Raw genomic sequence first — 72,089 nt, forward strand, 5'->3', positions numbered from 1 at the left:
CTATCCGACCCTCGAATATGGGGATTTCAAAATTAACTTGTACCTTAAACAGTGTGGCATTTCCAGTGTAGCTGTTGGAAGCCGATGCGTCACCCCTGGGTAGCCACTGAAGGATTTGGGAAAAGCTGTCCATCATCGCATTCCTTTGTCGCTCGAGGACTTCTTCGAGCAATATTTTGATAGGATATCCTGCCCCCTCGTCTTTTTTCATCCACCATGGGAGGCTGTAAGGATTTGCGAGGCTGGTCTTGCAAAGGTTTGACCAGTTCAAGCCCTAACTCCTTATATCTCGACCTCATTGGGGACATGCAAAGAAAAATAGAGAAAAAAAGCAAACTGCTCTGATGCCACTGATCTGGATTTAAACAAGAACACAACAAATTACAGAGATAACCATAGACACAGAGATGCAGTAGAAATAATACTTCATTTCATTAATGTAAAATATTGAAATATTCTTACAAACAGAAATGGAAATAAACCAGCTAGGGTGATGGTAGCTTATCTTTGAGAAGAGATGTGGCAGCTACATGCCTCTGAACTTCCTTACAATGAGGCTCAAGGGCCTTTTTATTATTATTGAGCAATAAGAGCAAACCATAAACCACCAAAACCCTAACCCGAGGAGATGTAACACCAAGAGTTTATGGGCCCCGTTGGGGTGAGTTGGATAGCCAACTTCTCGGGGTCGTGACGTGGTCATATTATCTCCGTTTGATGCACATGATAACCCATTGGAAAGATCTCATTGAGGAATACGACATAAAATAAGATTTTAGAAAAAAAATCGCCGGCAGGTAATTTCCCAAAAAACGTCATTTAGGGCCTCAAAACGGCTCCGAAAGTTTAGGACCCAAAAAACTACTAAAAATAGTAAACTGTGCTACAATTAAGGAAACTGAAAAACTGAAAGAAGTAATGGTGGGGGTCCAAGTGGAATTGGTGGGTGGCCACCAACATCCACCTGAATCAAACATCCATACTCTTGAATACTCGTGCATGGGAGGCCTATATGTTAGATATGAACTACGAGAGATCTTCATAATTCTGGATCTACCTCCAAATACGTGCCTTAAGCTCGAACGCATTGGCCCTCATTATTTTAGGCAAGTGAAGTGGGGCTCCCTTGTACTTCATCGTCCATGTTTTCATGTCATCAACAATAAGATGCACGTTCATCAAGATGTGTGCTCTTCTAGCACATTGCTGCTACCATCCTTTGAGATCGACAACTGCCTTGTGCATGGTACAAAACTTGGAGTACAATGCTCGCATAACTATGTTAAGGGACAATACTTCATCTAGTATTGCCTTCTTCAGTTCAACTCAAGCGGACATTGTCACCAAGTCTCCTCCTTGCTTGGTTGTTTGTAGTTCCTTTTCCATTCGCTCATTCTCAGCTATTAGGAAGTGAACACTTGAGCTAGTGGTTTCGGCATACACTCTGGTTGCATCGGCCAAGGTAGCTGGATTTTTGTGCACATCAGTCACGATCACTTGTTATTCAACTTGTGCAGGAGATGTTTGATCCTTTGGAGTTGACACTCTCCGAGACTGCACAACTCTATGTTGGGATTCATCAAACGAGATGTTGTGCATCTCTTCTTCTGGCTGATCACCAAGGATCTCAGTGCCTCCTTGGTCATCCAAGACTTGCTCCTCTTCTGGATGCATTGAAGTGGATGAGTTGACCTCTTTGCGGTGAGGCATGAGGTCAGTGTCCTGTTCCAAATCCTGTTGCTCCATGTCTGCATCCAACTGTTTAAATGCTTGTTCTATCTCATGAGAAAAGTCTTGCCCCTGTCATGGTTCACCCTGTTTTCCTGATGCCAGCTATTCAGATGAATCAAATACTTGTACGGGCACCACTTCGTCTGCTTTCACATGTTGCGCCCCTGCTGTATCTGCAACTGCTATGCTTCCCTCTCCTATTTGCGCAGCTCTTTTTCATTTCAGAGTTTCTCCCTTAGCTCATGCAACTCCTTATCTGCTTCTTCCATTCTCTTCTTCTCCTTTTGCCTTCGCGTGAATTGCTTGTCACGATGCTACCTCTTTGCTTCTATAGCCATAACTGCTTTCTCTACAAGTGGATATGCTCAAAACTTGCATCTTTACATGGATGTATTGTCACGCACTGGTATTATTGGCTCTGCTGTCACTGCTGCTACTACTGGTGCTCTTCGAGATGCTGCTTCGCTAGCCACTCCACAGTGAATCTGATCAGTTCATTGGGTCTAGAGAAACTGTAGCAATATCTCCATGGGTCCTCCTCGGCCCAATGAAATGCCCCATAGATCTAGTTGAACTGAAATCTCATGCAATGATTCTTCACAATGCAATGTGGGTCATACAAATTGTAGCTTTGGAGGTCGAAAGGGTACTTCTTCATCAATTCTGCTTCGACATCCGCTTGTTTGATACTCCGGATCTCATATAACCCAATCCACAATGGAAGAGTGGGCCAAGGTGCCTTCTTCTTTCGATGTAGTCTAACTATCAATCCCGTCGAGATGTTATGATACTTACTGCATGATAAGTACTTCCAAGGAAAACTTTGGCAGGGCATGCGGAGGCTTCTCCTCATTGAACATTCGGATGAAAGTGCCGAACAGTGAGCCATACCAATCTGCAATTCCTATCATTGCCTCCATTGCTTCCTTTGACATGCATGGTGGATCCTGTTCGAATATCATCTTGTACACAATGGCGAAAAAATGATTGGACAACCGTGTGATTACTCCTTTGAAGCTGCATTTAGACAACAACTTGAAATATGTGTTCACAACAGTCTCCATCAGTGACCATACCCACCCTAAGCACGGGAACTCGTGTCGGGAAAAAAATGCATTTAGGATGTAGGAAGACATGTAAATATCTGCATGCATACCTCCAGGTGACTGTCGAGCCTTCATTACTTGTTCCCTCAGCTGATGAGCCAGTAAGCTGGACCAGTTCCATGGTTTTCCTTCTCTAGCCAATTGGTCCAGTGCAACTACCCAACTCTATGGGAAGGTTTCCGTGCTTTCTTGGCCATACTATCGACAAGAAAATATGATCAAGTATTGGTACGCATTCCTTAGTGTCTTTGTATTTTAGACTTGGTTGGGTGTCAACCTGAATCAAGTTGGCTCCTTTACCCAATTCTTCAGAATGTCTCTGGAATTAGCACTGATATTGGGTAAGCTTAATGGAGTCTCCATGACAGTCATGGGCTATGACATCTGATACATCTCATCATAATCTCGTTCCTAGAAGGTCACAAGCTTCATCCCACTGACACTGCTCAAGGTCATTATCTCGGGATCAGTGTGAGAGACAATCCAGTGTATCATGTCCGCACATGCGAACACGAGATATCTGCATGTAATCCGATACAAGCTGGACTTGTGAGTGTTCACGTACACTTGATGGTCTTTGAGATGTTCCCCAAAAGTGCTTGCAAATGTTTCATTGACTTATTTCCACTTCAGTTTGATGTCCTTGTATAGATATATCTTTGTGTCTTCATAGATCGACAAACTAGAGGACACTTGTTGAACTACTGCGCCAACTGCATTTCCATCAGTGTCCTAAGATCCTATTCTCTTGGAAGCCATTGAGATATATGGACAACTAAAAGATATGGAGACAAGCAACATGCATGGCAAGAAATATGTCAGTGAAAACAAAGCAACTTCGGGGAATGACACAACACATACCTGGGAAACTGATGGGAAGATTGCACAATTTCTTCTGGGAGGCTGGGTGACTGACTGTCATAATTATGAAAAAGGAAATCTGGGCTATCTGGGAGGCAGGACTGGCTATTGGATCTGCATAATCCATAATCCAGACTGGCTACTGGCTTCTGGCATTGCGCAATGCACAATTTCAGCTAGGAAGGATTGTAGGCCCAGGGACTACATTGTGTAATTTCCTGGGCCAGCAGTCACTATCCTCTAGAAATGCGAAAAATAGTATTGGAGGTTAGTTTTGGGTAGAAATGCACATTTCTGGAGAGGAAGGTAGAGCCTTCCTTCCCCAGATTGTGCAATGCAATCTCAGTGAACGCAGAGTCTGGGTCAAGGTTGACCCAACTCGTCGACGGGTAACTGAAAGAAAATAAGACAGTGAATGCATGGTGACACTAAGTGAAAATAGAAGTGATTAACAGTGCATGAAAAACATGAATGAAAGATTTAGCAAACAGATCAACATGCATGTGGGTGAAGCGGTTCGCTAGTTCGGCGAACGTTTGTGCAAAACAGTTTCATGCATGCAACACCAATGAGATAGCAACGAAAACTGAAACAGAGCTACGAAAAGCTATTATACATGTAAACAACAAAAAGCATTTGAAGAAATCAAGAAAACAACACTCACACAAGTGAAAACACAAAAAGCGACAAAAATGCTGAAAAAGACAAGTTGAGGCCACTTACCCATGAATAGCTGACCCGGATGTGTCGAAGAGTCCTGGAGGTGCTGTGGGATGTCAGAGCTCCAAGATCGATGTGAAAGAATGAGCTCTGATGCATCAAATAAATACGTTTGGGCTCATGACGCACATGCCGCAAATCTAGGAAAAAGTGACACTTGGAGGGAAGCTTCTAAAACAACTTTGCATGTAACCCCCGATTGCTAAAAATAACTCCCTGAATCATGGGATGCATTTTTCATGTTGCCTTTTGCTATTCTGGGAAGAACAAGTCATGCATGCATGCAAGTCAAGTTTCCTTGGTCCCGGGTGGAATTGGTCAACCAGACCACTCATGCATGCAACTGCTCAACTGATTGAGAAAAATGTGCATTTCTGGCTATGAGCTGGGTTGACTTCCCAAGAGGTTTGTGCAATTTCTTGGCAGAGTAGCTAACTTCTGCCCAGATTTGCTCAAATTCTAGGTTGAGCAGCCCTGCTGGGGAAATTTGCGTAATTTCTGCTGGGAGTGTTGGCTAGTAGAATTACGTAATTCTGGAGCCCAACAGGCTGTCAGATAGGATCATGCAATTTCTAGAGGGAAGGCTAGTTTCCCTCCAAAAATGCACAATTTTCTTTGGAAAGCTACTCAGCTTGCAGCTAGACCAAGTCCGGGTGAGCAACCTGTGAGGGGAATGCATCAAGCTATGCTCGACATGGTACCTTTGTGCATGAAAAACACTAAAGCTTGTGTACTTGATGAAGCGAGACAAGGTGCCGTGAAAGGTTGGTAGGGAGGCTCCAAAACAACTAAGGACAAATTTTGGAGAGTGTTTTTAGCCGCTACAACACTTGGTGACACACTGGTAGAACTCCAGCTCTCTAAATGGACCTTGTTCGTGAAAAGCAAGTCTAACACCTCGAGAAGTATTGTTTAGTTCTCAACTCATCTTGGTTTCACACTAGCTTGATTGTAAGATGTAGCATCTGCCAAAATCTTGGTCAATTGACACACATTCCAAGCCAAGGCAACATAGTTGTTTCGATTGGGGTTGAGGGGTATATAGGTGCACAAGCAGTATAGTCATCAGAGTCTTAGTTTCATATCTGGCGTTGCTCCACTACTAGTAGGCCTGGATAGTACCCTGGTGGAGTCACATAAGGACACAAGCATGGCTCTGCTGCCAGCGAGCCTGGTCAGTACGTCGGCGGTGTTACTTGCATCACCTCCCTGTGCAAGAAGCCTTTCTCTTCTTTCGCCTTATTCATTTTTAATTTTGAATTTTTTTGACTTTTTATTTTTTCAACTATGCATATCACTCATTCATTTCAGAGGTGGAAGAGGGATCCCGACTTATTGAGAGCAGAAGAGGTTGTTCCAGTAGAGAAGTAGTTTATTGTATCTCTGATGTGCCTGTTAAGGCTTTTCCCCCTCACCTTACTCTACTTGATTGAGTTAACAAGGGTTTACCCAAAAACAACTGACTAGAGAAGGTGACACTAATTAGGGCGCAAGTGTTTGTGTTTTCACCAAGGTTCACTACGAACAGTACATATTTTCCTTTGACGTATCACAGACTAAAAGTAACAAGCTCTTCATACAGAGGCAAGATGACAGATAACCAAGTAGTGATAGCTGTACAAGCCCTCTTATACTTCACCCATCTCATTTCAAGAGTAATACATGGTTTCATGCAAAACTAACCTACGAACAAAACAAGTGAACTAACAAACAACAAAGAAAAGCAAGATCAGAAACAAAAGTGAAAGCAAAACAAGTAAGAAAACAAGCAAACAAACAAACAAGCAAACAAAGCGAATAAGAAAACAAGCATGCAAGCAAACATTACTCCTACCCCTAAACTAATGGTGCATGGGCCTGATCACGTGAAGTGATATTTGCAATGCATCCATTGACGCATTGGTTGACCTATGTTGGTGAAGGCATGGTTTGTGAGCAACCCAGTTGTGCGAATCAGCAAGTAAGAAAGATATAACAATGAAGACAACCAAACTTCATGTTCGACAGTGCCCACAGGACATAAGTGAGTGCAAGTGCATGACAAGTAGTCCGTGGACTTATCATGGTGCTGTGTGACATTGCATGTAACTTTGAAGCATAAGCACACTCTTGACTAAGACATGCAAGAAAACAAAAGAAACAAAGATAACTTGCATCGTACACATGTTCTTGCAATGTAAGATTCCTCCAATGCATGAGTGATGGGATCGTGCAGTTTGAGTGGAGGAGATGTGATCTGTGTGTGAGATGGATCTTCAATGTATACAGATGAGTGATGAGGAGCCTTTGGTGATTTAACTGTTTCGTGATCGGAAGTGAGACTAACCCTAAGAGAGCGAGGGCCTGACATAACCATAAGCTCGGGTTGAAGTGCCTTGACAGTCTTAGGTGTTTCAACTTCATCATCAGATAGATCATCATAAGCCAGTGGCTTTGAAAGGTCAATTGTGATAAAGTCATGAGCGTGATAAAAAATAGAAACAAATGGATTGTGACCGCCATGATCAGAAAAATCAATGATTTCATCGGCATCCTCATGATCATATGAATCAAACCGAGGGGTAGATGAAAAGCAGACAAACTCATCCTCTATGTTTCTAGAAAAGACATATGAAAGATAAAGTGGATTTTCAATGAATAACTTATCCTCTCCATTGTCGAATGATGGACCAACATCCAGTGAGTCCTGCGAGTGATCAACAATGGGTGTATCCGTGGATGAAGACACACATGCAAAATCATGGATGGAAGGCTCACCAAAGATGTTAGGAAAGAATGGAGGAGCCTCGGGCGGAAGGGAGTCCTCCTTCACTGAGTGTTGATGCTCAAGCTCCCACTCATACTCTTCATGGATGAAAATGCATGTTGGTTGTGCAACACCAACTCCATATATGGGTTGTTCCTCGTTCACAACAAGTGAAGATTCTGAAGTGGACGAAAATAAGACATCATCATCCAGAGGAACACCTGAGTGCGAAGACGGAGGTCATAGAACAAAATGCATATGAGAAATCAAAGGACTCACTACCAAATTTGCGTGAAAATTAAGTGAAGTGATGTTGGGAGAGTGTGAAACATGAACAAGTGTGTGAGCATAATCTTCAACATCACTAGATAGTGGTATATTTCTTGAATGAGAGGAAGATGGACAGTCAGTTGAGACAATGATCACATCCACATGAGATTGTGCAACTCCATTAATGAAGAATGTTGAGCGAGGCTTGATATCAAGCTTCTTCTTGGGAAGGGAAGATTTCTTAAGGCAATACTAGAACTGGTCCCAAAGATAAGAAAATTTCATTTGGCTCCTCGGAGCTTGAAACTACAAGTCACGGAAGTGCTGCCAAAAATCAATAACTGATTCATGTTGGGCCTTCCGTTGCTGTAACAATTTTTGGTCAAGATGGTTTGGATAAAAATGATAGAAAGTGTCTTGAATAATATCACAGAAGTGCTCAAGTAAGTGCACGCTGTCATCCGGTAGGCTGAGCAACCATCTACGTGGAGATTCTCGAAGTGTGTGTGCAAGCAGCAAGCTGGCCTGTACATTAGAACACCCATCTTCCTCATGAAGCATGGAAAGAAAGGCATGTAAGTACTCAGGCCAAGCCACTTCTCCTTCACCATCATACATGAAAGTGGAAAAGAGGTCGAAAAAATCTCCCATGATGGAGAAATCTTCACGATTCGAAAAACATTGTGGAGGGAGAAGAGTGCAAGAATCCATGAACGGTATGCAAAGTTTCAAAACTAGATGAGAGGAAACAACTTGTCGTTTGGCCATCCTTCTAGCACCATAAATGTTGACAGTGCTGGACCCACCAACATGTCAAGGGGATCTCCCCGGTAAGAAGTCCCAATTAGACTTTAGACCATTTGGTATAGGAGTCCCAGCAGTGGGTCATAAAGCAATGCCTTGACCGCGATGTCACACAGAGGCAAGTAAGATAACTCTGTCAGTAACAAGGGTGTGACCACTGTAGTGAGTCAACGAAGGTGTATGGGAGGTTCTAACACATGGGGGGTGAGATGAGTGCACCCCTTGGTAACCTGTAATAGTACTCAGCTGGGAAGGGAACACACGAGCGAAGATTCATCACAAGCTGGAAAGCAGGTTAGCTGACAATCCAAAGTGATGGTTCAATCAACAACCATCTACAACAAGATTCTTATAATTGCATACAAAGAATTTCATACACAACTATGTAAGTTAAACAACATATATTGCTAAGAACCAGAACATTCCAACTACAATAACAACATATTCATGAAAATGTGCTGGCTCTTATTATATAAAGAAGTGTAAGTCCCAATCATACAATACATCCATGTAAACCTGCTAGCCCCAACAGTGGAATGTTACAGCCACATCTGCCTGCTCCTCCAAAGAGATGTACTAGCTCTGTGCACTGGATAAGCCAAGGTGCATTACAATATTGTCCAAGATTTCTCCAAGATAGTATTTATCAAAAGCTTGTCTGACCAAAAGCCTATACAATGAGTTATGATGGAGTATTTATAACAAAGGGTGGGGTGGTCCTTAGCATTCCCCTTTGTGACTGTTCAACTACCCTCACGACTCTTCACCTACTCTATGACTGTTACATCCATTATTGACACTTGAATTACACTTGAAATGACTCAACATTATAATGCACATGTACCCATGTGAACACAATGGATTGAGCTAGCCAAACTAGATATCACTTTGACTTAGAAAACTATAGAAATACAACTGCTCAAGATCCTCATGCCGATCAACAGTAACATATTGATGCCAAGCTCTATATTCCTTGATAGTGTCCATGTGTTCCATAATGACATCCATCTAAAACCTAACCTTTGCCTCCATATCATCCGGGTACAATGCTTGGGCTCCTCTGTTAAACTCGTCTGAAAGCATGCACATCATTGTCTTCAATGTAGATGAACCAACAACATACTTGTGCATGATGTCTGCACTGATAAGCAAGTTTTGGTTGGTGGCGATGCACATCAACTCGTTGAAGTATGAGTCAAGCTCTAGTCGGACCTGCTTCTTTGTCTTCACCTGGGTGAGAGTCCTGATTGATCAGATCACATGCGTGCACACCACAACATCCATACTCTTGAATACTTGTGCATGGGAGGCCTGTATGATAGAGATGAACTGTGGGAGCTCTTCATAATTCCATATCTAACTCTAGATACGTGCCTTTAGCTCGATCGCATTGACCCTCATCATTTTAGGCAAGTGAAGTGGGGCTCCCTTGTACTTCATCATCCATGTTTGCATGTCATCAACAACAACATGCACGTTCGTCAAGATGCATGCTCTTCTAGCACATCGCTGCTGCCATCCGTTGAGATGGACAACTGCCTTGTGTACACTACTAAACTTGGAGTACAATTATTGCCTAATTATGTCAAGGGACAATACTTCATCTAGTATTACATTCTTCAGTTCAGCTTAGGAGGACGTTGTCACAAAGTCTCCTCCTTGCTTGGCCATTTGTAGTTCCTTTTTCATTCACTCATTCTTAGCTATTAGGAAGCAAACACTTGAGCTAGTGGCTTCGGCATACACTCTGGTTGCATCAGCCAAGGCAGTTGGATGTTTGCGCACATCAGTCATGATCACTCGTTCTTCAACTTGCGCAGGAGATGTTTGATCCTCCGGAGTTGACACTCTGCGAGACTGCACAACTCTATGTTGGGATTCATCAAATGAGATGTTGTGCATCTCTTCTTCCAGCTAATCACCAAGGATCTTAGTGCCTCCTTGGTCATCTGAGACTTGCTCCTCTTTTGGATGCATTAAAGCGGGTGAGTTGACCTCTTTTTGGTGAGGCATGAGGTCAGTGTCTTGTTCCAACTCTTGCTGCTCCCTGTCTGCATCCAACTGTTTAAATGCCTGCTCTATCTCATGAGAAAAGTCTTACCCCTATGATGGTTCAAGCTATTCACCTGATGCCAACTGTTCATATGAATCAACTACTTGTACAGGGGTTGCTTCATCTATTTGCACATGTTGTGTCCCCTACTATATCTGCTGCTGATGTGCTTCCCTCTCCTGTTTACATAGCACTTGTTCCTTTCGGAGTTGCTCCAACTGAAACTAATTGAGGATGTTCAAAAAAACACATATATCTGACCTAGTATTTACCAGATACATCAGAGAACCTACCAAATGACAATATGAGGTAGGATCCACGAGACTTGAGTCAAAGCTCCTCAACTTCTTGAAATTAGTGATCATAGGAGTAGTCATGGGCTTGGAATCCATCATCCCAAATTTCGGCAACAACTTGATGACATACTTTCCTTGCCCCAAATATATCTCCCCATGATTTTTCCATACTTCCAAACCTAGGTAATAGTGCATCAGTCCTAGATCCTTCATCTGAAATTCAGTGGCCAACATATTTTTTCATTCTTGTATTCTTCTTTCCACACATGTAATGAATAGATCATCCACATATAATAAAATAATCTCTGGCTCATTATACACAACCTTGATGTAGATATTTGGATCAATATAACTCTTCATGAACCAATTCTTGGAAGATATGCGTCCATTCTTGCATACCATGCCCTAGGAGCTTGCTTCAAACCACAGAGGGCCTTCCTGAGTCTACAGACAAGAGTATATTTTCCATTTACCTCAAATCCTTCAGGTTGCTCAATTTATACTTCCTCATCGATGGTCCCATTCAGAAATGTTGTCTTCACATCCATTTGATGGATATTCCATCCCATTGTAGTAGGCAATGAAGCCAAAAATCTAATGATAGTATACCTTGTAGTGGGTGCAAAGGTTTCTTCATAATATATGCCTTCCTTTTGAGAGAAACCCTTTGAAACAAATTTTTTCTTGTATTTATCTATACTTCCATCAACAACATGTTTGATCTTGTAGATCCATTTTGAGGTGACAAACAATTTGTCACCAAGTCTTGTCATATATGCAGCGTATCTAGAATAACTCTTCAACCTTTTGCTTTCTCTAAAGGTTCCTTTTGTAACTCCATGTCCTACAACATATTCAAGAGTAGAGTTTACCAAATTTGGCCTCTTTCTAGCATTCAGTATGACCACAGGTTGAATCGTCTCACTTGGTCCTTCTTCTTCTTCTTGAATTGTAGAAGGGTTGTCGGGTTGTACTTATTCTTCTTCAAATATAGGTAGATCTTTGTCATCGAAATCAATAGGAATATCCTTCGATCTTTTGTAGGCTTGATTTTCATCAAATATAACATCTGTCTTACTTCAATGTGTCCTTGGATGCTTGTAGAATCTAGCTTCTTTCATTTGTCCTTTGGAATGTGGATGTAGTTGCGACTCCCAAAGATTTAGAGATGGTCCACACTTGGCTTCTTCCCTGTGAAGGCCTCCTTGGGTGTCATATTTTCAAGAATTCTATGAGGAATTGTATTTGAATATATACAGTTGTCATTGCTGCTTCCCCCCATATAAATTTTCATAATTATTGATCAAGGATCATTGTTCGTACACCTTCTTCAATAGTCCTATTTTTTCTTTCAGCGACTCCAATTTGTTTGAGATAGTAGGGAACAATAAGATCCCTCTTAATTCCCACTTCTTTAGAATATGCAATCAATTCTTTAGAAGTGTATTCCCCACCATTGTCGGATTTCAAAGTCTTTATTTTCCTTTCGGTTAGGGTTTCCACTTCACATATAAACCCCTTGAATTTCTCAAATACTTCATCATTTTTCTTGAGAAGGTAGAGCCATGTCTTTCTAGAGTGATCATCAATAAATGTTACATAGTAAAGTTGACCTTCAAGTGATTTTTTAGACATGGGACCACACACATCAGAATGTATGAGGTCTAATATTTATTTAGACCTTGTTTCACCATTTTAAAATGGGTTTCTTGTATGTCTTCCCAAAGAGCATCCCTTGCAAACTCCTTGATGATATTCTTTGATATCAGGGATGCCATGAACTAGATGTTTAAGAGTGGTGTTGTAGCAGCTACAACACCCTCCAAAATTTTGGCTTGCATTCAAATTTCAGAGCCTTCCTTGGTTTTTTCACTGATGGTTGCAAACACTCGAGCTCATTCCATGAGCTCTTGTAGAGTCTTTTACACCCTTTTCTTGTCTGACCAACAGTCGTCTTTTGGCATGTTGATTTCTTTGTCATGCTTACGATCTTGTTCTAGAAATTTTGAAGGTTTGTCTTTGTGTGCATGAGTTGTCTTCACTTTGTGAACATCGGTCGTACTCACACACAAAGTTGTAAGAATTGTCACACAAGTGTCACCATGGTCGTTCGAAGGTCTATCTCATGTGTTGAATTTGTCGCTCTTAACCTTAAGAAAATATCACTGAGCACATGTTTTTCTTGTTGGTTTGTGGTGTCCTGTCATCGAGTCATGCTAAGTGTTTGATCATAATGTCATGTCTACACAAGTTCACTTGATCTCAAACTTGACAAACCCCTTCAACTGGACCCCGAATGAGCTACACTATGCAATCTCAACTCTCAGTGACCCTGCTCTATTGCCCAGAACTATGCAGTGCTTGAGGTTGTCCTCCGGGGAAGATGCACTGCACAATCCTGGAAGTAAGAAGGCTATCTATCTCCCAGAATTGGACATAAGTTGTCTCTAAGCCCGATCCAATCTGTGCTTCCCACAAGATCAGTTATCAAGCCTCCCTCTGGTATACCAAAAATATGCACTAAATAGTGACCCGGGGCTGCACTGCTCTCCAAAACTATTTAGACATGCCCAGCTACCTGCCTTGCACTATTTGCAGAAACGTAGTCATGATGAGTCAGGCCTCCTACTGGCTTGCTCTCCTTTGCTCTTGAAAATTGCGCAGTACTGACTGGCACACCTTCTACTGCCCCTCTTTGCACTATTTTTGGAAATTGCACAACTATGATGGAAATGCCCCTACTTCCCATCCCGTACTTTCCCTCAAAACTAGGTAGTTATACTAGCAGCTCCTCGCAGCCCAATCATGCCTTACTTTGGAAAATTGCGCAAAATTTCCTGCCAGTGCCCTCTGTTGCCCCACTCTATCTCCCTCTGAGAAATTACGCAGATTCCATGCTAGACCCTGAGTGGTTTGCTCAGTCCTCATCCTGAAAATTTCGCAAAATTGTCTAGCAGTTCCCTTCTACAACCTGCCTTGTCTTCCTCCTAGGAACTAGACATTTTTTCTCTGCAAGGTTCCACCTTGCAGCTGTCACTGTTGTCCCTAATTGCGAAATTTTTCCTACCAGTGACCTCTACGCAGTTTTTCCTGATAGTAATCTAGAACCCTTCATACCTTCCTGAGCTATACTTTGTGTAGTTTCAGTGTCTTTTCCTCCCACACAGTCACCTGGACCCGAAACCGAAAACAATGCATCATGCTAGACTAAGAGATTTTTGTATTTGATGTCATCCCATCATGAGTGAATTGTAGGAATAGGTACATTGATGGAACATGGTGCGACGATGAACGAGATGAAGAAGGAGCACATACTAAGAGACTTTCTCGCATCTGAACGAACATACAAAGCACATCGAGCGGCAAGAAAAATGATACATGCACTGAACCATCAATCAAGGACCAAGACCATCAAAGCCCCACAACAAGTTTCCATGTAGAGGTGAAGACACAACACATCTAGAGCACATCCATCACTTAGTAGCATAACATCTTGACATGGACACCACAGTCAACCAATACATGTTAGCAGTGTCATGTCGAGTTTTGTCATGAGTTGTCTCGACCACATCACTACTGTGTGCCATACTTGTTGTGATAAAATGTAATGTAAAGTGAAAGTACAACAAACACACATATGAAGTTGAAGAGTCAGCTAAGTTGAAAAGTCATAGGAAGTTGAATGGTCATGAGGGAACTCCAAGAGTCACAAGGGTCAAGCATCACCCTTGGCTATATATACCCCCTCATTGTATGAGCAAAGCACTTTTCACCTTGGCTCCTCCCACATATCCTTGAGAGTTTGTAGTCTGTTATTTGAGAAGCGAGGAGTGGCTCCAATGTCCCACTATTGGGACTAGTGATGTATGGTGTACAGATGTGTCTTGGAACTTTTTCTTAATTCAGAAGCCTATCTCAGGCCAGCATGTTTTCACGCATGTTTTGTATCCATTTGTAAGACTATTATTTAAATGTTTGTAATGCATGTTTGCTTAACCTGTACTAAGATAGTTGAACTACTTCGGTTATTTTAGTACTTACATTGTTGAATATGTGTTGTAATTTTTATCACTGTTGTCTCATCCATGTGGACTACTCCGCAGGACATTAGACATACCATTCTTGTTTTCCTTGGTTATAACGACCGTCACCCTGTGTGGACTACTCCATTGGACGGTGTACGTGTTTTCCCTTGCACTTTGGTTTTAACGACTGCCGCATCCGTTGTGGACTATTCTACTGGATGTTGGACAAACCCTTGTTGTTTTCACGTGTGTCTCTCCCTGGGTGGTACTACTACCTCTCATCTAGAGGCTCACTTTTACCCTCTCCCTTATAGTAAGAGAACCCGGACACAAAGTTACATTACGCACTCACTAGGCATACTCACCTCGCTTTCTTGAAGTTACAAGCATAACACTCTCATGTGATGAACAACAAGAGATAAGGAAAATCTCTAAGATAATGGTAACCGGGTCATCATAGAAAATGGGACTCCTACACCAAACGGTGTGAGGTCTAGTTGGGACTTCATACTGACGAGATCCATTGAATGTTGGGGTGTCTAGCACTGTCAACATTTATGGCGCTAGAAGGAGGGCTGCCAGTAGTTTATGGTTGAATGTCCTCTCAACCCCACTTATCTATGATCTGGTCAAGGTAGTAACACAAACTCGCTCTCTCCCACGTGAAACTTTGAAGTTGGTTACTCTTAACCTCCCAGATTCGAACAAGAAATTTCATATCATCACATCTATGTTGTCCGTCCCATCACCTGTCAGTTTGCTAAAGCTATTGGATTGATTCCAAGAGTACACACTCTTCCCTCTTCACAGAGGAAGCAAAAGATTACACCCACAGGAGTGGTAGTCTCATTTTTTGAAAAAGTAATCCTCGCCACTCTTGAAGAGTTGGAAGAAGCTGTTGAAAACGAGAGGAACCTCCTATTTTCCTAGAAGGAGAAGAAGATAACAACATAATCTTAGGCTCAGGTTCCGACGGAGGCAACGGAGGTGAAGGAAATGAAGGAGGTGAAGGCAGAGATGAACCAACAAATTCAGAGGTTGAACTGTTAGATTTAGAGGAAGAGGAGGAGGACAAAGAAGAGAACAATATCGCCAACCAAAATCTGGAATGGATGACACAGGGCCCATTGGCACTACCAGGTGTCTTGCACAAGATGCCAAGACATGTAGAGAAACTATTAACAAAGTACGAGCCTGACAGAGTAGTGAAGGCGGAATACCATCTAGACACATTCTACCTACATCTACAGACACTCGAGGTACGTTATGACGATGTTGCATGTAGACTGTTTCCATGTACCTTGGATGGCAGAGCAGCTGTATGGTACCATAGCCTTCCTGTCAACTTCATTTAGAACTAGGGGATGTTTAAGAGAGTTTTCCTTGAGAAATTTGCTGAGGAAAAAACCCCTACCATGATGTTAAAAGAGTTCGTTAGTCTCAACATGGAGAAGAAAGAAAAAGTGAAAGATTTTAACCAAAGGTTTAACCGTATATTGAACAAGTTCATTGTAGACACCAAACCTCATGACTCCATCAATGTTAGCTACTACACGTCTACATTTTCGACCAACATTGTGAAGTTCATCAAGCGAGTTGTAAAACCAACACTTTTGGAAAATTTCCAAGAGGTAATTGATGTGGAGAAAGCCCTGCGTGCTATTGGAGTCATTGTAGATGATGAACCAGCTAAGGAATCCAAAGACATGGGCAGGAGGTTTCAAGCTACTATGAGTAAGGCAAAGGAAAATGAATCAAGTGAAATCGAAAATCTTACTTGTCTTGTCAAGTCCTTGACAACCGAAGTTTTTGAACTCAAGCAACGGACAAGCAAGACAACCGTGAATAGTAGGCTTCCCAGATTTGCTCAGAAAAAGAAATCAACTTTGAGCAACAATAGTCACATGACCAAAACTGCGTATAGATGTAACCTTGTATTCAACATGGATGCAATCATGACAGATCATTATTGCAAGTTCCATGGCGAACGAAATTCAGAGAGGACTTGCGAAGGTTGGAACCAAGGGATGAGCACACTGGCTACACACTTGATTGATCTATTTATGGCCGGTGAGCATGCCGAGACAAAGAATTAAGATCAAGAGGAAGCTGCTGCATCTGATGAAGCTCCAAGTTCCGGGCATGTTATCAACATGTATCATTTTGCTAATGCTTCCCAAAAGACAACCATCGAGAAGGAGCCTTCGAGCGACCATTCGTCCCCAAAGCAGAACAATCGATATAGTTTGCGGAGTCAAGGGGCCCCCACTATTTTTGAGATACCGAGAGAAAAACTAAGACAACATCTTCTCAGAACAATGGATCCACCAGTCATCTCAATACAGAAAACACAAGGCAAGTCCGGGAAGACAACTACAACTAAAAGTACGTCCGTGAGTAGCAAAGATAAAAGTAGCCCACCGGACAACACGAACACAAGTCTACCCCTGAACAACTCAGTGAGTCTTCTCGCTCTAGATTACAATATTGTTGAAGACATGAAAAAGAACCGTATGAACATCTATCTTTATGAGTTAACCAAGCTCACAGGTCAGTGGGGCATTCTTTTGCGTGCATTGGGGAAAACCTCCACAAACAGTGTTGCCTCTTCTAGCAAGGGACTAAGCAAGTCTCCTCATACACTCCCATCCGTGCTCAATGCATTTTGCATGGAGGAAGTGAACTCGATCTACCCACAATTTTTGTTATCATTTGAAATATTCAACTTCAATGTCCACAATTGTTTGGTTGATTCTGGCGCGCCGGTCAATGTCATGCCACTATCCATCACTAAATAGATAAATTCGCAATATAGCAGTACAACTGCACAAATCATCCAAATTGACCTAACATGTGTACCGACCATTGGTGAACTTTGGGATGTGATCATTCAGTTGTCGTCTGACGGACGAGTTCACCAGTGCATTAACATTGTGATTGTGGACATCCCAAAAGCATATGGTTTATTACTCAGCAGAGACTGGTCCAACAAGTTGCAAGGATACTATGCTACCGACTGGTCACACTTATGGCTTCCGTACAAGGGTAGAAACAACCAGACCCGGGTGTTTTCGGAGAGATATATGAAACAAAATTACTCCCTTGGATGGTCAAAATGAATCGTTGGCTTTCAAAGAACTTATGTTCGGCAATTGTTTTTTGGAAACACAGCTAGGGTGTTATCTTGCACAACCAAGCCCCACCCCACTAGAAACACAATTAGGTTTCCTTCCTTGCCCAACTAACGGAAATGAAACCTGTACAGTACATTGTAACAATAGTAGCATGTTGTAGTGATTACAAACAACCTCCAAAATTTTACTATAGCTTTGTTTTGGAGCCTCCCTACCAACCATCCTTAGCATCATGTCTTTCACTATCCAAGGTACATGGGCTTCAACTAAATTTCAGTGGACTTCCAGCCTGTGCATGTCAACTTTTTTGCCTCTCACCATAGGCTGTCATTCCGGACTTAGGAAATTTTCTAGCTGAGATGCTCCCCTTGAAAATTGCGCAATTATGGAGGGGAACAAGCCTTACCTCCAAAAATTGTGTAATCCTACTGGGCTGCTTGCTGGGCTCCAGAAATGCGCAGTTCAGCCAGGCATCCTTCCCCTTGAAAATTGCGCAGTGCAACCCGCCACCAGGCTTCAACTCAGGAATTACGTAGTTTTGACTAAAAGCCAGGCCTTTAGTCCAGAAATTTCACAATGCATGAGGGAGAGTAAGTATTGCTTAGCCCAAAAACTGCAAAAATTTCATCCATAGGCTTGTATACTACTGCATGTAATTTCAAGCTGACCGGTTCCCTCCAGGACTAAGCAATCCTCATTTGCATGCATGGGCTCATTTTTACCAGCTGGAGGTTACATGCAAAATCCATTTTGGAAACCTCCTGCTGTGGAGTACTAAAGAAGGTATGTTTTTGGTAATTATTTCAGCATCTTTTCATTAGAACTTACAAACCTTTTGCATCATGAACTAGGAAAATGATAAGGAATTGTAATAAAACCTGTGAGATTAATGTGCAAAGTGAAAACACTGACAATTGTAATTTTCTTATGCAGAAAGAAGAGAAAACGAAAGACTACCGTTCCGAAGGAAAGAACAAGGCCGGGTTAACCGCTATCCCTTTGACGGGGAACCGTATGCAAACAAGGCAAAGCAAATCAAAGCGAATCAACCCTGGAAAGGAAGTGGAGATATTGGATCGATGCAAGAAGGAAAAGTGATAACTGAGGACTAATGGTTCGGTGAATCCCTTAGGATCCTTTGATCCTGAGGGATCGCTGCTTTAACTATTTTTGCACCTAGACATCTCCGCCTTCACCGTTATAAAAGGGGAAGCACTATTAGCCTGAGGGGTCGGTCGAGTCTTTTATGTTTTATGTAATTTCTCTCAAGATTGAAAATTTGATCATCGAGTCTCATTGAGAACTGATCTACGGTAATTATGCCTTATGCATTAATATAAACTTGGTTGCTGTTTCATCTCTGAGTCTGGAATAACTTCAAGCAGTGTACCCTTGGAGGCTAAGGGCCCGGCCCTGGAGGACACTTGCTCCTGTACTATTACGTTTGGTTTATGCGTGGATTTCTTATCAGCGTTATTTGGTAATCTGATATGTTTTGTTAGTTTACATCACATGCTCTGTTATGTTTATTTATTAAAGTTTCTGAAGACAGAACCATTGTATTAACTTTGCAACGTATTACTGTTCTTTTAAGCACTAATATAATATCGTCGGTCCTTACAGAATATTGTTGCTGTTCAATTACAGAGCCTCTGTGCTGTGCACTTATTCATTGATATTACGGAATTCATCTTAGCGATTATGTTCTTTGCGATTGTTGAATATATAGACATTGCTGTTCCATTCTGAAATACAGTCGTAATCTTTATAACTGAGATTGATAACTGGTTTACCAAGATCAGGTTACTATTAAGGTGTGTTGTGTGCATGTGTGGTTTTCAAGCGCTGTTCTATAATTCATCATTAATCAGTGCTGTTCCATTTTTGTCTCTTACTCAATTCGCCCTTAAGAGTGAAGGATTGCCATTTGATTCCTGTAGGTCATGATTAGTGCATTTGATCCTGTAAATTAAGGTGTTCCTGCTTGTTAGACTTAATTGCTGTTACAATTTCCCGTTTGCTGTTCCATTTCAGGTTTGATGTTCTATTTCTTACTTGCTGTTCCATTTCTTATCTGCCATTCCATTTCCTGTCATTTGTTATTTTGGTGTGAAGAACGATCCAAGGCTGTAGTGAGCATTGACATTTACTGTCCGGCTCTTAGATCCACGATCTGTTCTCTGATTTCTTTTAGTTCCATCAGTTTACAAAGGAATGAGTTACTGCTACTAAACCCTTGACTGATAAATTGCTTAGTTTTCTGACTATGTGGTTTAGTCTTTCCAAGTAGTTTGCTGTAAACAAGCATCCGTTTACTCTTGTATTTTTGAGCACTGTACTACTAGCATTACTCTGGAAAATGATAGCCTCAGACTAAGACACTCTTTGAAATAACAAAACGTTCCTGGATTGACAAACTAATGTGAGGTAATTAGAGGTGAAAGAGACCCTTTTTATAGCTCGACACCTGCCAAATGTCGTTGTTTCCTAGATTTGTGGCATGCGTGTCATAACCTCAATCTTATCAAAAATCATTTATTCGACAATGCAGAGCTCATTTCTCACATCGATCTTGGAGCTCTGACATCCCACATCACATCTAGGAGTCTTCGACACATTCGGCTCAAATTTTTCGGGGTAAGTATTCTTTTCATGTCTTTTGCTGCATTTCTATCACATTTTGTATTCACTTTGTGTAAGTGTTGTCTGCTTGGTTTCAATGAACGCTTGCTATCATTTTGATGCATGTTAACTTGTAGAAGCACTGTTTCATTTTTTCATTGCATCTCGCTGTTGTCGCATGCATGACACTGTTTCTGTACTCACGGTCGCCCTTGTGGCAGATCACCTCACACACATGCTTTTTTCCTGTTTCCTGAATATTGCACTCACTATTTTCATGGATGATCATTAAGTCTTGTTTGCACTCAGCTTTACCATGCATTCAAACTTCTCCTGTTTTCAGTCGCTCGTCGGCGGGTCTGGGTTGCCTTGGCCCAAACCTACCTTGCTTGGCTAGAAAATGAAAATTTATGGAAGTGAAGGCTCTGCCTTCCCTCTAGAAACTGCAAAAATATGGCATAGCACTGGCCTCCAGGCTTGCATTGCGCAATTCTGGAAGGCAGTGCCTTGCTGGTCCAAGAAATTGCGTAATGCAGTTCGCTGGTTTGCATGTCACTGCTGACTGAAATTGCGCATTGCGTAGTTTTAGTCCTTAGTAGGCCAGGATGGAATGTGCATCGTAGTTCCAGTATTCAGTCAACCTCCTAACATCCCAGATTGTGCCTTGCATAGTTTTGGTAGTCAGTCTCCCAGCCTCCCGGTGAAAATTGCACAATCTTCACAGCCAGTCACACAGGTATGTTGCATGTCAATCCTCCAATGTGTTTTGGTTTTCAATTGACAGATTTCTTGCCATGAGTGTTTCTATGTCTCCAGGTACCACAGGTGTTCATTTTCCTCTCAATAGTACAGGTACAATGGCCTCCCAGAGAGCAGGGGCAAAGGACATCGTCGAGAGCGCAACCAAAGATGAAATTGAGTGAGTGTCTATGAGATTTCCTATCTATGAATACACCAAGATGTTCATAGACAAGGAGATAAATATGAAATGGAAGCATCATCGCAGAGAGTAGCACCATCAGCAACAGTAGAGGGTACCAGACCTGTGCATGACCAAGGCATGAGGAAGGTTGTTGACAGTGCAAAGGTGGAGCAAATGTACAAGTTCAAAGTAGATCCACTTGCGATGAAAGAAGCTTTGGAAATTGATGCTAAGAGGTGACAATGAGAAAAGAGGATCGCACAAAGGAAAAGAGAGAAACAGAGGATGGAGGAAACATAAAAGTATTTGTAGGAGTTTCGTAGAGGAGAGAAGGAAGTGCGACAGGAACAGGTACATCAAGAGGTGCAACATGCACAGATTGATGAAACTGCACCCATACAAGTTATAGACCCATCCCAACAGATGGCACAGAGTAGACAAGGTGAGAAGTGTTGTCGATCACATGCACGAGCGTTCAAGAGCATGGATGTCATTGTACGCACACATGCGATCCCATCATTGGCACACTCACCAAGGCGAAGACAAAGAACCAATTTTGACTGGAGATGGACATGTACTTCGATGAGTTGATGCGCATAGCCACTAGCACAGACTTGGAGATTAGAATAGACACTATGCACCAGTATGTTGTTGGTCCGGCTGCACTCAAGACTATGATGTGCATGTTATCAGATGAGTTGGACAGAGGAGCCAAATTAGTGTACCTGGATGCAACAGAGGCAAGAGTTCGCTTCCAGAAGGATGTCACCATAAAGTACATGGACACCATCATGGAATACCAAGCTTGGCATCAGTTTGACACTATCGATCGTCACAAGGATGTCGAAGAGTTGGTCTTCCCACAACTGTTTGAGTCTTAGTGATTACTTGGGTACATGTGCAGATTGTAATGTAACATGTTGTAAAAGTGAAAGACCAAGTGTCGATAGTTGAATGTAACAACCATGTAGTAGTTGAAGAGTCATGAGGGTAGGTGAAGAGTCACAAAGGGGATGTCAAGGGTCACCCCGCCCTTTTCTATTTATAGAACCTCATAACTCATTGTAGAGGATTTTTGGAGCCATGCTTCCATGGCTTCTACACAGTGCAGAGCTAGTATATCTCTTTGGAGGGGCAAGCGACAATGACTATAACGTTCTGCTATCGGGACTTGTGGTTGGTCATAGTTGTATATATGATTGGATCTTTCATGTTCTTAATATAATAGAGCTAGAACATTTCATGCATATGTTGTTATTGTATTTCAGCTAGCTTGGTTACTCTAATGATATATGTAGTTGTTGTTTATGCATGTATGTATGGAATTTTCTATTTATGTTTGTATGAATCTTATCGATATGTGTTGTTGGTTTAACCATCACTTTGGATCATTGGCTAACCTTATTTCCAACTTGTGATGTATCTCTCTTGTGTGTTCTCTTTTAAGCTACATGTTGTCATAGGTTTCTAAGGGGCGCGCTCATAACCCCTGTTACATGTGTTAGAGCCTCTCATGCACCTTCCTTGAGTTGCTGCATATGTCACATCCGTGCTACCAACAAGGACATCTTACTCACCTCTGCGCGCAACCGTGGTCAAGGAAATACCATACTACCCACTGTTGAGACTCTTACACGAAACGATTTGAGGTCTAGTTGGGACTTCTTACGGGGGATATTCCCTGACATGTTGGCGGGTCCAGTACCATAAACATTTTTGCACTAGAAGGAGGGCTAGATGACAAGCTGAGTCCTCAAATCTTGGTTTTCATATCCACACATCTGTCATGGATATCGTTAGACTCATCCCACCGCGATGTCTGTCTAATGCAGAACTTCTCGACATCACGAGGGAACTTTTTGATCTCTTGTCGGAATTCAAGTATGATGGTGAAGGTGAAGTGGCCTGGCCTGAGTACTTACACGACTTCTTTGCATTCCTTGAGGATGCAAATGAGTTTTATGAAGAGGAGGTCAGCTTGCTATTTTCACACACACTTCACGAATCCTCACAATGATGGTTCCACAACTTGCCTCAAGGATGCGTGCACTCACTTGAGCAATTCTGTGATCTAATTGAATCTACTTTCCATCATTTTGATCTTGAACCTCTTGACAAAAAAATGCTAAAACAACAGAAGACCCTGCATGAATCGCCTATGGATTTTTGGCACTTCTTCTGTCTATTCATGTTTGAAGCTTCAAAAAGTTAGATGAATTCCAATATCTCATGGAAAGATTTGAATATTGACTTACCAAATCACTTTGTCCCAAGATGAAGTTGAAGTTCAAACTCCACTCGACATACTTCAGTGATGGAGCTGCGTAATCACAAGCAGACACAATCACTGTCACGAGTGACTATCCACCTTCCCCTCATCAAACATCTCCACCACCGCAGAGTGATGTGGGAGAACATGTACACACATCTGTTAAACTGTCACATTCTCACACCCTCACTACTCTCAATATCTGTGTAGATTTTGCTGGGAAGCCCATGGGTTATCATACACACTTGTTACCTCAACCTCTGTCTCCACGTTCTGCAGTTCCTCTGGATTGCACTGTCTTATGTTCTTCCATTTCAGACTCTACACCTATTGTGAACGAGGATCAAGCCATCAACAAAGTTGATGTTGCAAAAAAAACCTGCACTATCATTCATGAAGAGTATGCCTGAGCATCTGAGCATGAACCCATGGTGAAAGATGACCTCCTTCTATTCGCACCTCCTCCACTTTTTCCTAATGTTAGAACCTAGATTTGACTCACGCTGAAAAGACAAGGTTCTAGGTCCACATCAAACCACGCTCAGCCTCGTAGCTAGCCCTACGAGGACAGGAGAGGGCTCTCTCCGGGTCGATCTCGGCAAAAGACAAGCGATGGGGCTCGAGATTACTGATTTAGAAACTGATTTTAGGCTAGGTATTAAGTACAAAGGATTTGATTTGCGTTTTTGAGGGTTTTGTGTTGGAAACAAGGAAAGGCAATTTGGGCTCGGGGATGAGGCACAGTTTCTGCAAAGTTCTGATGCTCTAAATTGAGTGAAAGTATAGATCAGACTGGTGAGGAGCTAAGGAGAGCAAGAGAGTCTCAAGAATTCTCCTTAAACAGATGAAAACATGGAAATTTAAACAAATTCAAAGGCAGAGCATAACAGTTAATGGATTCCACCTTAATCACTCATTTGTTCAAATTCAGAAGAAGAGACTGGAAAATGATACAAATAACACTAATGAACTTACAATTACTTAGAGAAACACACCATCAAAAAACATAAAGCCACATGGATCCCAAACAGTGCTGCAAAAACCCTGGTCTTTCCTTAGCCAATAATGCAAAGATAGAATGTACAATGATATGCCAAAGCAATCCAAAATGTCCAACCATGAAAATGGCTGAGAAATTACATAATATAGACAAAAATAACTCCTTCCCATGCCTCCAGGGGTCGAGCTCATCATTCTAGGAGCTATTTGAACCAATTCTAAATAAGGAACTGAAATCTAGGTAGTTAAACAACTTACCCCTATACGCTAGGAAACTGATTCATTCACTCACATTTCACCTTTTGGTGAATGAATCTTCTAGAACAAGTAAAAATGTGCCAATATTACATCATGGTTGTCAAATTAAATCATGAAGGGTCAAAAGTAACATCAAGAATCAAAACTAGTCAAAACTGGGCGAATTGCTGAGTTGAACAGTGAAAAACAAGCCAAAATTCTCTATGCGCCGCCCCAAAATCTGTATGCGTTGCGCCACTTTGGAGCTGATTTTGAGGCACTTCCTGAAGTCCAAATTGTTCCCACGTGTGATTTTTGGAAAGCCCTACCTGTCTACTTTCCAACCCAAGTGGAATTTCTGAATTTGGTTCCCATTTTGCCCTTTAAAGCTTCAATCTCCCAAGACTGCTTCCTGTGTGTCAAAAGAGGGGCAGAGAGGTCATTTTTTGAGTGTTTTTGACCTCCTGAGGACTCAAAACTTGCCCAAACTTCTTGGCCATGCACCAGAAGTCATGCTTTTTCATGCCAAATCCAAAAGCACAAACGTTTTTCAGTTTGGAGATCTCTAGAAAAAGCGCGCGCCAGGTGGCGCGGCGCACAGGGAAAGCGCGGAGCATAGAGCCTGTGCGTAGCACTTTTTACAGGAGACTTTTGGAGGCCTTTATGGTGTCCAAATTGGGCACAGGATAGCTCGTTGGAAAGGTATTTGAGTCTACATTCCAACCCAACTAGAAATTTTCAATTTGGAGTTTATTCTCCCTATCAAAAATAAAATCTCCCAAGACTGGTCAAAATGTGCCAAATGAGGCTGCCTAAAGGCAGAGTGCTGTTACAATCAAATTTTGAATGCCTTCCTCAACTCCAAATTGAGCTAATGATAGCAAATTGGAAATATATTTGTATATAATTATCATTTGACTCATCAATCAAATAATTTGGCCAACCAAGCTAGGAGAAAACTTGAGTTTTCCAAGGTCACATCAGAGGTGCATCAATTCTCTTGAGGCAACTGTATTTTTGACATTTCTCTAAAACCATGACACTTGTGAAAAAAGTGAACGAGGTTTTTCTTCCTTGGCCTGTTGTGGACAAAAACCTCTCTCAATTGTCCAAAATTCATCTTTTCTTTCTCAGAAACATCATTTGAGTGAAACCTACCCCAATGTGTGGAACAAGAGATTTGTCGAAATGAAGCGAAATGAAGGGGATAGGGAGCTTCTAAATTCTTGAGGAAATTTTGTGGAGTAGGGAGGGATTTTAGGAATTATGGGAAAGTGGAATTTAAAATATTGAGTGAGCGGAAGGGGTCAAAAAGGGAAAAACACCGGCATAGCCTTGAAAATAGGGTTTGTAGCAAGAAACAAGGGTTTGTGCGAAAATGAGGAATTTGGGGGATCTCAGTGATGGGAAGTGTTTAATAAGGTATATTAAGGATAGGGGAAGGTGTATGAACATTAGGATACAAGTTTTGCTAATGATTTGACCGTCCAAAAGAAATTTCCTTCAAAACCCTAGGAGAGGGAAATGACCGTAGCTAGGCGCAACTGAAGCATGAACAAGATGTAAAATGACCCAGTGGAACTTGACATGATAATGAAAACCTCTGAATGTTGGTACACTTAGCTGAATGGTGACATAGACCGACATTTGGACAATTTTGGAAGGAGTAAAAGCAAACCTTAGACCTAATACCTAGTGACCAAATTTTGCTTGAAGACTCACTGAAATGACAAAATTTGACCTTAACACCTTAAAATCACCTTGTCAGAGCATGTTTGATCACTAGAGGAAGGCTGGAAAAACTGACACTAACATTGGCTCCAATGGGGATGGTAGCTCCTTGGAGGTGCCAAGAACGACAAATCTTTGGGAGAGCAAACCAGTGCCTTATCCATTGGGCAATGGAGTCAAAACTCAAGCTAAAATGCATGACTGAAAACCGACACAAACTAACTTAACAACAAGACTGAAAACTGACTCACAAATGACTCATGACTCAACTAAAAACTGACTCGATACTTAAACACAACCGACAAACTGGAAATGATGCTCAAAGTGGAGCTTATTCATCAAAACCTACTCTAACAGTTTCATTCATCACCTGATCAAGTGAAATGAAACAACCAATGCAACCAAGTAATTATCCATCTGCTGTTTGAATTCTTCGCAAGTGCCCACTTATGAACAACAAGAGAGAACTACTAAAAGGCAACTCCCATGACAACTTGGAAACAGATCCGTTGAATGCTATGGATTCTCTATCTGCCTCCAAAAACACTGCATAAGGATCTTGAAATTCATGCACACTGGGACTTAGCTCATCCAATGGATTACTTCTCTTCTCTTCATACCATGAATGAAAACTTTGATCTGACCTTTGTGAAAAGACTCCTGCTGAAAACGACAAAGAAACCAGCCGCCGGGTCAAGTTTATATCAGTACACGTTTCAGGGTTACATGTAGTCAATGGAGAAGGACGTTGACTGCAAACCTCATCCAAAAAATCAGCTATTGGATCATGAAAAACTTGAAAAGACCGCTGCAACCCATTTTCTATTGGTTCCATTGTGATTACATGATTGCCTACATGCTGCTCATTCTTTACTGAAGATGTACTATGCAATTTTCCCTTCAAAAACTGAAATGATTCGAAACAAAATGGTATGGAATCATCTTGCATCATCTGAGCATATGTTCCAGCTTCCAAGTATTTATTTGCAACTTGACAATCAAAGGCATTCGGGGGCTGCAAATCTGGATATGAAAAGTCTTGAACAAGGTTTTCATTGCCCTCAAGATGGTCCAAATCAAGACTTGTTGACAACTGATTTCTAATTGCATGGAAATTGTCTCTGATGAACTGACACGAAGCAAAACAAAAAGGCAAAGATCCTTCACTTACTTCAAATTTTTTTGCACTTTCCTCGTCATTGACATAGCTGATATGCATCGGTTGATCACTATATTCGAACTACTGAAAGTGGACTTCTTCCTCCCACAAACTAGTTGCTGATTTGTCTGCAAGATTAGCTTCTGTTTGGAGAACATAATCATCATCATACTGATCAAACTGAGGCAAATCATCAGTATAAAAGACATCATCAAGCATACATGTCATATCAACAGATCTCTCTTCTCCAAGATGATTAATAAGACAATCATTATCAGATCTATAACAATTGGGATAAGAAAGAAGATGTTTTGGATCAGCAACTTGTTCTACTTCAATTAGCAAGCCATGGGTTTGTACATCATAATCATTCCTTGTGGTGATCCTTTGCATCATCTCTTCCACTGCACTTACCAAAATGTCAAGCTTTACCTCTAGAGATGTTGATTCCTCCGGATCTATGTTTTTTATCTCTTCTTCTTCCAACCTTGCCCTTTGGATCAGCAAGTGAGCCTTTACATTTACTACACTGTTCTGCATCTCTTCAAGTGTTGCAACATTCCTTTCTCTCAGCTGAAATTTCATTTCTGGATCAAAGGCACTCAGATAGTGCAAGAGAGCAGATCTAGGAGGAGGTCTTATATCAATTGGGATCGAATAATAAACTTGGTTAAATCTGGCAGAAAATTGTTGTACTGTCTCCCCTGGCAGCCTTTTCAGTTGGGTATACTCTTCTATAATCAAGAAAAGGTTCTGTTCGATCATCCACCTGTCGAGAAAAACTTTGACGAACTGCTGGAAATCTGAGATGCTCGCATCAGGCAAGGGTTTGAACCAACTCTTGACTTTGCCTTGCAAAGAAAGAGCAAAAAGCCTAATACTGACATCTTCTTCATCAACTTCAAAAAGGTCAAGAAAAGTCTCAACATTCTGTACATGTTGCTCAGCGTTGACATTCTTACATTCACCATCAAATCTCGGCAAATATAGATCATAGTTTTTGGGAAAAGCATGAAGAACAGAAGGTAAAACAAGAGGTTTATACCTATCTGGGACTATAAAAGGTGTAGGAGTATATACAAGAGCTATAGGATCAGTTTTCTTTTCTTTAGGTTCATCACTCTGAAGACGGTCATCGCAAGATTCAGAAAAAGGGTATTGATCAAGCTCAAAAGCATGCAAATCTTTGGTATTCACAATCTTCAAAGGGAAGGAATTAAATGCAGGTTTGGGATCTTTTCTCAAGCATAGTATACTTTGCAAAGCCTTGTTAACATTCTCTGGAAAAGAGAAGAAATTATTTAGAATAAAGAACAAAATGTCTTGGATGAAACTCCAACTTGAATACCTGATCTGTCCATATTGTCTTGTCATGTTTCTGCTCGCCAGGTTCATCCTCCAGTGGAGTCTTTGGATGTGATCTCGAAAATGATTTGGAATCGCCAGGTGAATGATTTCAGCCTTTCCAGTGTCTGATCGTTTTCCACCATCAACAATCAGATCTGAACTTGATACATGTACTGGGGCAATTAACAAGTTAGATGTCACGTTTACAAGCTAGACTGGAGATTGACTGAAGCAACGTTTATCTACTTTCGCTGATGCATTGCAAGAGCATTTCGAAGGCTAGCTGGCATAACTTCAGGCTCCGTGTGTAGCTTATAAAACAAATGAAATCAACAAGAAAACAATTTTCTTCCCCAGTATGGTTGCCACTATGTTAGAGCCCAGATTTTCCTCAGGCTGAAAAGACAAGGTTCTAGGTCCACATCAAACCACGCTCAGCCTCGTAGCTAGCCCTACGAGGACAGGAGAGGGCTCTCTCCGGGTCGATCTCGGCAAAAGACAAGCGATGGGGCTCGAGATGACTGATTTAGCAACTGATTTTAGGCTAGGTATTAAGTGCAAAGGATTTGATTTGAGTTTTTGAGGGTTTTGTGTTGGAAACAGGGAAAGGCAATTTGGGCTCGGGGATTAGGCATAGTTTCTACAGAGTTCTCATTGGGGCAAGGAAGGCAATCATTCTGATGCTTCAAATTGAGTAAATGTATAGATCAGACTGGTGAGGAGATAAGGAGAGCAAGAGGGTCTCAAGAATTCTCCTTAAACAGATGAAAACATGGAAATTTAAACAAATTCAAAGGCAAAGCATAACAGTTAATGGATTCCACCTTAATCACTCATTTGTTAAAATTCAGAAGAAGAGACAGGAAAATGATACACATAACACTAATGAACTTACAATTACTTAGAGAAAAATACCATAAAAAAACATGAAGCCACATGGATCCCAAATAGTGCTGCAAAACCCTGGTCTTTCCTTAGCCAATAATGCAGAGATAAAATGTACAATGATATGCCAAAGCAATCCCAAATGTCCAACCATGAAAATGAATGAGAAATTATATAATATAGACAAGCCTAACTCCTTCCCATGCCTCTGGGGGTCAAGATCATCATTCTAGGAGCTGTTTGAACCAATTCTAAATAAGGAACTGAAATCTAGGTAGCCAAACAACTTACCCCTATACGCTAGGAAACTGATTCATTCCCTCACATTTCACCTTTTGGTGAATGAATCTTCTAGAACAAGTAAAAATGTGCCAATACTACATAATGGTTGTAAAATTACATCATGAAGGGTCAAAAGTAACATCATGAAGCAAAAATGGTCAAAACTGGGCGAATTGCTGAGCTGAACAGTGAAAAACAAGCCAAAATTCTCTATGTGCTGCGCCAAAATCTGTATGCATCGTGCCACTTTGGAGCTGATTTTGAGGCACTTCCTAAAGTCCAAATTGAGCTCAAGTGTGCTTGTTGGAAAGCCCTACCTGTCTACTTTCCAACCCAAGTGGAATTTCTAAATTTGGATCCCATTTTCCCCTTTAAAACTTCAATCTCCCAAGACTATTTCTTGTGTGTCAAAATAGGGGCAGAGAGGTCATTTTTTGAGTGTTTTTGACCTCTTGAGGACTCAAAACTTGCCCAAACTTCTTGGCCATGCACCAGAAGTCATGATTTTTCATGAAAAATCCAAAAACACATAATTTTTGTAGTTTTGAGCTCTCTAGAAAAAGCGCGCGCCAGGTTGTGCGGCACACAGGGAAGGCGCGGCGCATTGGGCTTCATGCGCGGTGCATAGAGCCTGTGCGTAGCTCTTTTTGCAGGAGACTTTTGGAGGCCTTTCCTGTGTCCAAATTGGGCATAGGATAGCTCGTTGGGAAGGTATTTGAGTCTAATTTCCAACCCAACTGGAATTTTTCAATTGGGAGTTCATTTTTCTTGTCAAAAATCAAATCTTTCAAGACTGGTCAAAATGTGCCAAATGAGGCTGCCTAAAGGCAGAGGGCTGTTACAGTCAACTTTTGAATGCCTTACTAAACTCAAAATTGAGCTCATGATAGCGAATTGGAAATATAGTTTTGTCTAATTATCATTTGACTCAACAATCAAATCATTTGGCCAACCAAGCTAGGAGAAAACTTGATTTTCCCAAGGTCACTTCAGAGGTGCATCAATTCTCCAGAGGAAACTGTATTTTTGACATTTATCTAAAACCATGATACCTGTGTAAAAATTGAAGGAGGTTTTTCTTCCTTCGCCTGTTTTGGACCAAAACCTCTCTCAGTTTTCCCAAATTCATCTTTTCTTGCTTAGAAACATCATTTGAGTGAAACCTACCCCAATGTGTGGAACAAGAGATTTGTCGAAATGAAGTGAAATGAAAGGGATAGGGAGATTCTAAATTCTTGAGGAAATTTTGGGAAGTAGGGAGGGATGTTAGGAAGTAGGGGAAAGTGGAATTTCAAATATTGAGTGAGGGGAAGGGGTCCAAAAGGGCAAAACACAGGCCTAGCCTTGAAAATAGGGTTTGTAGCAAGAAACTAGGGTTTGTGTGAAAATGAGGAATTTGGGGGATCTCAGTGATGGGAAGTGTTTAATAAGGTATATTAAGGATAGGGGAAGGTGTATGAACATCAGGATACAATTTTTTCTAATGATTTGACCGTCCAAGAGAAATTGCCTTCAAAACCCTAGGAGAGGGAAATGACCGTAGCTAGGTGAAACTGAAGCATGAACAAGGTGTAAAATGACCCAGTGGAACTTGAAATGATAATGAAAACATATGAATGTTGGTACACTCAGCTGAATGGTGACATAGACTGACATTTGGAGAACTTTGGAAGGAGTAAAAGCAAACCCTAGACCTAATACCTAGTGACCAAATTTTGCTTGAAGACTCACTGAAATGACAAAATTTGAGCTTAACACCTTAAAATCACCTTTTAAGAGCATGTTTGATCACTAGAGAAAGGCTGTAAAGACTTACAATAACATTGGCTCCAATGGGGATGGTAGCTCCTTGGAGGTGCCAAGAACGATAGATCTTTGGGAGAGCAAACCAGTGCCTTATCCATTGGGCAATGGAGTCAAAACTCAAGCTAAAATGCATGACTGAAAACCGACACAAACTAACTTAACAACAAGACTGAAAACTGACTCACAAATGACTCATGACTCAACTAAAAATCGACTCGATACTTAAACACAACCGGCAAACTGGAAATGATGCTCAAAGTGGAGCTTATTCATCAAAACCTACTCTAACAGTTTCATTCATCACCTGATCAAGTGAAATGAAACAACCAATGCAACCAAGTAAGTATTCCGTCTGCTGTTTGAGTTATTCGCAAGTGCCCACTTATGAACAACAAGAGAGAACTAATGAAAGGCAACTCCCATGACAACTTGGAAACAGATCCGTTGAATGCTATGGATTCTCTATCTGCCTCCAAAAACATTGCATAAGGATCTTGAAATTCATGCACACTGGGACTTAGCTCATCCAATGGATTACTTCTCTTCTCTTCATACCATGAATGCAAACTTTGATTTGAGCTTTGTGACGAGACTCCTGCTGAAAACGACAAAGAAACCAGCTGTCGGGTCAAGTTTATATCAGTACACGTTTCAGGCTCACATGTAGTCAATGGAGAAGGACTTTGACTGCAAACCTCATCCAAAACATTAGCTATTGGATCATGAAAAACTTGAAAAGACTGCTGCAACCCATTTTCTATTGGTTCCATTGTGATTACATGATTGCCTACATGCTGCTCATTCTTTACTGAAGATGTACTATGCAATTTTCCCTTCAAAAACTGAAATGATTCGAAACAAAATGGTATGGAATCATCTTGCATCATCTGAGCATATTTTCCAGCTTCCAAGTCTTTATTTTCAACTTGACAATCAAAGGCATTCAGAGGCTGCAAATCTGGATATGAAAAGTCTTGAACAAGGTTTTCATTGCCCTCAAGATGGTCCAAATCAAGACTTGTTGATAGCTGATTTCTAATTGCATGGAAGTTGTCTCTGATGAATTGACACGAAGCAAAACAAAAAGGCAAATATCCTTCACTTACTTCAAAATTTGCTGCACTTTCCTCGTCATTGACATAGCTAATATGCATCGGTTGATCACTATATTTGAACTGCTGAAAGTGGACTTCTTCCTCCCACAAACTAGCTGCTGATTAGTCTGCAAGATTAGCTTTTGTTTGGAGAACATAATCATCATCATACTGACCAAACTGAGGCAAATCATCAGTATAAAAGACATCATCAAGCATACATGTCATATCAACAGATCTCTCTTCTCCAAGATGATTAATAAGACAATCATTATCAGATCTATAACAATTGGGATAAGAAAGAAGATGTTTTGGATCAGCAACTTGTTCTTCTTCAATCAGCAAGCCATGGGTTTGTACATCATAATCATTCCTTGTGGTGATCCTTTGCATCATCTCTTCCACTGCACTTACCAAAATGTCAAGCTTTACCTCTAGATATGTCAATTCCTCCGGATCTATGTTTTTTATCTCTTCTTCTTCCAACCTTGCCCTTCGGATCAGCAAGTGAGCCTTTACATTTACTACACTGTTCTGCATCTCTTCAAGTGTTGCAACATTCCTTTCTCTCAGCCGAAACTCCATTTCCGGATCAAAGGCACTCGGATAGTGCAAGAGAGTAGATATAGGAGGAGGTCTTATATCAATTGGGATCGAATAATAAACTTGGTTAAATCTGGCAGAAAATTGTTGTAGTGTCTCCCCTGGCAGCCTTTTCAGTTGGTTATACTCTTCTATAATCAAGAAAAGGTTCTGTCCGATCATCCACCAGTCGAGAAAAACTTTGACGAACTGCTAGAAATCTGAGATGCTCGCATCAGGCAAGGTTTTGAACCAACTCTTGACTTTGCCTTGCAAAGAAAGAGCAAAAAGCCTAATACTGACATCTTCTTCATCAACTTCAAAAAGGTCAAGAAAAGTCTAAACATTCTACACATGTTGCTCAACGTTGACATTCTTACATTCACCGTCAAATCTCGGCAAATATAGATCATAGTTTTTGGGAAAAGCATGAAGAACAGAAGGTAAAACAAGAGGTTTATACCTATTTGGGACTATAAAAGGTGTAGGAGTATATACAAGAGCTACAGGACTAGTTTTGTTTTCTTTAGGTTCATCACTCTGAAGACGGTCATTGCATGATTCAGAAAAAGGGTCTTGATCAAGCTCAAAAGCATGCAAATCTTTGGTATTCACAATCTTCAAAGGGAAGGAATTAAATGCAGGTTTGGGATCTTTTCTCAAGCATTGTATACTTTGCAAAGCCTTGTTAACATTCTTGGGAAAAGAGAAGAAATAATTTAGAACAAAGAACAAAATGTCTTGGATGAAACTCCAACTTGAATACCTGATCTGTCCATATTGTCTTGTCATGTTTCTGCTCGCCAGGTTCATCTTCCAGTGGAGTCTTTTGATCTGATCTCGAGAATGATTTGGAATCACCGGGTGAATGATTTCAGCCTTTCTAGTGTTTGATCGTTGTCCACCATCAACAATCAGATCTGAACTTGATACATGTACTGGGGAAATTAACAAGTTAGATGTCATGTTTACAAGCTAGACCGGAGATTGACTTAAGCAGCGTTTATCTACTTTCGCTGATGCATTGCAAGAGCATTTCGAAGGCTACCTGGCATAACTTCAGGCTCCGTCTGTAGCTTATAAAACAAATGACATCAACAAGCAAACCATTTTCTTCCCCGGTATGGTCGCCACTATGTTAGAGCCCAGATTTTCCTCAGGCTGAAAAGAAAAGGTTTTAGGTCCACATCAAACCACGCTCAGCCTCATAGCTAGCCCTACGAGGATAGGAGAGGGCTCTCTCCGGGTTGATCTCAGCAAAAGACAAGCGATGGGGCTCGCAATGACTGGTTTAGCAACTAATTTTAGGCTAGGTATTAAGTGCAAAGGATTTGATTTGAGTTTTTGAGGGTTTTGTGTTGGAAACAGGGAAAGGCAATTTGGGCTTGGGGATGAGGCACAGTTTCTGCAGAGTTTTGATTGGGGCAAGGAAGGAAATCGTTCTGATGCTTTAAATTGAGTGAATGTATAGATCAGACTGGTGAGGAGCTAAGGGGAGCAAGAGAGTCTCAAGAATTCTCCTTAAACAGATGAAAACATGGAAATTTAAACAAATTCAAAGGCAGAGCATAACAGTTAATGGATTCCACCTTAGTCACTCATTTGTTCAAATTTAGAAGAAGAGATAGGAAAATGATACAAATAACACTAATGAACTTACAATTACTTAGAGAAACACACCATCAAAAAACATAAAGCCACATGGATCCCAAATAGTGCTGCAAAACCCTGGTCTTTCCTTAGCCAATAATGCAGAGATAGAATGTACAATGATATGCCAAAGCAATCCCAAATGTCCAACCATGAAAATGACTGAGAAATTACATAATATAAACAATCCTAACTCCTTCCCATGCCTCTAGGGGTCGAGCTCATCATTCTAGTAGTTGTTTGAACCAATTCTAAACAAGGAACTGAAATCTAGATAGTCAAACAACTTACCCCTATATGCTAGGAAACTAATTCATTCACTCACATTTCACCTTTTAGTGAATGAATCTTCTAGAAAAAGTAAAAATGTGCCAATATTACATCATGGTTGTCAAATTACATCATGAAGGGTCAAAAGTAACATCAAGAAGCAAAACTGGTCAAAACTGGGTGAATTGTTGAGCTGAACAGTGAAAACCAAGCCAAAATTCTCTATGCGCAGCGCCAAAATCTGTATGCGTCACGCCACTTCGGAGCTGAGTTTGAGGCACTTCCTGAAGTCCAAATTAAACCCAAGTGTGCTTGTTGGAAAGCCCTACCTGTCTACTTTCCAACCCAAGTGGAATTTCTGAATTTGGTGCCAATTTTCCTTTTCAAAACGTGAATCTCCCAAGACTGCTTCCTGTGTGTCAAACTAGGGGCAGAGAGGTCATTTTTTGAGTGTTTTTGACCTCCTAAGGACTCAAAACTTGCCCAAAATTCTTGGCCATGCACCAGTAGTAATTTTTTTCATGAAAAATCCAAAAACACAAACGTTTTTCAGTTTTTAGCTCTCTAGAAAAAGCGCGCGCCAAGTGGCGCGATGCACAGGGAAGGCATGACGCATTGGGCTTGAGGTGCGGCGCATAGAGCCTGTGCGTAGCACTTTTTGCAGGAGACTTTTCGAGGCCTTCCGGGTGTCCAAATTGGGTGTAGAATAGCTCATTTGAAAGGTATTTGAGTCTATTTTCCAACCCAACTTGAATTGTTCAATTTGGAGTTCATTTGACCTATCAAAAATCAAATCTGCCAAGACTGGTCAAAATGTGCCAAATGAGGCTGCCTAAAGGCAGAGTGCTGTTACAGTCAACTTTTGAATGCCTTCCTCAACTCCCAATTGAGCTGATGATAGCTCATTGGAAATCTATTTGTTTCTAGTTATCATTTGACTCATCAATCAAATCATTTGGCCAACCAAGCTAGGAGAAAACTTGATTTTCCCAAGGTCACTTCAGAGGTGCATCAATTCTCCCGAGGCAACTGTATTTTTCACATTTCTCTAAAACCATGACACCTGTGTAAAAAGTGAAGGATGTTTTTCTTCCTTGGCCTGTTGTGGACAAAAAACTCTCTCAGTTTTACCAAATTCATCTTTTCTTGCTAGAAACATCATTTGAGTGAAACCTACCCCAATGTGTGGAACAAGAAATTTGTCGAAATGAAGGGGATAGGGAGCTTCTAAATTCTTGAGGAAATTTTGGGAAGTAGGGAGGGATGTTAGGAAGTAGGGGAAAGTGGAATTTCAAATATTTAGTGAGGGGAAGGGGTCCAAAAGGGCAAAACACAGGCCTAGCCTTGAAAATAGGGTTTGTAGCAAGAAACTAGTGTTTGTGCGAAAATGAGGAATTTGGGGGATCTCAGTGATGGGAAGGGTTTAATAAGGTATATTAAGGATAGGGGAAGGTGTATGAACATCAGGATACAAGTTTTGCTAATTATTTGACTGTCCAAGAGAAATTGCCTTCAAAACCCTAGGAGAGGGAAATGACCGTAGCTAGGTGCAACTGAAGCATGAACAAGGTGTAAAATGACCCAGTGGAACTTGACATGATAATGAAAACCTCTGAATGTTGGTACACTCAGCTGAATGGTGACATAGACCGACATTTGGACAACTTTGGAAGGAGTAAAAGCAAACCCTAGACCTAATACCTAGTGACCAAATTTTGCTTGAAGACTCACTGAAATGACAAAATTTGACCTTAACACCTTAAAATCACCTTGTAAGAGCATGTTTGATCACTGGAGGAAGGCTGGAAAGACTGACACTAACACTTGACATCATTGGTGATTCTGTTATCTATGATTTTCCTTGTGTAAATCCATCCACAAATGCATCTACTTCTGATCATTCACAGAACGCACCAGATGTCAGTACATCATTTGACAGTGGAGACGACAAATTCTTAATTGAACATCCACTTGATTTTTCATCATATTTTTCCAGAAACGCAAAGGGTGAACATTCTTGCTTCTCCTCTACCCCTATGTATGATTCATCAAATCATGAGGATGCCAACAAGCATCCTGAATTTTCTAATCATGGTTGTCGATCTCCGTACTTCTTCATTTGATCAAAATTTTGATTCACTCGTTAATCTGTCTAAGCCATTGGTCTCTGATGATTTATCTATTGATGAAGTGGAAACCCCGCAAGCAGTTGAGGCACTTCAGCCTGAGCTGATGGTTATGTCAGGCCCTTGCTATCCTGAGGTTAGTTCTGTTGTAACATGATTAGTTTTGATAATTTAAATTTGATGATATAATAGGTTTTAGTAGTTTTGAAATAATAAATGGGCCTGCAAGAGTAAATGCGCCCTCAAAATGTAAATTTAAGTTTCATTAGCTGGTTGATTTAATTAATCATGCATTTAAACATGATTAAATGATGTAATAAATTCAATTCAAACATGGTTTACAAACAACTGAGAACGATTTTTCAAAAATTGAAAGAGGGTTTTGTTGCTAATATCCTCTTGTACAAAAACATCTCTCCGTTTTCTAACACCTATTATGATTTGGGAGATGCTAATGATTCCTTAAAGGCATATTTTTCAGAAATTTCCTATTTCAGTCACCTTTTTGTAGAGCATATTGTGGATAATAAGAAATTAATTGTGGTAAAGTGGAGGATTATTTTGTTCCTCAGATTATAATATACAAAAAACTCTCTCAGTTTTGTAACAAAGGTTATGGTTCGGGAGATTCGGATGAATCTTTGCAAGCATGTTTTCCTGAATTTTCATATTTTTAGTCAGAGTATTCAAATGAGGTTTCCAAGCAGGGGGAAATGAATTTTCAAATATTGAAAGAGGTTTTTGTTACCAACATCATCATTTACAACAACCTCTCTCATTTTTCTAACATCTATTATGGTTTGGGAGAAACCAAGGTATTACATGACCCTATTTTTCAGAATTGTGGTCGAAAAAAGCTCAAAGACAGTTAGTGACTTGGAGGCCACCTCATCAAATATGAGTTGCAATCAAATTCAAATTTCTCTTATTTATCAAAAAAAATCCTCAAGGATAGTACCATAACTCTTCAAATAGTTTTAGTTACCTTTATTTGTGTTCTATTTTTGTAATATTTCAGATATTTGTAATAGCTCTTGATATTTTTATCAAGATATTTTGTGAGGAAATTATATAAATACTTCATAAATTGAAGTAATATGTGTGGGCTTTTGATGCCAAGGCTCTTCACTTTATAATAGCTTCTATTATATTATTTCTAATGAAAGCCTTTCGACTCCAGTTTAACAAAATTTTGTGTTTTCTAGTATGTCTTTCTAGTGTTTCATATCTTATTTCTACACATGTTCAAAGCATTTATATGAAGGTGTGGGTAAGTGTAGATTAAGTCTTAATCTCTCTGAAATCCCCTGTAAAATCATAAAATTTAGAAAAGGATTAGTTTATTGGGTTGTTTGTCCAAGATAACTCCTCTTTGACTCATTTTTGCTTTATGCCTTCTAATAGCCATTAAAAGATATTAGCTTATTGGAATATTTGTCTGAAATAGATCCTCTTAGAATTGGTTTTAGTTTGGCCTTCAGTTTCCTTTTAATATATTTTGTTGGGCTATAGAAATCTTCTACACGCATCCAAATTTCCCTAGTTGTTAAGAAGTCTGTCTGATTACTTAATTATTAGGAATCTCCTTACATTCTTCTATCATAATCCTTGAAAAGCTAAGTCATTCTGTCAGGCTGGAAGTTGACACATTCTAAAGGGACCCTGTGAGAGAGGCCTTAAATCATGGATAGGGATTGTCATTGATCGCCAACCACCCCCAATTAAAACCACAAATCTGTCCATTGTGCTTCAAAGGCTATTGTTAAGTGACAGGTGAACATTGTTAAACAAAACCTTATAACAACTAAGGGAACCCCCTTTGGTTCAAGGGCCAGCTTGAACCTAATGGATGGTTGAGTTGGTTTCCTGGTGTAGTTTTTGCAGCCAAGGACTACCTATGAGAAACAGGAACAACATATGGCGCCATTGTCGGGTTGCGAAAAAATGAAGATATCTTTCTTTGGGGAACGATAAAGATTAGATCTATTCCTTGCTGGTGAACAAGGAGTAGGCATTTATTATTGGTTGCATTGCTTTCACCTGGTGACTCCACTTTGTCATATGGCGATTCCACTGGGTAACCAATCCTACTGTTTCAAAATTTCAGCTGCCTTTACTGCTATGCAAGGTTCATTGATACTTGTAATCATCAGTATATGTCTCTCCCTCTTAGCCATGGTCAGAAATCTAAAATGTCTACAGAGGATGCAGATTTTAAAGTACACCCACGAGTATAATTTTACCATGGGATTTAATGTTCATATTGTATATATTATTGATATTTTTAGCTGCTGGCAATGTGGTTTGTCAATAAATCCACTCCGCACTTGGTTACATTGGAAAGAAGATTACACCTAACAGTGTAAAGTTTTTTAGTTTAGTTAGATAGAGGTGTGGGGATTGAATAGATATTATGAGTTTCAGTGTACAGTAGATCAGCGTGTTCATTGTTTATGAGTGATTTTATTTGAACAGTATATGATAGATCAACTTATATTTTCACTCTAGAAATTTTCAGTTTCAGATTTCAGTATGAAAGAGTATCCTAATTAGTGCAGGCATATGGTTGCATTTTACAGTTGTAGGTTGCAATGTGCAGTATCAGAGTATTCAAATGACAACACTGATCCATGGGGATTGGTTATATTTCTACATAAGATGGAAAATCAGTGGTTTATGGTTTTATGGTATGACTCCATGCCCAACACTAAAGGCAACTAGTCTACTAGTTCTCTGCATCCCACAGAAGGAGGCAGTCCCTAGTTGGAGCCAATGTTGTAACATGATTAATTTTGATCATTTAAATTTTATGATATAACAAGTTTTATTAGTTTCAAATTAATAAATGGGTCTGCAATAGTAAATGTGCACTCAAAATGTAAATTTAAGTTTCATTAGCTGGTTGATTTAATTAATCATGCATTTAAAAATGATTAAATGATGTAATAAATTCAATTCAAACATGGTTTAAAAATAGCTGAAAATGAATTTTAAAAAACTGAATGGATTTTTTTGCTAACATCCTCTTGTACAAACACCTCTCTCAGTTTTCTAATAGCTGTTATGATTTGGGAGATGCTAATGATTCTTTAAAGGCATATTTTCCAGACATTTCCTGTTTTAGTCACCTTTTTTCAGAGCATATTATGGATAATCAGAAATTAATTGTGGTAAAGTGGAGAAGGTTTTTGTTCCTACGATTCTAATATATAGAAACCTTTCTCTTTTCTGTAATAGAGGTTATGGTTTGAGAGATTTGGATGAACCTTTGCAGGCATGTTTTCTCGAATTTTCCTGTTTTTAGTCAGTATTTTCAAATGCGGTTTCCGAGCAGGGGAAAATGAACTTAAAAAAAAATAGGTTTTTGTTTCAAACATCATAATTTACAAAAACGTCTCTCATGTTTTTAGCATATGTTATGGTTTGGGATAAAACAAGGTATTACAAGACCCTATGTTTCAGAATTGCGGGAGGAAAAAACTCAAAGATAGTTAGTGACTTAGAGACCACCTCATCAAATATGAGTTGCAATCAAATTCGAATGTCTCTTCCTTATCAACGGAAATCCTCAAGGATAGTACTAAAACTCTTCAAATAGTTTTAGTTTCCTTTATTTGTGTTCTATTTTTGTAATACAGTTTTCAAATATTTGTAATAGCTCTTGATATTTTTATCAAGATATTTTGTGAGGAAATTGTATAAATACTTCATAAATTGAAGTAATATGTGTGGGCTTTTGATGCCAAGGCTCTTCACTTTGTAATAGCTTCTATTATATGAAAGCCTTCCGGCTCCAGTTTGACCGAATTTTGTGTTTTCTAGTATGTCTTTCTAGTGTTTCATATTTTATTTCTACACATGTTTAAAGCATTTATATGAAGGTGTGGGTAAGTGTAGATTAAGTCTTAATCTCTCTAAAATCACCTATAAAATCATAACCTTTGGAAAAACTATTATCTTATTGGGTTGTTTGTCCAAGATAACTCCTTTTTGACTGGTTTTTTCTTTATGCCTTCTAATAGCCATTAAAAGAAATTAGCTTATTGGACTATTTGTTCGAAATAGCTCCTCTTAGAATTGGTTTCAGTTTGGCCTTAAGCTTCCTTTGAATATATTTTGTTGGGCTATAGAAATCTTCTACACGCATCCAAATTTCCCTAGTTTTTAAGAAGTCTATCTGATTGCTTAATTATTAGGAATCTCCTTACATTCTTCTATCATAATCCTTGAAAAGCTAAGTCATTCTGTCAGGCTGGAAGCTGACACGTTCTAAAGGGACCCTATGAGAGAGGCCTTAAATCATGGATAGGTATTGCCATTGATCGCCAACCACCCCCAATTAAAACCATAAATCTGGCCATTGTGCTTCAAAGGCTGTTGTTCAGGGACAGGTGAACATCGTTAAATAAAGCCTTGTAACAACTAAGGGAGCCTCCTCTATTTCAAGGGCCAGATTGAACCTAAAGGATGGTTGAGTTGGTTTCCTGGCGTAGTTTTTGTAGCCAAGGACTGCCTATGGGAAACAGGAACAACGAGTTCCACTTCTGATCATATTGCGAAACACTTGAGGCTCTTCATCACTCATCTGTATGTACTGAAGATCAAACAAACACCCAAATTTCGCTTCCTCGACTCAAATCACATGATCCCATCGCTCTTGCATTGGAGGAATATTACAAAGTAAGCAGACTTGCATGACGTAAGTGGTCTACCTTTCTCACGTTTTCTTTCATGTCATAGTGAACATAGTGCATATGCTTAACATCTACACACAGTGTAGCACAACAACATGGTATGTCCACGGATTGCGTGTCATGCTCTTTCACTCATTTCTTTTCTATGGACGCATTTAAACTCGGAGTGTGTTTGTATTCATTGTTATATATTTCATGTTTTCTGGTTTGCGCGACTATGTTGTTCGAGAACCACGCCTTCACCAACATGGGTCGACTAATGCGCTGGTGGCTACATTGGAAGTATCACTTCATGTGATCAGGCCCATGCATTGTTAGCTTAGGAGTAGGAGTAGTGTTTTCTTTATGACTTGTTTCTTGCATATTTGATTCTTGCTTTATGTGTTTTTTTGTTTGCTTGCTTTCTTTGCTTACTTGCCTTGCTTTCTCATTTTCTTCTACTCTTTATTTTTTTGTTTGTTTTCTTGTTTACGTTCGTAGGTTAGTTTCGCATGAAACTGTGCGTGACTCTTGAAACAAGCAGGGTAAAGTAAAAGAGGACTTGTACAACTATCAATACTTGGTTATCTGTTGTCATGTCTCTATATGAATAAATTGTTGTCTTCAATCAAAGATACACCAATGTAAAATACATTTTGTTTGAAGTGAACCTTGATGAAAACACAATGCTTGCATGCTAACTAGTATCACCTACTCTAGTCGGTTTTTTTGGGTTAACCCTTGTCAGCTCAGTCAAGTAGAGTAAGGTGAGGGGGAAAACCTTAAAAAATATGTCAGAGGTATATACAAAATACTTATCTAAAGGAAAAACCTCTTCTACACTGAATAAATCAGGATCCCTCTTCCGCCTCTGAAATGAATAAGTGCTATGCACAATTTTGAAAAAAATGAAAAATGAAAATATGAAAAATTTTGAAAAAATGAAAAATGAATAAGGTGAAATAAGAGAAAGGTTTCCCGTGTAGAGAGGTTATGCAAGTAACTTAATTGGGTTACTGACTAGGTTTGTTGTCAGCGAAGCGATGTTTGTGTTCCTGCGTGACTTTGCCGGGGTACTATCCAGGTCTACTGGCAGCAGAGTAACACAAGAGATGAAACTTAAACTCTGACTATCATATTTCTTGTGCAGCAATGTACCCCTCACCCCAATTGAAACAAATGTGTTGAATTGGCTTGGAATGTGTGCTGACCAGCCAAGAGCTTAGTAGGTGCTACATATTTTAATCAAGCTAGTGTGGAAATCAAGATTATCAGAGAACTAAACAATATCTCTGGAGGAGTTAGACTTTCTTTTCATGAAACAAGGTCCATTCAAAGAGTTGGATTTCTACCAGTGTGTCGCCAAGTGTTGTAGTGGCTACAACCACCCTCCAAAATTTCGCCTTAGCTTCATTTTGGAGCCTCCCTACCAACCATCCTTAGCATCATCTCTTGCACTATCCAAGGTACATAGGCTTCAACTGAATTTCAGTGGCCTGCTAGCCTATGCATGTCAACTTGTTTGCCTCTCACCAGATGCTGTCATTCTGGACTTAGGTAATTTTCTGGCTGAGATGCACCCCTTGAAAATTACACAATTCTAGAGGAGAACCAACTTTCCCTCTAGAAATTGCATAATCGTCTTGGGCTCCAGAAATGCACAGTTCAACTAGGAAACCTTCCCCTTGAAAATTGTGCAGTGTAGCCCGCCATTGGGCTTTAGCTCTGGAATTGCGCAGTTTTGGAAACCTCTCGCCAAATGTCACTATTTCTTAGATTTGTGGCATGCACGTCATAACCTCGATCTTATCAAAACTCATTCATTCGACGATGCATAGCTCATTTCTCACATCGACCTTGGAGCTCTGACATCCCACATCACATCTAGGAGTCTTCGGCACATTCAACTCAAAATTTTCAGGGTAAGTTTGATTTTCATGTCTTTTGCTACGTTTCAGTCTCTTTTTGTATTTCTCTTTATGTAAGTGCTTTCTGCTTGGTTTCAATGAGCACTTGCTGTCGTTTTGATACATGTTATCTTGTAGAAGCACTATTTTAGTTTTTCATTGCATCTCACTGCTGTCACATGCATGACACTGTTTCTGCACTCACTGTTTGCATGCATGATCATTCACTCTTGTTTGCAGTCAACTTTGCCATGTATTCATAATTCTCATGTTTTCTGTCGCCCGTCGGTACGTCTGGGCTGCCTTGGCCCAGACCTTACCTTGCATGGATAGCAAATGTACATTTCTGGAAGTGAAGGCTTTGCCTTCCCTCTAGAAACTATGCAAATCTGGTCCAACACTGGACTCTAGGATTGCATTGCACAATTATGGGAGGCAGTGCCTTGCTGGCCCCAGAAATTGTGCAATGCAGTTTGTTGGTTTGCATGTCACTGTTGACTGAAACTGCACATTACATAGTTTTAGTCCTCAATAGGTTAGGCTAGACTGTGCATTATGCAGTTCCAATAGTCAGGTAGCCTCCTGACAACCCATATTGTGCCTTGCATAGTTTTGGAAGTTAGTCTCCCAGCCTCCCGGTGAAAATTGGGCAATCTTCACAGCCATTCACAAAGGCATGTTGCATGTCAATCCTCCAATGTGTTTTGGTTTTCAAATGACAAATTTCTTTCCATGAGTGTTTTTATGTCTCCAGGTATAAAAGGTGTTTGTCTACACCTAAGTAGTATAGGTACAATGGCCTCTCAGAGAGCAGGGTCAAAGGACACTGTTGAGAGCGCAACCAGAGATGCAGTTGAGCGAGTGTCTATGAGCTTGCCTATCTATGAAGACACCAAGTTTTTCATAGACAAGGATAACAAGATGAAATGGTAGCGACATCATAGAGAGAAAAACCATTAGTAGCAATAGAGGATAGCATACTTGTGCATGACCATGGCAGGAGGAAGGTTGTTGATAGTGCAGAGGTGGAGCAAAGCCACAAGTTCAAAGAATATCCACTTGTGATGAAAGCGGCTTTGGATATTGAGGCTAATATATGACAATGTGACAAGAGGATAGCGTAAAGGAAAAGAGAGAAATAGAGGATGGAGGAAACAGAGAAGAAGTTGCAGGAGTTGAAGCAACAACTTAGGGAAGAATAGGAGTTACGCAAAGGAGAGAAGGAAGCATGGTAGGAACATGTACAACAGGAGGCATGACATGCACATATTGATGAAACTGGGCCCATACAAGTTATAGACCCATCCCAATAGCTGGAATAGAGTAGACAGGGTGAGTAGTGATGTCGATCACATGCACAAGTATTTCGGAGCATTGATGCCATTGTGCACATGCATGCGATCCCATCCATTGGCACACTCACCGAGGTGAAGACAAAGAACCAAGTTTGACTGAAGCTAGACATGTACTTCAACGAGTTGATGCACATAACCACTAGCATAGGCTTGGAGATAAACGTAGACACTATGCATTAGTATGTTGCTCATAATGCTGCACTCAGGACTATGATGTGCATGTTGTCAGACGAATTGGACAGAGGAGCTAAATTAGTGTACTCGGATTTAATGGAGGCAAGAGTTCACTTCTAGAAGGATGAGACCTTAGAGTACACGGACACCATCATGGACTACCAATCTTGGCATTGGTTCACCACTGTCCATCATCGCGAGGATGTTGAAGAGTTGGCCTTTCCACAACTGTCCGAGTCTTAATGATGTCTTGCATGGCTTACTCAAGCCTATTTTGCCTCACATGGGTACATGTGCATATTGTAATGTAACATGTTGTAAAAGGGAAAGACCAAGTGTTGATAGTCGAATGTAACAGTCATGTAGTAGTTGAAGAGTCATAAGGGTAGGTGAAGAGTCACAAAGGGGAATGTCAAGGGTCACCCTGCCCTTTGCTATTTGATGAGCCCTAGAAATGGGTAATTATATGGGCTCATTTTTCCTCTTAATTCGACTTAATCCACTATTATTATTAGTTTATTGCATGTTTTTGAATATATTTATGTTAATAGAGTGAATTGGGTTAGTCATTTGGCCATGTCGTCTAATGTGTGCTTTATGCAGATTTTTTGGTCAATTTTGGACAAAGTCAAGGGATATATGAGCAAATGGCAGCCAAAACTCTAGGAAAATAGGGAAGAGGACTTGTAGGAGGGTGTCTCCTTCATTTATGACCCCTTTCCTCGAATCCTCCATCAGCAACTCGGAGCACAAAGGTCCACATTGATGATTCTAAGGGGCAACCAAGCAAGTAAAGAAGGACTGTTGTTTATCTCCAGTTCTAGGAAGTCGAGCTTCTTTATTTTAGGAGGGATGTTGGAGGTCTCCATTTGTATAAATAAGGGGTCTTAGAGCCTCAGTAGTTTAGCCAGTCATTAGTATAATTTTTTCACTTTTGTGCAGCACATTGTTCAACTTATTTTCGAGTTCCTTTTGAGAATAGTTCATGTAATGTGACTATTATTTTTGGTAATGAAGATGAAATAGTTTTTGAGCCAGCGCCGATCTCTTTCAAAGGGCTGATGCTATTGGGTTAGGGCCCAACCCAAGCTACCCAAAACCTCTTACTTTGTACTTATATGTTTTTGCTTCAGTTCATAAGTTAATTTCTGTTACATAGATTCATTTTACGTCGTTAGATTAGGTTGCTTTAGATGGTTTGCATAGTTGTTTTGTGTTTTAGTTGCTTAATTAGGCTACTGCAGTGATAAAATAAGATTCAAAAATTCCAATAGTAGACCCTGATCTCCCTTCTCCCTTTCTAGGACTATGATTTGAGGTGAAGGCACTTCTGCTACCACCAAAAACACAGTTTTGCTCTTCCATGAAACTGCTAGCGTGATAACGTGATTTGGAAAGATTGATATACTGGTTCAGATTTAGTTGCTTAGATCATTTCCTGTTATTTTACCTTAGATCTCTCTATGTGCTTTTCTGTTCACAAGTTAATGTTCAACTTTTTTTGTTTGTAGGTCAGAAATTGGGTCAAGCTAGGAAAAAGTTATGTTTTCATGACATAGTTAGTCCTTTCTTCGATCAGTTTTTGTAAGTAGATGTGTAGATATCTTGCCGGACACCTTAGCTCACCATACATCCATAAAATAGCCAACACCAGCTCACCTCCCATAGATTTCCCAAGTCATTCGCAACATTTCGCCAATTTGCCCTAATTTCTACGTTTTCTCATAAACTGCCCTCTTGCCATTTGAACAAATCCAAACATCCTGTTCTTTCTTGATCTTCCTTGACAAGTTCTAGACCCCTCAATACCTTCATCTAGCCTTAAGTTACCCTTTACCATCATTTTTACACCTTCAAACCTCCAAAAAAAGCTCTCGGCCTCCTCTTGTAGAATTTCCTGTGAGTGATTTTTCGAAGTCTGATCGCTATGGAAGTCTTCAGAAGGGTACTAGGGGCTTCTTAGGACCTCTCCACACCTTCCTCCACCTCTTCAAAAGCCAACTCCATCTTCCTTCACCACAAAACCTCTATACTATCACAACTGGATAAATCACAAGCATAATAATTTTGCATAAAAACACTCAAAAACACAAAAGGTTTTTTCTTCTCATTTCTTTTTAGAAGTAGCTTCAATAAATGAAATTTACCTTTTCAGTAGTCAATGGAACTCTTTTCTTCAGTTTCCATCTCTTTTCTTGCAAAAGTAGGGTTAGTGGGTAAATTAGGGTTTGCTAGGGTTTGCATTACATTTCAGTTTTCCTTCTCTTTCTGCAAATAGAATAGCCTCTGTAGAGTTAGCTTTCTTTCATCACAGTTAAAAGCTTCTTCCGAGAATTGATAGAAGTTGGCTTGAGCTCCTAGTGATCTTGCGCCATCTGACCAAGTGACAGCCTCTAGTAAGAGCAAGTACTTGTGCATACAACACCGTCGCTTCCAAGTTTGTTACGAACTACTGGGTTGATAAAGGTAAAGTAGGGAGCCCTAGGAGTTGTAGCATTATTGTTGCAATACTGGTGCTCACCATATTTTTGGTGCCATTGCCGGGGAAGCATCAGAGTATTTTATGATTACTGCTTTTCTTCTATTTTCTACTGCAACATTCTGTTAAGTAGTTTATTCCAGCAAAAGTAGAGTAGTTGTTTCTTTTCAATTCTGCAAAAGTAGATTAGGCATTTCCATGCTTTCATTTCAATTCTACAATTTCCATTTTAGCAAAAGTATATTAGCCATTTCCTTGCTTTCATTTCAATTCTGTAACTTCCATTTCAACAAAAGTAGATTAGGCATTTCCTGCTTTCATTTCAATTCTGCAATTTCCATTTCAGCAAACGTAGATTAGGCATTTCCTGCTTTCATTTCAATTCTGCAATTTCCATTTCAGCAAAAGTAGATTAGGAATTTCCTTTCTTTCATTTCAATTTTGCAATTTCATTTAAGCAAATTCATTTCAGTTAGTTGCAATTTATTGTTCAATCCATTTCAGTTTTGCAGGTACAAGAAAAACAAACAAACAAACAAAAATCACCCAAAAAGAGATTTCATTTCATGCCTCGTAGGAACAGAGATAATTTAAGAAAATTCCTACCCAACACCCCCACCACATCACTAAGCCACCCTTCTCTCTTATTCGGTGGTAGTGATCCAGAAGAACCTATAGGTGAACCTCCAGAGATATACGAAGATCCTATAGCAGAAAAAGATCAAGAAACCATTCCTCCTGAGACCATGGTTGAAAACAGAAACGTTAGAGGAAATGGGGAAAGAGTAGAGGGTACCTTTCCCATCTGAGAGACCAATGGGGACACTAAAATGAAAAACATAAGTCCTTCAACCTTACCTCACTTCCATGGGTTGACTACCAAAGATCCTGATACCTTCCTGTTTGAATTTGCTATTATCTGTCAGACCTATGACTAGGCAGAAGACGAGCAGAAGTTGAAACTGTTTCCTTCTACCCTCAAGGATGCAACATTGCACTGATTCATGGGGTTACCTGGCAACAACATCACAACCTGGGCTCAGATGCAGCAAGCCTTTAATAACAAATACCGAGACTATTGTAGGTCAAAGGATACCAAGGAAGAAATCTTACGAATGACCATGGGAAGCGATGAATCCTTGGAATACTATGAAGAGAGGTTTCAGCTCAGTTATAAAAGGGTCAAGTGCACACTTGACCCCGAATCTCTGAAGTTGGTCTTGCTCAAAGGAGCCCTAGAATACCTTCTAGATACCCTCGATTTGTTGGCTGGGGGGGAAATCTACCAACTACCTTATGACGACGTAAAGATTGTGTTTAGAAACCATTCTAGGGCAGCCAAAAAGAGAGGTAGGGAAAGTCAACCCTTAGCCAGTACATCCTCATCCAGTTCATCCCTTAGAGGTGAATTTGAAAATCCGCTGGAAGATTTCAAGAGTAAGATGAGGCAGACTCTTGCCATGCAAATGGATACCTTGCATATCAAAAGAAAACAAGAGGAAGTCGAGAGGGCTTTGGCCATTTTTTGTCTTAGGTGCACCAGAAGGCATCCTAGGAACGAATGTCCATTGAACTCTATAGAAGTGTGTTCAATTTGTGAAGAAGACCATTCTATGAATCAGTGCCCTTCCTTTCCTGGACTTGAAGCTACATACCAGGGGGGCGAAGGAGCCACTGAACGACTCTATTTCATGAACCAAAGGAGGCCACATGGGCCCAGAGCTTATCAGCAGGGAATGCAAAGGACATCCTAGACATATTAAAACCCCAATCAAGCCACTTCTGTGCCTTCTTGGGGTCCCCCCTGCTCATCCTTCCTGGTCCACACCCCCTCCTTGGTCATATCCATCTCAATACCAGGCTCAACCAGCTAGTCATTCATTTCACTCTTATGCTTAGTCATAGCCTCAGTGGAATGCACCTGATTAGGGGTGGAGGCCCCAGTACAACTCTCCTCTCACTCTTTTGCCTCCACCACTTTCTCAACCAAAACCATTGCCTCCTACTCCACCAAGGCAACCCCAAATACATGCTCAATTGAAACCGAACCTGAATAACGGATAGGCCCAATAGGTATATAATGGAGAAACATCATGCCCGACCTATGCTGTGGAGATTCAAGAGATTAACCTACGGTCTGGGAAGGTTATCCTAGATAAAAAATCTCCCCCTAAGGAGGATGAGGAAGAAAAAGAGGAAAGTGAAGCAAAAGCCACTCCACCCTTTCCTGAGAGATTAACTAGAACAACACAGCCTACCCTAGAAGAAACTAAATTTATGGGAGAATTGAAAAAATTATGTGTAAAGATACCACTTCTCCAAGCCAGAAAGGATGTGCCCATATACAAAAATATGATTAAGGAGAAGTACTTTAGGCACCCAGGCAGGCGCAAGAGGGATGCTCCAACTATCAATGTCATATGTCAACTGCCCGACCTAATGTTGAGGCAGGTAATCTGTCCAAAATACCTAGACCCTAGAAGTCTTGTAGTCGATGTCCACATCAATGGCACCATAATTCCCCATACCTTGATTGATCTAGGGGCTGCTATTAATGTGATGACCAAGGAAACTATGCTCAAGCTCAACCTTTAGGTCTCCCTGAGAAACACCACAACAGTTCTACAGTTAGCAGAATGCTCCACAGTGACCCCTGAGGGGATTGTGGAAGATGTAATGGTCTCCATCAATTCTTGGGAGTACCCTACTGATTTCCTGGTTCTCCAACCAAAGGCAAAGTTCAATGGGTATCCTCTCATCCTGGGAAGACCTTGGTTGGCTACTGCAAATGCCTACATCAGTTGTCGAGTTGGGAACATGACAATCAAGAATGGGCATATGTCCAAGCAGATAGTCCTATATGCTTCTGCCCAACCTTTGTTCGAACCTGATTTACCTATCTGGTTGGAGGAGGAAGATGAGGATGAAGTCTATTCCGCACCACTGTGTGCAGTGGAAGCTACCATGGGGGGGGGGGGGCACAAACCGAGGATGATCTTATTGAAAACTTGATTCAGAATCCACCCCCCAGTGTGTTGCTATTAGAAGAGATGGTGGAAGAAACCAAAGACAATACTTTAGTTGATCTCTGTGTGGCTGATTCGACCTCTCTTCGAGTTAAGAATGTGGAATTCGGCCTAGAAAGAACCCTGAAGATCAACTCATCCTTATCTGCCTCTTAGGAGAAATAATTGTGTAGCTTATTGAGAAACCACTTGGATGCTTTTGCTTGGAGCTATAAGGAGATGAAGGGAGTGCACCCTTCAGTTTGTAATCATCACATTTACATTAAGGAAGATTTCAAACTAGTCAGGCAGCCTCAAAGGAGGATGAATCCAGCCCTTAAGGACATTGTCAAAGAAGAACTGCAAAAGTTACTAGATGCAGGATTCATCTACCCTATCTTTGACAGCGAATGGGTCTCTCCTTTGGTGCTAGTACCAAAGAAAAATGGGAAGTGGAGAATCTGTGTCAATTATCAAGAACTAAACAAGGCCACCAAGAAGGACCATTTTCCTTTGCCTTTCATAGATCAAGTGTTAGATGGCCTAGTAGGGAAGAAGTTCTTCTCCTTCCTATATGGGTTTAGTGGGTACAATCGGATCCAAGTCAGCCCGAAAGACCAAGATAAGACCACTTTCACTTGTTCTTGGGGTACCTTTCCATACTGGGTCCTTCCTTTTGGATTGTGAAATCCTCCTGCCACTTTCCAGAGAGCAGTATTGAGTATATTTGTTGAACTGGTCCATGATGCAGTGGAAATCTATATGGATGACTTTACCCCTTATGGTTCTAACTTCTAGGAAGCTTTGTCTAACCTGGGACAAGTTTTGGACAAGTGTATAGAAATGAACCTGTCCCTCAATCCTAAAAAATGTGAATTCCCGTTGACTGAAGGGACCGTGCTAGGTCATGCAATCTCTCAGCAAGGATTACAGGTGGACCCCAACAAAATTGCCATCATCCAAAGGGTCCCACCTCCTCAAAAGGTAAGAGAGGTTCAAAGTTTCCTAGGTTTAGCAGGGTATTATAGAAGATTCATTAAGGATTTCAGTGAGCTAGCCTCCCCATTGTTTGGTCTTTTGGGAAAAGATGCTGAGTTCATATGGACTGACAACTGTCAAGAGGCTCTGGACACCTTGAAAAGTAAACTGGTGACTACCCCAATTTTGAGAGGTCCAAACTGGGCCCTACATTTCCACATTCATATAGATTCCTTGAACAAAGAAATAGGAGAAGCCTTAGGGCAAGTTGATGAGAAGTTGCCTTATGCCATATATTTTATAAGTAAAAACTTGTCAAAGGTAGAATTAAACTACACTGTAACTGAAAGGGAGCTCCTAGCTGTAGTCTATTCCCTAAATAAGTTCAGACACTATGTCACTGGCTGTAAAACATTCGTACACACTGATCATGCTGCAATTAGATATTTAATGAACAAACGAGATGTAAATGCTTGTATTATTAGATGGTTTCTTTTATTGCAATAATTTGATTTAACCATTGTTGATAAGCCGGGTAAGGAAAATGTTGTTGTTGATTTCTTGTGTAGAATAGATCTGCCTGCAGGTAAAGAAGGAATGGTGGATGATCAAATGCCAGACGAACACTTATTTTCTATCTCAGTACTCTCTCCATGGTTTGATGATATCGCAAATTACTTGGTTTCAGCATAGTTCCCGCCACACCTGTCCTCAAAAGAGAAGAGCAAGATCGTGAGGAAAAGTGCCCCATTCACCTGCATTGGGGGCAATCTCTTCAAACTTGGCCTAGATCAGGTTTTGAGGAGATGTGTCAGGGAGGAGGAAGTTTTTGACATTCTCCTAACCTATCATGATGGGCACTGTGGGGGCCATTTTGCAGCAAAGAGGATTGCCTTCAAAATCCTGCAAGTGGGCTACTATTGGCCCACTCTTCATAAATATGTAAGGAGATATATCAGCCAATGTGACCGATGTCAAAGGATGGGGAAATCTACTCCAAGGGATGAGATGCCCCTGCAACCTCAAGGGACTTTGTGGGTCCTATCAACCCTCCTTCAAAGAAGAAATCTTACATCATCATGTTCATTGATTATCTGACAAAATGGGCAGAAACAAAGGTGATCAAGGCAGCAACAGAAGAAAAAGTAGCTAAGTTTTTGAGAGAGAATATATTCTACAAGTTTGGATATCCAAGAGAATTAGTCATAGATCAAGGGAGTCAGTTTACCTGCAATCTAATTGAAGACCTGCTCACACATCACAAAATTAAGCACAAAACTTCCACCTCTTATCATCCGCAAGCAAATGAACATGTGGAAGTCACTAACAGAGCTTTGGAAGGAATTTTGACTAAGGTAGTGAGCAACAACAGGAAAGATTGGGCAGATCGATTTGTTGATGCCACCTGGGCCTATAACACCACTTGGAAGACCACTACAAGATTCACATCTTATGAGCTGGTCTATGGAAAGAAGGCTTTGCTGTCAATAGATTTTGAATATAACACATTAAGGATGGTAGCTCAGTTGGTCCTAGATCTCAGCCATGCAAAAAAATAAAGGTTACTTTAGCTAAATAGATTGGATGAACAGAGATTGAAAACCCTTCTCTACTCAGAGGTAGTCCAGATTCATAAGAAAATATGGCATGACAGACACCTCAAAGAAAAATAGTTCCAGGAAGGAGATTGGACGCTGCTGTATGATTCAAGATATAAAGATTTCAAGGGAAAACTGAGGACAAGATGGCTGCGACCATACATAGTAGAAAAGTGCAATGACAATGGTTTAGTTCTGATCCGGACCATCGATGAAGAAGCCATCCCCATGCTTGTCAATGGGCACAGGCTGAAAATCTACAGAAAGCCCCTCTTCAAGCAAGAATTCATTGAGAATCTGAGTAAAATGGTGTTGGTAGTGGAGCAAGTCTCTGACTCCACTCCACCCACACCCTAATCAAAAAAAAAAGAGGAGAATAAAAGATCCCTGGGTGAAAACCTCCCCTTGGAGGCGCCCAGGGTAGACAGTGAGGGTGAAAACCTCCTGGAGGCGCCCCAACTGTCTCAAAAAAAAAAAAAAATAATAAGAAAGAAAAAAAACAGAGAAAAAACAGGAACAAAAAAATTAACTCCTTTTGAATACTTTGCAGGTTGCAGGAGGGCCACAAGAGAAAAAGGGACATAACTGAGCCGAATACACCTCTGATAGATCATTTCTCCATCGCCATTGTCTTTTCCCAATCCCTGGTCTCACTTGTTCTGGAAATTATGCATCCTACAGGAGGCTCTGTGCATTCTACAGGAGGCTCCTGTAGAAATCATAGAGAGTTCGAAATCAAGTCCAAAAAAGGTGTTAGAAAATTATATATTACGGAGCAATGGAACACATAAAATATTGCAGAAATATAAACACAGAAAACGCACAAAACAAGAGAGACACAGATATATGTGGTTCACCCAGTTTGGGCTACGTCCACCCCGAACAGCCAGTCCTTCCTTTCTATTATCCAACAAAATGAAGAGACACAACCTACAGCAAATCCGCTGTAATATCCTCTGTTTTCTCTCACAGTCTCACCTCTCTGTTTCTCGCTCACAGAATACACATCTATATCTCAGCCTCCAATACAATGCCCTCATACAAAGAGAGGGGTTTCCTTCTAGGGCAAAAAACCCTAAACTAAACATAAGTTCTACCGTCAGATTTTTCGCCTAATGAACGGCCCAGATTGACTAGAAATTACTATACTTTTACAAGGCAATTTTACATTTATTTTTAGCTTCAGGGGCGTTTCCCCCGAGCCCCCGCCGGGGGACCGCTGGCCCTCGGACCCCCCAGTCGGGGGGGATGGGCCCCCCCGCACCCCCCCGCGTGGAGGGGTGTACAAACTTCCTGGGTTATACATCCTGCTGAAACAAAGACCTCTGAACAATCATGCTCCACACACAACAAAAGGATCAGAGGGTCGGAAACTTGTCCAGGAGACCTGTGGATCCCCCTTTCACCATTCATCCTCCTAAATCTCCATTCCATACCTGCACCCTTGCATTTCCACTCGCTTCTTTCCTCCCTGCATAGAAAATACAGAATCCTGTTTCTTTTGTTTTCCAAAAAAAAAATGAATGAATAATAAAACAACAGCACTCTTAACTTATCTCTTACCTTGTTGTTATAGAAATATTTGGGCACTGCAACCCCAATCATACATGTCCATAAACAAAGGGCTTCTAAGTCCCTAAAAGTGTTGTTTCATACCCTAAAGGAGCAAGGCCAGTTGATTACATCATCTCCTAGAAGTTCTCCATGAAAAACTACTCAGAACTGGTCAAAACAGGACCATACAGACTGCCCAGTGCTAAAGGTGCGATGCATCTCACCTGCCACATGCAAAAAGTGCGATGCATACTGGAAAGCCCTTCTATAGGGTGCGATGAGCGAGAGCAGACAAATGGCACAAGCAGTTTGCTAGGTGGAAACCCAGAGAATCTTCTAGAAACTGCTCATTTGACACTTGCCTCTTTGAGTTCGCCCAGGGATGAGTAAGGGATCTAAAATCTCCATGTGGAACCAAGAACTATCAGTGAAATGACACTAATCAAAATCCCAAAAGCTGATTCACTCTCCTGTAAACATCTATATATGGATCCCTCATCCAAGAGATCCACAGGTTGGAATTTTGTAATTTGCAAGGAAGTGCTATTGGTTTCTCTTTAAAGACATTGTTGGGTGATCTTGCTTTATGTGAGGTGAAGAGGGCTTTCATGCTGGGAGGATGGCGCTGGGTCAGACCAAGTGGTTGTAATTCTCTCTTCTACTACTTATACTAATAAATCTATTTGAGTTTTCCTCGATATTCTTGTGTATCTTTGAATATTGTATTGATATATGCATTTGTATGGTTAATATATATCTGATCCTATATTGTTTACAGTGAAATATCTCTATGCTTTAATGGTATTATGCTATTGTGAATCTACAGGTGTTCTTTGAAGCGGGGCCAGTAAGGAAGCAGTGGCGAGATTCTTTCAAAGGGGAAAGGAAACAAGCAAGGAGCCAAGCGGAAGACTGAGGTTGGTACTCTCTGCTTCTTTCTCATCTCTCTCTCGTAAAGGAAAAACAAGTGATTTTAATATGTTTGTTTCTAAGATAGCTACCCATCTTAGTGGGACTAGCAGCTCTGAATAGACACTAGTTTTCCTGATCAAAAAATGGCGACTTCGGTGGGGAGCAATTAGTTTGATTGCTCGTCTCTATTTGTTTGATTCATAAACCACAGACGGAGCCTGAAATCAAGCCAGCTAGCCTTCAAACTGCATTTGCTATGCAAGTGAAAAGTAGATCAACGCTGCTTCAGTCAATCTCCGGGTTTGTTTATGAACTAAACAATTGACTTGCAAACATCCTAAGTGCCCTAGAGGTAGCTTGAGTAACCTCATTAGATCAGCCCTATACTTTGTAGTTATTGAATATCATTTGCTCGGCCTAAATCCCTAAACTAAACTGCAAACTGTGACCAAAAACCAAGTTAAAGTCTTGTTCCTGGACCATCGCACCCTCTCCTTTAGGAAGACTGGATGCATCGCACCTCCCGTGTGCAGTAGGTGAGATGCATCCTTGTTTCCCTATGTTATAGGTGCGATGATCATGTAAGACTGTTTCTGCCTCCAGATTTTGGTTTTTTCTTCACTGTCCTCAGTTTTATTCAGGAGTTTTGCTGTCTATGATCAGTAGACCATCGTAGAGACCCCCTTCCTTTACATCATTCAGCCTCCATTGTACAAATATTTGTGAATGTTTTTATGTATTTTTCGCCATTCACAGTTCTCATTTACAAAATAGTAGCTTAATTGAACTGTCATTTTTTTATTTGAAAGTGTCGCAAGTGTCGTTTTTAGTCAAAGAAAAGAATACTTCTCTTTTTGATAGTCGATTACATTGTTACTCTTGTATTTGATCTGAATTTATAAGTATTTCAGGTGTCGAAAGCAATTTTCAATTCAAAATTGCAAAGTGTCATCTTGCCTTCTTGTCGTTTTTTTTGAAAAGAAAATCGTTAATACTGTCGCTTTGAAAGAAGAGATAATTAAAATTTGTATTTAGTATTCTTTTTTTCATTCACACATTAAGAAAGTGGAAAACAAATACATGCACATGCATTTGCATTTGGACTGCTTGTTGATTTTGATTTAGGACAGTGCAGTGTGTGCTCTCTGCTCCATGTTGAAAGGATTTCATTTCTCTTTCCTTGGTAGCTAGGGTTTTCATTGAAAAAAGAAGAGTAAACGACTGTTTATCATCTTAGATTGCATATTTAGGAATTGTATATCTACATCACGTGGTGAACCTGAAAGGAAAATTTCTTAAGAAAGATCAACTGTAAAATAAATTCAATGAACATAAAAATGATTTGGAACCTAACGCACAACATCTAGAAGTCTAGGCTAGAGACGTATTTCGGCGTCGTAAAGCCTGGTAACTGTCACTTTCATTGTAGGTTGGGTGATTCGTCCTCTTTGACACGACAAGTGCTAGTACGGAATTGTGCTCCCATGTACCGTCGAGTATATATTGGGAGACCACAATAGGCTATATCCTTTATCCTTAGGAAGCCGTGTCTGCCGCCCTATCGATCGCAATGCACTGAACATAGCATTTGGGAAGATTGACTGCCATACCGTAAAAAGTATTCTGTAGTTTTGCGATTGGTTTGGTAATCCCTCTGTCTAGATTTCCAGGGTAGTCTCTTTCGTTCCTTTTCAGACTCCTTAAAGGAAAAGGTCCATCTGAGCACCTGTCACTTCAGGCTCATTAAAAATAGAAGGCGGCTAGAGTCATCTTTAGCCTTTTCTGGACTCTTAAAAAGTGAAAAAGGAAGTTGTGTCGAAGCGTCTAAAATTCATTTAATATGGAATAACATTTTCCCCTCTTATTTTGAGTTGATAAAATAATCCGCAATCATGGAAGAAAGTTAATCAAAACCTATTCGTTCACGGAGACTAATGATTCAACCATCTTTAACTCTGGAAATGAAACCATTCCAGGCCAAGCAGACTTGTTTAACTGGGTCAAAGTCTCCTGGTGTGTTTGAAACCCGTGTTTCAACATCCTCTGAGACTCTAGTTACTCCAACCATTTCTGGTATTCCTGCCTCTATAGAAGAAGTTTCGTAGTTACAAGAGGACATTAGAGCTGATCCTAGTGTAACAGTAAACACTTCCATTCCTGAAACAACCCCATCTAGGGTTGTTTCAGAAGGTGTTACCCCTCCAACATCTGTCGCTACAGAATCTATACCTTCTTCGACACCGGAAATATTTTACAGACCTGACGGTCTACCCCTTCCACCTCGATTGATTGCTATAGAAGAGATTATGGAGGATCTTCCATCCAGTACTCCATTAAATTTTGGAACTGGGATCCACTATATCCTTCTACTTCAGAAGTTAATACCCCTTCATCGCAAGTTCCTGTAGAATCACTAGGAAGTCTTTTGGATAGACTTGAAATGTCTGAACAACCATCAACATCTAAGACTGTGTCATCCGATACAGCGATAGCAGAACCTCCTGCCGTCACTCTAATGATGTTCGCTGGTATACCATCTGTCCCGACTAGCTCTCAACCGCTAGAGGGAGTCAACCTAGGGGTTGTTTCGACAGTATGGTCTGTTCCCGTTTGTTCGTCTGGAATAATATTTGGAATTTCTTATGTTGAGTCTCAGCAAATTGATCCTTCACGATAGTATCAATCTGGGCAGTCCAGTCTCCAAAGGCCAATCTTTCCTGCCAGCACTTGATTGCCGCCGTATGGGGGGTAGTATGCCCTTTCATTTTTCCCTCCGGGAGAACAACCATATGAGAGTTCTCAACCAAATTCGGGTCAAAATGGAATCACATCTAGTGGTTGGATGCCAATACTGCCTCAACAACCAAGAATTGTATACTTAATGCAACTGAGTCTGCCTGTGTCAAATATCTCTACTACGCAAACTATTGTGACAGTGTCACAAGTACAAGCATTGCTTGTTGTATGCCAGCCTCAAGTTTCTTAGGTTGTAATATAACAACCTCTTGTCTCCATGACGCAACCGCAAACTCCGGTTAGTGGCTCCTTAACTGAAGCGACTCAGGCTCAAACAGGTACTATTACCCATCATCTTGGTCAAACATCCAGTATTGGGCAACAGTAAATGGTTTCACAAACATGGTTGGTGTGACATCAACAACCGCAATTCCGGCAAGCTTACCAAGGACCTGAGCAACAAAGCTTTGCAGGTAACGGGCAGCTATATATTCAAAACGATTATTATCAATCATCCCAGATTGGTTATGCCCAACAACCTTATCAAAGTTATCAGCATCAAATGCATTATGCTGGTATGCAAAGACCCACTGCTCAGGTAATCCCATCTTATCCCGGGTATGCTTCGCGGAACCTGAATCAACAGTTGCCCTTCGTGGCGACTTTAGAGTTACTAGATCTAAATCGGCTAACAAATGATCCAATTGCTTATGCCCCTTGGTGGCCAGCGGTTCCTCATAAAATTCCGTCAGATATCCCTAAATTTAATGGAAATCCGGGTGAAGATTTGTCGAATCACGTGATGACCTTTCATCTATGGTGTTCCTCCAACACTCTAAATGATGATTCGATTAGGCTTCGCCTTTTTGAGCGAACGTTAACCGGTCCGGCAGCAAAATGGTACATAGAACTGCCTAGAGCTTCATTTGATAACTTTAGCGCCCTTGCAACCACCTTTTTAACCCATTTTCAGTTACCAATAAGGTACGAAACAAGAATAGAGCTTCTTACCAATTTCAAGAATACGACGGCCACTCACATATTTGATCATATTCATGAGTGGCAACGTCATCGTAGAATGGTAAAAACATATGTTCCTGATCAGCTACTAGTTGAATGGATTATTAAGTCATTATTTCCTTCTATTACAGAAGATGTGGCAAAGGGAGGAGTCATCACTAAAGGGCAAGTCATTGCTCATGTGCAATATCTAGACTTTATCTATACTCAGTCTGGCACGCTCTATGATAAAATCCCTGATGCTCCAAGACCAGAGTATTTCTTTCCTCCTCCTCCTAAATAAAACAAGGAATCTCATGCCGGTGATGGCGTGATAGGTACGACAAGCACGAAATCGATAAAGGCTACATCTAGGAAAGCCCGTAAGATTTCTGATCAAAATGCAAATGAAGAACTTCTAGCCTCAAAGTTTAATGCCGTGTCAACCGACAAAGGCAAAGAACCGAAGCAACCAGGGGGCAAGAAGAAAGGGAAGAGAAAAAAGAAGAAACAAGATGATTTGTCTCCTCAAAAATCTTCTGCAAATCCTTCTGGGCAAAAGAAACCTACTCAGCCATGCATCATATGCGATGAGGATCATTGGACGAGATATTGTCCATACAAAGCTGAATTTAAGAAATTCTTCAAGAATTTGAAAACCTCAACAGTATTGACTGATCTATTTCCAAACCCAGGAACCAATCTGGTTGCTAATGACAATGCTTCCCCATCCCAAGTCATTATGCTGTCCATTTCGAAACAGAAAAATGATGCTTTGATATTGACAAGGAATAAAGATTACGGGAATCCACAGTTGTCGAACTACAAGGCTACTAATCAACCTAGTAGTTCAACAACAACTTCGACCGAAGTTGTGCCACCCATCATTCCTGAGCTAACGATAAAGCCGCCAAAGGGAGTAGTGCACAAATTGACATTTAATCCTCATGCCAGAGTGGCACAGAATTATAATATAGTAGAGGACTTGGCCCAATCGCCATCTGCTATGTCGACACTTGAAGTACTGCAAAATTGCCCCTCCCAAAAGAAGGCTCTATTATTAGCAATAGGTGGGATTGACCCAGCGGATTCCAATCTTGTGGCCTTTAATCATAAAGGATATGAACCTCAGTTACCAGCTCAACTAGCTTTCGTCATTCAAGTGAAAGCCCTCAACAAAACTGTTCATCGAACAATTATTGATGAGGGGGAATATACATGTATTATGTCAATGAGTTGCTGGAAAACTTTAGGCTCACCACCCTTGTCATGATCTTTGACGACGTTAAAAACATTTGATGGACAAACATACACTCCATACGGGATTTTACGTAACTTGCAAGTCGAACTGGGGGGAAAAACAGTAGAAATCAATGTTGAAGTTATCGATGGAAACCTCGATTACAACATCCTAATGGGAAGGCCCTGGATTTATGCTATGGCTGCCATTGTGTCAACATACTTCAGAAAGATTGTATTTCCCTTCCAAGGAGGAATTACAATCGTTGACCAACAGACATTTCTCCCCAACAGTTCACAAGTTACAGGAAGCATTTCGATGATCCACGGAAGCTCTCAGTTGCTTCAAAATATCGGAGTAGGCCTACTAAAGGACCCTGCATTGATGGGTACTTTTGCCCTACTGCCTCCAAACAACATGGTGAAAGTGGCAATGGTGGGAACCTGCAACATGGTATCTTCCATTCAGAGGATGTCTGAACACGATATTAGCATGGATCGTCATCAGGTGTTGCCTCCAAGCCCAATAGAAATATTGTAGCAATCAATGTTCTCGGCATGGGAGGAAAACCCTAATGAATGTTCATCAAGCGTTTGGGTAGATAGGTCTAAGGAGTATGGTACCTCTTTAGATCCTTGGTCACATGTACATTCTACAGACGAAGGAATTGTTTAGTCAATGAACATACAGGGGGCACCATGGGAAGATTACCACCATTGTTCCCATCTTCCGAATTACAACGAAGATTACTCCAGTGACCTTAATCATCCATCAGTTTTTGATTTTCTATCAAATACTATAAATACGGTGGATTCCGAGCGAAATCTGTCCAATATTGAAGAAACTATCACCATAAATATCTCGACTAAACCAGATGTTGTAGAAAATATTCATGTTGGCAAATCTTGTTCTTCTTTAGAACTTGAAATATATTACACTCTCTTTCACGAGTTTATAGATGTCTTTGCATGGTCATATGAAGAAATTCCAGGCATTGACTCGAGCATAGTTGAACACGAAATTAAGATGTATTTAGATGTCAAACCAGTAAGACAACAGCTTCGGCAGGTGCACCCAAAGAAAGCCGCTGCCATAAAAGCACAAGTTGAAAAACTTCTCCATGCTGGTTTCATTTACCTGGTTCCTCTAACTGATTAGGTATTGAACATTGTTCTTGTGATGAAAAAGCAAGGAACAATTAGAGTGTGCATCGATTACAGGGATGTAAACCAAGCTTCTCCAAAGGACAACTACCCTACACCCTTCATCGACCAGATAATTGATGAATGCGTCGGATGCAAAATATTTTCGTTTATGGATGGATTTTTTGGGTATATTCAAATAAACATCCGCCCATAGGACCAATCAAAGACTGCATTTATCTGTCCAAGGGGCACATTCACGTACCGTAAGCTACCTTTTGGTTTAAAGAACGCAGGGGAAAATTTTTAGAGGGTAATGAATTATGCCTTCCATGACATCAAGAACATTGTTTAACCATACCTCGATGATCTTCTGGCTCACTCATGAAAGCGGACCGATCATTCGCAGCATTTGAGAGCAATATTTCTACATTGCCGACACTACAAGATAAGACTCAATCTGCACAAGTGTGTGTTTTGCATCGGTTCTGGTCGTTTACTTGGCTTTGCAGTTTCAAAAGACGTAATTCGTCTCGACCCTTGCAAGGTTCAGGCAATCATAGATTTGCCTCCACCTTCAAATTTGCTCCAGATTCAGAAACTCCAAGGGAAAGCAAACTTTCTGAGGAGGTTCATTCCAAATTACGCCGAACTTGCTAAAGGTTATACGTGTCTTTTGAAAAAGGAAGTACCCTTCAACTGGGATCAAGTCGCACAAGCTTCCTTTGATGCTCTAAAGGAATCCCTAATAAAAACATCATTAATGTATGCTCCTGATTATCAAAAAGACTTTAACCTGTACCTGGCTGCAGCAGATACAACCATCAATGGTTTTAGTTCAAGAAGACAATGGAATCGAACATCCCGTTTATTATTTGAGTCAAAACTTAAATAATACAGAAAGCAAATACTCATATGTTGAAAAGCTGGCTCTCGCAGCTGTTCAAGCAATACAGAGATTTCGACACTATGTCCTCTTTCGAAAAACTACCGTTTTGTCAGATTGCAACCCCATGACTTACATCTTGTCGCGACATTTGCTTGGGGGAAAATATTCAAAGTGGATAGAAATTTTGAAAGAGTTTGATCTGCAATTTGTAAAATCCAAATCAAAGAAAGCTCTAGTTTTCGCAAAGTTACTTTGCGATTTCCCATCGTCGTCCAACGATTCAACATCTAAAGCAACAATTGTGGATGAATCTTTGTTTCTGATATCTTCGAGCGATCTGTGGTATGGAGATATAATCATTTATCTCTAACACCTCTCACTCAGAACAGTGTCGTACTCGATACCAGGCAAAAGACTACATGATCGTCAGTGATACGCTTTACCGTCGTGGTGTTGATACAGTTCTGCGAAAGTGCCTCACCCATGAGGAGGCCGAAAAAGTCCTGAATGATTGTCATTCAGGCGCATGTGGGGGGCACCAATCTGGTTATGCTACGACACAAAATATTTTACGAGCAAGATACTTCTGGCCAACAATGTTTAATGATTTCATAACCACAGTCAGAAGTTGCCATGCTTGTCAAATCTTCGACTGCAAAACCAGAATACCACCCGCACCTCTGCAGCTAGTAGTTGCTGTTGGGCCATTCTTCAAATGGGGCATAGATTTCATGACATGTAACCCCACCTCGGCCAGGGGGCATGGGTATATCATAGTTGAAGTTGACTATTTTACGAAATGGGTCGAGGCGATGCCTACATTAAACAACAGCGGCGAAACGGCTGCTCTTTTATTTTTCAATCATGTAGTCTCCAGATTCGGCGTTCCACAAGCTATAGTCACATATCATGGATCGCATTTCCACAATCACATGATGGTTGAATTGGCTGCCAAATTAGGACTGTCACACGACAGCTCTACTCCGTATTATCCGCAAGCTAACGGGCAAGTTGAGGCGATCAAAAAAGTCCTGAAATGCATGTTGCAGAGGATGATTGGAGTCCATAAACGGAGTTGGCACCTAATCCTGTACTCAGCCTTGTGGGCATACCGGACATCGGTGAGAAATGCGACCAGGTTTACACCCTTTCAGTTGGTGTATGGCTTGGAAGCGATCTTACCAGTTCAGTGTGAGATTTCGTCTCTCAAGCTCGTAGTTGACCTCCTCCCCAGAACTTCAGAGGAATAAGCTCATTTCTTAGAATTAATCCAACTGGATGAAACTTGTCATGACACCACCTTGGATAAATAAGCGCATAAGAAACGAGTCAAGGCGCAATTTGACAAGAATGTCAAACCCCATGTTTTCTCAGAAGGTGACCTGGTCTTGCTCTATGATCAGGAATCCGATAAATTGGGAGTAGGTAAGTTCCAGTCTTTATGGATGGGTTCCTATATTGTTAAGCATGTATTAGCAAAAGGAGCCTACGAGCTAGTAGATTATGATGGGATTCCACTGTCACAACCCCAAAACGGGTTGTACCTTAAGCGTTACTATGCTTAACTCAGCATGGTGCACTCTTCTTATGCTTTTGTTACATTTTTGTTTTCGTTAAGAGTGATCATTTTGGTTAGGTAATCCAATTTTGCATTTTGTTGCAAATGTCGAACCCATTGGAATCTTTTGTTGGATACGCCGACGGAGAAAGTCGTAGTACACAGAACCTATCTTCTGCAGCTTGGGCCATCTTTGATCCAAGCGACGAATTAGTGAGTTTTAGAGGGGTATGTATTGGTCAATCAACGAACAACATCGCTGAATATAGCGCATTGATAAAGCTTCTCTCTAATGCCATCGCGCATGGCATACACTGACTTGTCATCAGGTTAGAATCATAGCTCGTCATTCTACAACTTACCGACACCTATTCCTTTTAGAATCCAGCTATATATCGCATGTTCCTAAAGGTCATGATTTTGGAAAGACAGTTTGATTCTATTCAATATCAACATATTTCCAGAAACTTAAACATGTTAACCGATTCAATAGAAAATTATGTTTAAGATAGACATTTGCAACATTTGTAAAAGGAAAGCATTTTATCAATAAATTGCATCAGGATAATATAACTTAACCAAAATAAAGCTCCGAAAATCAAAAATATATATATAACTGTTTATAGTTTGTACATAGTGTTCTGTGTCCAAGACAAAATCGGCCATATGACCCAAAAACTCAAAATGCAAGGGGGCACCCTAATCTAATCGTGCTCGTGATAACTAGTCACCGCTTGTGCAATCATGTGTAAGAGCCTATTCCATCGACTCGACACGCCAGTGATATGGTGCTGTAATCTTAGAGGCAACTCATCGGTCCTCACATTTGGAATGCCAAGGGTGAGACCCTCGATCTGACCCTTGATCTGATAAACAGAGATATGGTCAGAGATTTTTACCTATGACACCCCACTGCTCGCCAGCCGGCAACACCAAATCTGGGTCACCCCAGAAATCCATCCCAGCATATGGATACTCAGCATAAACCATCTGCTGATGGTTGAACCACTCAAAGAAAGCATCAGAGAATGAAACCTGCGGTTGACCAGCATGTCTGGCCATAAGGTCAACCCATCTCTGCATCCGTGGCTCAGTCGGTGGTGGTAGGCCAAGTGAAATGTACTGTGGCTGCATCAGTGGGATCTTCTCCAAGGCAAAAGCAGTCAGAATAGAACCATAGCCAAAGTTCTTGGATCTTCCGTTTTTCACCTTGGTAAGTTGTTCTTTGATCATTGGAAGTACTGCATCACACCAGTTGAATACCTTGGGTTCGAGGCATTCCAAGGCGTACTGCATATAGGACCTATTGGCCAAGTGAAGGGTTGTGCTGCCAGCCAATCTTGCAAAGGTAAATAAAATAGTCCTCAAAGACCAGTTGGTGACATCTCGGATGCTAATCTTGTCGTCCCTGCTCGGCTAAGATCCTTCCCTACAGTATCGACAAATATAATCCCTCACGAATTCACCCCCATGGGTAGAACCTGATAGTGAGAGAGGGGCACCACGCCTCGATAAACCGGTCAAAAAGTAGATGTCCTCAACAGTCATGGGGATTGATTTGCCTCTTATCTAGAACACTTGGTTGGTAGGATCCCATGCATTGAGGAAATATTGAAACAAGTTGATTTGTTGCCTCATGCTAGAAATGTGGAAGAACTTGAGCAAGCCATAGTTTTGCAATGCAGTTACCGTACCCAGATCATGTAGGGAAACCATGTCCTCTTCTTCATGCTCATGTTCATGCCATGTAATGACCATTTTTCTCCGATGAATCTCTAAAAAACAAACAAGAGAAGAATCAGGGTCCTAATTTGGCAAAAAACAGGCAAAATTTCCATGAAAAATCAGTGCAAAAGTTTTCCTCCTTGCGCCCATCGCACCCTAGCTGTGTACTGAGTGCGATGCATACATTCTGGCCAGTGGCTAGCTTAAGATGCATCGCACCTTTCGATATACACTAAGTGCGATGGGGGCAGAACGAAATGTTCAAACCCTAGGGGCCTAGAAAAGTAGGAAAACATGCTCAGAATTCAAAAAGGAAAGAATGCAATTGAAGAGCTTAGGCTTAGCTCCTACCTGGTCCAGATGGCATCAAAAATTGTCCATAGAATCTCCCAGAATTAGCTGGTGAAAATGAAGGGGGAAAACACCTCCAGAGCTCCAACAGTCACAACTCCAAATGAAATGGTAAAATGAGGGGTAAAAAACTATTTTTAAGTTACCTTTCATGTAATTTAAGTAGGGAATTAGTTTTTTAACTCATTTTTCAAGCATATGTCCTCATTTCTAATCAGTTTGATGGAGCAATTGAACAGGTAGTATGACCATCAAAAGAACCTAGTGTCAACGGTGAATCAAATATCAATGACCATTATCACGAGTAGTTTTATGCGAAGTTCAAGCTTGTTAAAAAATAAACCTAGCAATGAGCATATGTTCCACCAAAGTTTAAGCTCATTAAAAAATGAACCCACCACCGGTAAATAACCATTGAGATCAAATTATTATCAGCTTTTGAGCCTTGGTCGTGTTCTTACCATCACCTCCACTCTTTTTTAGCCAATCATATGCCTCCATTTGATTGTTTACCCCTTTTGAGGAACAACTGCGACGAGTGATCCTATTATCCACCTTCTTTACACTATCGTGATTGAAAAGTTCCAAACATTACCTGGAAATAGCTGCTATCTGAAAACATCACTCGTTCCTCAAAAAACGAGTCTCCTTTAAGCTCTTTTCATCTGACTCGTAAAATATGAAAAGATTTCTGAGCAATTGGCCTCTCCAGCTCGTTAAAGTGATTCGAAGTGCCATCCCTCCTCTAGATTTTAATCTTTTTGTACCTAAGGGATTATTACACAAAAATATCGAGCGTTTGTCTTGTTCGGCTCATTAAAACTATCGAAAAGTCATCCCTTTTGCATTGTTTTATACTTTTTTCAGACTTAAGGGATTATATTACGAAAAAGGAATATTGGAGTCTTCTTTTTGTCTCTTTTTAGACTCTCTAAAATTGAAAAGAATCGAGTTATCCTTGTCGTTAAACTCGTTAAACAATAGTGACAAACTTGTCCATTCAGACAAGAGCGAGTTTCACTGTCGCTAGGCTCGTTAAAACATAGCGACGGGTTTGCCCGAAGGGAAAATTATAGAACAAGCATATGTTATCCTCCTCGAGCTTGACAAAAATAAAGAGGTACTGGTCGGAAATGACTGGGGAAAATTGGGAAAAAAACTTGAAGAAACTTTATTGGTAGCAGGTCGCTCTTGAACATGACACTTTCACTCCATCATCATGATTGAGTCGAGTTGGGTTATTCCGTTCACCGGTCATATTACCATTGGTCCCCCGTACCATCCACTTTTTGGGCTAACGCTACCAATCCATTTTAGTGTCGCTGATATGTTCAAGAGAAGTCGTTCAGAGAATTCACCTACCCAGCTTGTGTCTCATCCATGTAATACCTTCATGCTTCATTCTTTCATGACCGCCACCCTGAACCTTGTATCATCAGATCGTTTTCACCTCTACGAAATCATTTGCTCCATTCCGTGTCATAGATGTGGGATCCATCAATGCCCTCCTACGATGGGTCACTTCTTGTCGACCTCAGCTCATTATCCAAGAATCCGACCTAGGAACAACCCTTTCAGTACTTTGAAACTTGCATGCCTCAATGGAAAGTTTCTCACTTCCAGCGACAGGTTTACATTAATGGCCTTCGACCGAAAGACTTTGCGTGATGTTCGACATCAACTCACTTATTCACACCACATGAATTGTACTGCAATACCTTGAGGGTCGTCATCTTCATCGGTGATTCCTCTCGTGCCTGTTAATAGCTTACATCATTGGCTGGTAATCAGGAGATGTCTTTCCATGTTCGACATCAGAACATCTATTCACATGGATCAACTTGTACTTTGAGTGAAGATTGAACAAGTTTTGAAGACCCCGGATCTAGTTTCATCCATCCGGGCTGCGATATATTCAGGAGAATAAAGACATCAAATGTACATCATCGCTGCATAGATAATCATCCAAACTAAGGGATGATGGCTCTACCAGAATCATTAGTTTGCACACAGATGGTTGTCTGTCCTATGTACATGAAAATGAATTTATCAAAGCTGAGCATGGGAATTCCCGCCTCAGCTAGATCATGAAAAATATTATGAAGATAATGTATTGTATTGTATCTTATTACAGGTCACCTCCCAGTTCGAAAAACCTCGGATCCTCATTATAAAGCATTTCACCCGACATCAAAATGATTTACAACCTCATGCTTTAGGGGGCAACTGTTATAGACATGTTTGGGCATTGCAACCCCAATCATACATGTACATAAACCAAGGGCTTCTAAGTCCCTAAAAGTGTTGTTTCATACCCTAAAGGAGCAAGGTCAGTTGATTACATCATCTCCCAGAAGTTCTCCATGAAAAACTACTCAGAACTGGTCAAAGCAGGACCATACAGACTGCCCAGTGCTAAAGGTGCGATGCATCTCACCTGCCACATGAAAAAAGTGCGATGCATACTGGAAAGCCCTTCTATAGGGTGCGATGAGCGAGAGCAGACAAATGGCACAAGCAGTTTGCTAGGTGGAAACCCAGAGAATCTTCTAGAAACTGCTCATTTGACACTTGCCTCTCTGAGTTCGCCCAGGGATGAGTAAGGGATCTAAAATCTCCATGTGGAACCAAGAACTATCAGTGAAATGACACTAATCAAAATCCCAGAAGCTGACTCACTCTCCTGTAAACATCTATATATGGATCCCTCATCCAAGAGATCCAAAGGCTGGAATTTTGTAATTTGCAAGGAAGTGTTGTTGGTTTCTCTTTGAAGACATTGTTGGGTGATCTTGCTTTATGTGAGGTGAAGAGGGCTTTCATGCTGGGAGGATGGCGCTGGGTCAGACCAAGTGGTTGTAATTCTCTCTTCTACTACTTATAATAATAAAGCTATTTGAGTTTTCCTCCATATTCTTGTGTATCTCTGAATATTGTGTTGATATATGCATTTGTATGGTCAATATATATCTGATCCTATATTGTTTACAATGAAATATCTCTATGCTTTGATGGTATTATGCTATTGTGAATCTACAGGTGTTCTTTGAAGCGGGGCCAGTAAGGAAGAAGTGGCGAGATTCTGTCAAAGGGGAAAGGAAACAAGCAAGGAGCCAAGCGGAAGACTGAGGTTGGTACTCTATGCTTTTTTCTCATCTCTCTCTCATAAAGGAAAAACAAGTGACTTTAATCTGTTTGTTTCTAAGATAGCTACCCATCTTAGTGGGACTAGCAGCTTTGAATAGACACTATTTTTCCCGATAACACTCGTGCATATCAGCTGTTTTTTATTTTCCTTCAGAACCTTCCGTAGCTATCTCTCCAGGCCCTACTCAAGCCTCAACCAAAAGTTTTAGAGGGAGAAGCAATTACAGGAAATCCTGCAGGATTCCTGTAACAACTGATCCCCTTTGAAATCTAGCTCCAGAGGCAGGGTCGGAGTACCCACAGGTGTATAAAACGCGCAAGGAACTAGTCCTGATTAAATATCACCAGCATGAGGTAGCTGAGCCACCAATTCAGAAGCCATGGGTGCCAGCAACAACAATCCATGAATAGAACGCCAAGGTTTGAGCATGCAACAACACGTAGCGACTAATAGGTAAGTGACTAAACCCATTCCTCTGTTGCATGAGTATAATTTAGAAACTACATGGACAAGTGAGATGGTTGCGATTAAATGAGATCGGTGGCCAGCTAACTGGCCACCCTCATCTATTTCAAACAACACCCCTCGTCCAGTTCGAACAACGCCTCGTCTAGTTCAACCAACGCTCAGTAGGTGCCACCGGCACGTGTGTTTAGTCAACTCGGGAAAGAAAACTCAAAAAAGGTAGTGGTGGCGGCGTATAACGAGAATGATGGAAGTGATTATAGGCTAGCGGCATGAAGATTCATAATGGCACTGAAGTAGGGACCAATAGTCTGGATGGGGATAACGTACCCTTCCTACCACCTCACCTCGTCATCGCAGAACATGCCCATAAGCTTAAGTATGCTATAATCGACCGTCTTACCACCTTTGTTTTCATTTGCATCGACGAGTTCTTGGCTGGAGAAACCTACCTACCACCTTCAGAACCTCTAAATAGTCGCTCTCTACCAGTTTCAGAACCCTTCCGCTTACCGTGCTCTACAGGAGCATTATCACACTCTATAGGAGCGGAAGCATAGTCCTACAAGAGCCCTTCTACAGGAGGGCCAGTGAGCAGTCTCGCAGAGGAAAATTTGGGATTTTGTGGCAAATTCGAGCTCGAAAAGGTAGGTTTAGTAAAACCCACTCTACATTTCAATATATATACAAAAGGTGGTGGGATTTGAAGCAAAATATTGAGTTGAAAAGAAAGGAAAAGTGAGAACAAAGTCTGCTTGTGTTTAAAAAAATATTCAGTTTCTCCATTTGCTCTCTGCGCTGAAAAACTGTCTCTTTCACCTCCGTGGTATTCTCCTGTGTAAAGAAATGATGCAACCATAGAAAATTAAGCCTGTAAAACAAAGTGAATTTGCATTGGGTAGTCTGCTTATTTTGTGAAAGGAAAAACATTGTCTTGTATACTCTCTGTTTTTTTCAAGATATTGTTTCCCTCAAATAGCTTGAGAAGTAAATTAAGTTTGAAGGGAAGGAAAGTTGAAATTTGTTTTTGTTAAAAAGGAAGAACACGAAAAAGTCTCTCTGGTTCTAGAAAAAATCCTCAGCTGTTCCTTTGTTTTTGGGTTTGAAATTTGTTGCATTCCTCCTCACCTGAGAATTTCCAGCAGTCTCTGAACATCATGACAGGGGGTTTTATGAGGAAGGAGCCTCTGAATTCAACTAAACTACATGAACATCTAGAAGTGGTAGCCGTCTTCACTAGGGAAATTTGGATGCCTTTCTTTGAGAAGTTTCATGGGTATGATGAGGAAGTCACCGAGGAATTTTAGTCTTTAAAACCTCACTCAAAAATCCATGCCACAGTCAGTTTCAGGGGTCTAACCATAAAACTTACACCGGAGTTCATCAGCAGGATTACAAGTTTCCCACTTGGGCTCCCTTGGAGCAAAGAAGAAAAACCACTAGGACAAGTTGCTAAGAAGACCTTTCCCAGCCT

This window comes from Pinus tabuliformis, chromosome 9, assembly GCF_031772625.1.
Source record: "Pinus tabuliformis cultivar Carrire ecotype Pingquan chromosome 9, CPIR1, whole genome shotgun sequence".
Taxonomy (NCBI): Eukaryota; Viridiplantae; Streptophyta; class Pinopsida; order Pinales; family Pinaceae; genus Pinus; species Pinus tabuliformis.